A 72089-nucleotide genomic window follows, 5' to 3' on the forward strand; every position below is an offset into this window, starting at 1 on the left:
TATGATTCACTATTCGCGCTAATGGCTCAGTCTGATGATGATGAATAAGATGAAGACGATGAGGTAAATTTCAGGATGTTCAGAGAAATCTGAAATCCTACTCTTCTAAGAAGTTAAGGTCATTAGCAAATGTTCTAATTGATGCTTATTATAGCCTTGACAATGATAAGGAGACCCTGACCATAGAACTAGGAGAAGCTAAGCAATCTAGAGATGATCTGGTGGTCTGTGTAGTGGACCTAAATGAGACCATAGTTAATCTAGAAAAAGAAAAGGAAGCTCTAAATGAAAAGATAACTAGTGTAGAAAATGAGAGAGATGACCTGATGGTTGTGGTGGTTGACTTGAAGGAAATAATAGAAGGCCTCAACAATGAGAAACACTCTAGAAGGAAATATTTCAGCTACTGAGCATGAGAGGGATGATTTTTTAGTAATAATCACTGACCTAGAGGAAACCATTGAGGGACTCAATAGAGAACATAGGACTGTGAGTCTTGGGAAAGGGAAGGAAGTAGCTAGTGAGACACACATCAAGCTCGAACATGAATTAAATGATGTGAAAACTAGTGTATGTGGTGAATTTGAGAAAAATCGGCAACTTCAAGTTGTGTCACACCTCCTTTTTACACCCCGAGAGGTATATGGGAGTTTTTCAAATTAAAGTGACATTATTCAATATGGGATTATTTAATTTATCAGAGTCGTCACTTGGGATAATTTATGTTATCCCAAGTCACCGGTTTATTTTTAAATCCCAAACCGAGGAAATTTCGACTTTATTTTGAAAGTCTGCGAACCAGAAATTCTAAGTAAAGAATTCTGTTAACCCGGGAGAAGATGTTAGGCATTCCCGGGTTCCGTAGTTCTAGTACAGTCGCTTAGCAATTTATACTTCGTGTAAATTGTCTAATTACTTATTTTTAGAACCTATGTGTTTTTACCTTTCTACCGCTTTTAATCACTTGATTTATACGTAATTAAAGAATTGAGTTACGCGTACATATACTCTTTTCTTTTGGGCGCGTCAAAAATTATGTTATGCGAACGTGTCCACAATTAATAACGTTTTGTTTATTTTATTAAGAAAAGTTTAGTTGAAGTTACGCGAACGCATCCCTCGAGTTACTTTTTTAGAATTAAATTCACAATTATGTTACGCGAACATATACATAATCACAGTAATAATCTAAGCCGAGCCTAAAGCAAACTACGAGTGTTTAAGATTATTTCAGCGTCTAAGTTGTAATACCAACATGAGGGCCATAGATGATTTAATGAAAGATGGCACACCTTAATTTTTAGAAGGCTTGTTTAATTAAAGTAATAGAAGGATCTTCTTACTTATACCTATTTTTGGACTTGATAAAAAGCTAATAATTGTAAACAATTTTGGAGTGTATGTGTTGGATCCTTAATCATTTTAGGGGGGAAGCGGGCCAATTGACATGCCCAAGTTTCTACTTTAAAAAAAAAAGAAACTCGAGAATAAAAGGGCTGATAGGAACTGGGTTCGAACTAAGCCCAAAATCGAAGCTACAAATGGACCCTAGACCCCATCAGGTCTGGTCTTTCCCACATTGTATCATTTGGGCAGATATCAGGCCCAAAATGACAGCCTTGGATATATATTAAATCCCTTTTAACACATTTACTACTTACATTGCTACAACAACATGTGGTAATAAATTCTGGAAAAAATTAACATGCTGAAATCAGTGCGGGAAAACATCTACATTAGCTAAATAAAATAACATCATGACATGTAAGTATAAAATGTGAAGTGCATATGGGCCAGAATGAGGCCCAAAGCATCTCTAACTCCTGCTATCAGTTGGCCTGCCTATGTGATATAAGGGAACTTCTAAACGGGCTCAACTTTGAGCCCAAACATATGCAGCATCACAAACATGTACCCAAACTGCTTTAACAAACCAGTAAAGATCCAGAGAAAAATTGACATTGTCTACCAATATATCTGATTATCAGCAATTAATACTAACCATAAAAAAACTACAACTCAACTTATTTATGAACGAGTCCACGTTTAAATTCCCAACTTCCTTAACCAACTGAAATTTGTATCTTTTACAGAACATACACAAACCATTGTAACACCTATCAATCATACTAGCAAGGCACTGTAATAGCTCATCTTGTTACATAAACTAACTATATTTAAGCTAAAACTATTACAAGTTTGCATAACTTATGAAGAATTCCTGCCTCTTTTGGACATGGATTGTCCATTAGATCTTGAACTTCTCTTTGTTAAAAGAAAAAGTATAAGTCCCACTTTCCAGCTTCTGAACCTGCTGATTTAACCAACCAGTGGACAAATCTGCAGGCTGCAGCTCATGGCCAAACAGTCAAAGAAAGAGAAACAGTAGTTTTAAGTGAAGAAAAAAGTCATCAGATGAAAGAAGGAAGAAAAAACATAACTCAAACAACTCATAATCAGCATTAATAACCTAAATGCTTGGCTATAAGGCAAAGCTATTTTTTACAAGATAAAGCCACAAATAACACTCATGTATTGGCTAAGTTATATGCTGAATCATTTTTCAAATTTTAAAGACACATACCTAAAATCAATCAAATGCATATCAAGGTAAACTAGCTACTATTATGAAAAGCTTTCACATCCCATTGAGAAATTCCATTTTATATTATTTTAGCAAATATATATATATATATATATATATATATATATATATATATATATATATATATATATATATATATATAGAGAGAGAGAGAGAGAGAGAGAGAGAGATAGAGAGAGAGATGAGGCTAAATACCTATAAGTAGCAAACAGACCAGCAACTAACAGGTGAAAAAAAAGAAGGAAGTTGACTGAAGCTTGCAAGAACAGAAACCAACATAGCAACAGCCCAAAAATAAATCAGATGTTTGAACCAAATCCAGATAGCTTTGAAACCAGAAAATCCAGCTAAAGGAACCAAGAAAATCCTCCACTTCAAACCATATTTCTCAGCTTGTGTAAACCAAGAATAAGAAGTTTTGATTTTTTTCTAAAATTTCTGAAATCTGAGTTTTTTTAAGAAAAAGAAAAGAGAACTTTTTGTGCAGTAAAATGATGTTGAATCTCTGAGTGAGGGAATGTTTTCCTTTTATACAGTGTACAAAAAAGCATAAAAAAGGGAATATACTGACCTAATTTTTCTGAAAATAAGAATAGTGCAGCATCTTTTACAGCTGTCTGTCATTTTCCTTATCCAATACCAGCATTTTAGGCTAAGGATGGGGGCAGCTGTGAAAAGTCTAGAACATTCTGATGTTTAGCCTTTGTATAAGTCCAATTTTACCCTTTTAATTACTGACTATTTCAGCTTTGTCCTATGTTCTGATTTCAAATCAATTACAACCATTTTAGGACCTTCAGCTAAGTGATTAGGTTGCCTAGTGGTATTGCATTTCATTTTCTGAAATTAAACAAAGGTTTAAACTGCTACTCAGAGGTTCAAACCTAAAGTTAAAATTAGTTAATCCTAATCAATCAAAACATGTAAGCATGTAAACTTAGATTCAAACAGCTAATCCAAATTAAACTATTTTAACTAAGACTAGGCTGAATTTAGGCTAAAACTAAATCAATTCGGAATTAACTAAAATAAGCAATTAATTACCATTAACTCTATCCTAATTAAACTAAGGGATACTGAAAACAATCTTGTAAGAAGAAATAAACGTGAAAGAGAAAAGAAACAAAACAAAACAAAAAGGTTATCAGAAACTAAACATGCAAATTAAATCCCTAATGATGAAATCTAAACATGAAAATAATGAAACTAATAGTCAGAAAAGAGAAAATAACCTAAATCATACGGCTAATCAAAGGCAATTAACAGAAAAGGGAGAAACGACCAAAACCAAAAGAAAATTAAAGAAGAAAATGGTACAAGAAATTACCTAATGCTTATTCTTCCAATAAAACTGGACTGACTTCGGATTCTAACCCAAATTCTCCAGGGTAAAATGAACTTTAGACAACCATCAATCTACTGCTCTTATCAAGAGCAATGGACTCATGGAAGTCTTGGATTCAAAATCCCCAAAAATTACCGGAAATTTGGAAGTGAAAGGAAGTTAGGATTCTTGAGAACTCGGATTCAAAATTTGAGGAAATTAAGGCCGATTCGAAGGGGATTAATGTTGGTTTAGGGTTCAGAGGGATGCCAGGATTATAGGGTGTGAATTTGGTGGCATTTGGGTGACTTAGGGTTTTGAGTTATCGATCTTAGATTTAAGATTCGAGCCGTTTGGTGATGATTCGAGGGAATTGGTTTGAAGATTTGTAAAGAAGAGATGACGGGGGTTCTGGGGTGTTGATTTGGTGGTGTTTGGAACACTGAAACCGTCGTGAGACAATTTCTGATAGGTGGTTGATGGAGGAGGCGGCGGAGGAAATTGGGGCGGTTAGGGTTTCCTTAAGTTTGGTTGAAGGAGATGAACTGAAGGGTTTCGAATGGGGGGTTCTAATTCGGACAGTCATATAGGTAGTGGGAGGTGAGTTAGGAGCCGTACGGTCGTGATTGGGGGGAACAAAACGAGGTCGTTTTGGACTATAGGGAGACGGACCAGGTAAGGGGTTTTGGGCCTGTGGCTGGGATGGGTTTTGGCTTAAAATCAGCCCAAATTCACAATTAAGCCATTTTGTCAATTAACCCCTTATTTCCTTTTCTTTTCTTTTTTCCTCTTTTTTTTAATAAAAAATCCTAAATTAATCTAAATTGCAAAATTAAACTAATTATCTAATTACAATAATTATAAAATTACTATGAAACTAAATTAGAAGAAAAAATTCATTAATCTAAAAATTAAAAGGTAAAATGCACAATGAGCTATTTTTTGTAATTTTTATTTTTAATAAAATAAATAATTAACTAATTAATCCTAAAAATGTAAAAAACAACCATAATTGCAATGCATGGTATTTTTGAAATTTTTCATATTTTTTAATGAAAATTAAACGTGCACAAAAATGCAAACAATTAATAAAATCTTACAAAAATCCTATAAAATGGCAAATAATTGGAAAAAATCTATTTTCTGGAATTTTATAGGAGCAATTCATATAGGGCAAAAATCACATGCTCACAACTGCCCCTCTTTGCTCGGGAACACAAAGGATTTTCGGGCAAATATAAAATGAGCAATTACGAGCGATATTTACTCATTTGAAACTCCATGAGAAGCATCTTTTGAAAAATTCTAACCGAACCTTGCTTCGGAGGTTGCCTACATATCCTTGGCTATAAAGGAATCAGGTCAGTGTAGTTTTGAAAGTTTTGGTAGATAGGACTACCGGAAAATTGTGATTTCACTATTGTTTCTGCTAATTCTGGTTGTTGAGCTCCTTATTACAACAAAATGAAAGATGAAAAGCTAAACTAGCTAAGCCTATCAACTACGAGTTACAAGATTCCTATCTATAAACCTTCTAAATCTTGATCTTGAGTCTTGGCCAGTTCTTCCTGCAGACTCTGATCTGAATCTTGATGCTCGTTAGTTGCTGTCACACCTCCTTTTTCTACCTACACCCCCGCAAGGGGCTTAAAGGAGTTTTTCCAATTAAAGGACAATCGGAACGGGATTTATTATTAAGGAATTAGAGTCGCCACTTGGGAGATTAATGGTGTCCCAAGTCACCGGTTGAATCCCGAACCGAGGAAAAATATGACTCTGTTATAGTCTGCGAACCAGAAATCCGAGTAAGGAATTCTGTTAACTAGGGAGAAGGTGTCAGGCATTCCCGAGTTCTGTGGTTCTAGCACGGTCGCTTAACTGTTGCATTTGATTTTATCTGATTTTTATACCTGCTAGCTTATGTGCCTTTTATTCGTAAACCGCTTTTTATCATTATTTATTTTAAAAGAATTGCAACGTCGTGAAAACGCGTTTCGAACCACGTCGCAATCAATGCACCCGTGGTTGTCAACACATTTCGACTTCGTCGAGGTTTGGATTTGGGTTGCATGAATGCGCACCCGAGTTTAAGAAGGTAATTTAATTAAAATCGCGCCTATAGATTCTAACGTAATATTATTTTGGGGAAGACCGTGAAGTTCGCTAAATGGCCATCCCAAATTCTAATCATTTTTAATAACCATTTATTGAGGGCCCCACATTTATTTATTTTTGTGCGGTGAGGCTCGTCTCAATTTGTGAACCTCTTTTCTATCATTATTTATTTTATAAGAATTACGATGTCGTGAAAACGCATTTCGAACCTCGTTGCAATCAATGTGCCCGTGATTGTCAACACATTTCGACTTCATCGAGATTTGGATTTGGGTCACATCAATGCGCACCCGAGTTTAAGAAAGTAATTTAATTAAACTGTGCCTAAAGATTCTAACGTATTATTATTTTTGGGGAGGCCGTGCAATTCGCTAAACGGCCCTCCCAAATTCTAATTATTTTAATAGCCATTCATTGAGAGCCTCACTATTTTTTGTTTATTGGGCGGTGCTCGTCTCAGCATCAAAAGGTCAACCTAGGAGTGATTACGATTTTTCTAGTATTATCTGTCCCTAATAAAAATGAAAATAATAAAAGAAAACCAAATCAGATACACATTAGTCTAATTTCCCTATGGCCATCATCATTGGGCCTGAATTTGGCCCAAATCAGGCCAAACCAAATCAGATAGCGTAGAAAAATGGGGGGGGGGGGGGACAGCAGATCGAGTCTCATGAATGGCAAAACCAAGGGATTATTTAACATTTACAAAAGGAAATCAAGGCATTCGTCCAAGTCAGTTTAGATATCAATGTTTTGAATTTTAATTCCTGAATATTTCTAACGTGAAAATAAACAGAAGCTTAAAGCTGGCCGCAGTATTAATTTAGCATGCATTCACGGGTAACTAGAAAAGCAACGTCTAGCAAATCAGCTTGTAATGCAACACAGGCCTAATTGTTTTCGAATTGATTCAACTAACATTTCCTACACTTAATTGTTGAGACCGGTAATTATACGGCACTGATTGTTCGAAGTGCAGTTCCTGCTCATATTATTTTGATCCCTATTCACGGGTGAACATTTACTAAAGCCAACAATTAACAAGCAAAGTTATAAATCACTTCTAGCAACAGTAGCAGTAACACCCTACAGGAACGAACTTAATGTAATTCCTAGATCTCTTTTGAACTAACACTAGTCAACTAAATGGTTCATGACTTCACAACGGGGCCACTGTATAGCAAGCTGAAAATATAAGTCCATTTGAATCTATTTATAACTGTTGAAAGCAAATCATGTATCAATTTTCACAAACATACTTACACAGTCCATTATATTAACGGTCCTAAATACAAGTCGAATTCAATGAGTCACATATACATCTTTTCTAATTGAACAATTACAGTTATATGCATCCAAAGATGAACACAAAACAATCAATTCCATTGCGCTCACTCCAAGTTGTGGTCACATCAATGTAATTTCGAGCATGTACCTGGAAATTGAATTTCAACAAGAAGAGATGAGGATCAACAGCAGAAATCAGAGGATCAGCAACAGTAATGAGCAGAACCCAGAAAAACAGAACTAACAACTTAGGAAGGTTTCAAAATCTAGTAATTGCTCAGTCAACACAACAAACTCGAACTTAACCCAGAAAATGCACTCAACCAAGACCGGATAGAGTGGTCAACCCAGCAGCAACAACAAAACACCCAAAACAAAAGGACTGAATTCAAAAAAAACTGTTCGAAATCAAACTAGAACACCTTTGGACTTTCAGCAATTAAAGAGAGATCAAGGGAGATGTGAATTAATAACTAGAACATCAAAATTAACGTACAATTTCCAATGAAACAGTGATTTTTTTTTGGATTTTCCAAAATTTTTGTTTGTTTTTGGCTTTTGAAGTTTTGAATTTCAGTTCTTAGATCTAAAAATGAAGAGAATGTTTGTGAGGGGTCTTTTGTTTTTTGGCTGAAAGGGAACCCCTTCCTCAAGGCATTTGATGCCCTTTTATAGGTGACAAAAAGAGGGTGAATCAGATTTTTGGTTTCTTTTTTAGTCTCTCCCTTATTTTCAGTTTAGTCCCTCTATTTTTGACTTGCTAAGCAAGCAAATACCTCTATAGTGCTACCATCTACACTAAAGTACCCTTCTAGAAGGCCCTAGGGTGCTCTTTTAGCTAGGCAATTCCTCTACTACCCTTACCCCTGTTTTGAAATTACCAATCCTTAAAGAACTACCTTTTTCCCATGTCTAAACTACCATTATTACCTCTTAAAATTACTAACCTCAGTTGGCTACACCAGACCCATTTACCCTTAGCTGAAGTTAACTAACAGATGAATTATTCAGCTATATCCAAACAGACTATCTTAAACACTATTTCAATTACTACTAAAATTGAACAAACAATTAATACTACCTGAAATCAGTCTCAAACGACTTCCAAATCCAACTTCATATAAACAGGTCACAGGTCAATCTAATTATACCAATGACCCAATATTAAATAAGTATTCAAAATCTAAACAGAAGATTCTAACAGTTAATGGACAGAATTGTATCGACCCAAAACTAATCGATTAAGACGATTCTAAAATTAAAACTATGATCGATTACTAAACAAAGCGTGAATCAAACCAAATTAGAACTAGAGATAGAAAAGCTTACTGACTAACACAAATGGAACGAAGAGCCAAAAGAAAGAAAATTAAACTATACTAATACACAAAATAAACACAAGATTAACAAGACACTTACCGAAATCAAAATCAAAAACTGTAACTAAAACTTCACTCATGCAGAAAGGCAAAAAGGAAAAGAAAAATGAAAGTAAAAGAATGAAACAAGAAAACTCACTGAAGCACGAAAAACTCCGGCCAGTCGCTGACGTCCGAATCTTTCCAGATTTTTGACACATAACATCCCTAACCATGTGTTTTTACAAGAGAACACATGGTTAAGGATATTACGGTCCAAAATCACAAAGATTTTGGGTTAGGGCTTTTGGCCGGAAAAATTCAAATCCAAATTCGAACAATTCTGGTGAGATTCGAGGAACATGGCTTAGGTATTTGGGATAGGAAGGTTAAGGCGAGTCTATAGTGTAAATTTGGTGGTATTTGACATACTTTGCGTTTTGGCCGGAAAACTTTGACTGATTATTCGAGATGTTTGGCTATGATTCGAAAGAAACCAAGGGTAGGGCTGGAAAGGGGCGTTCATGGGGAATCTGTGGTGTAAATTTGGGGGTGAACGGCGTAGGTGGTGCTTCCCGCCGGTGAGGCTCAGAGAGGGTACGAGGAAGAAGCAGTTGGTTTTAGGGTTAACTGGGAACTTCGGACATTATTATGTAAAATAGGGAAGGGTTGCGGACCGTTGGATTAACACGATTAAGGGCTCAGATTTAACGACGCCAAACGGCGTCGTTTGGGTTAAGAGAGGGGCAGGCCGGGTCGGGGGCTGATTGGGTCTGGGCGCTGGTTTTGGCCAAACGGGTTGGGCGATTGGTTCTCTTGGGCTGGGACAAAATTTGAGCCCAAAATGAGCAGCCTTCTTTGTTTTCTCATTTCTTTCCTCGTTTCTTTTATTTTCCTTATTATTTCCTTTTTGTTTTCCATTTTGTAATTTCTATATTTTTCCTAATTTTATAAATGTGCAAAAATTAGAATAAAGTCCTAATATTCCAAAGCTAAACTAATTAAATTCTAAAATTATTTAAAACCTATTTTACGCCAAATTTACGATTAAAACAATTAAAATGCGAAAGTGAACTATTTTGTAATTTTTCATGTTTGGTTCTAAAACAAACTAACCCCTAATTGATCCTAAAAATATGAAATTATATCCTAAATGCAAATGCATATTTTTTGTATTTTATATGAATTAACATGCACAAATAAAATGCAACCATTATCAGAAAATGATACCAAAATGCACAAAAAATTGTAAAAATAAAGAAAAATTATTTTGTTGGAATTTTTGGGAATTATTCATATATAGGGCAAAAATCACGTGCTCACAGCTGCAACCGTTGGTTCATTCTTCTTCAGCTTCTCGGATCAAGGCGGGACATACAAAACTTGTGACTTCAATCATATCTTGGGCAGTCCGCATCTTTTCTCCGCTTCCACACTTGGAGTTCAACTTCTTTTCTTGTTCCTTCTTTTCTTTTATTTGGGTTGAGACTTCTTCTTTTGGTCATCTCAAACCTTGTGCCTCACAGTGAAACCTGTTTAGGCACCAAAGAAAACAAACGAACGAAATTTTCTGCCCCAGTTTTCACTAGGCAAATTTCGTGAGTTATTTGTAACAAAAATCTAAACTATTTCTTTATTGAAAACAATAAAATCAGGATTGTGTATCCTTGGGAAAAGAGATTAGGGAGTGGAGCCCTATATTTATAATGAAATCAACTAGGGAGTGGAGACCCTATGTTGGAAAAGAGACTAGGGAGTGGAGACCTTATATCTAAACTAGAATGAACTATGGAGTGGGGACCCTATGTTAGAAAAGTGACTAGGGAGTGGAGACCCTATATTTGAAAAGTGACTAGGGAGTGGAGACTCTATGTCTAAAATAACTTCAACTAGAGAGTGGAGAACCTATGTTGGAAAAGTGACTAGCGAGTGGAGACCCTATGTCTAAAATAAATTCAACTAGGGAGTGGAGACCCTATGTTGGAAAAGTGACTAGGAAGTGGAGACCCTATGTTGGAAAAGTGACTAGGGAGTGGAGACCTAATGTCTAAAATAACTTCAACTAGGGAGTGGGGACCCTATGTCTAAAATAACTTCAACTAGGGAGTAGAGACCCTATGTTGGAAAAGCGACTAGGGAGTGGAGACCTATGGCTAAAATAAATTCAACTAGGGAGTGGAGACGCTATGTTGGAAAAGTGACTAGGGAGTGGAGACCCTATGTTGGAAAAGCAGACTAGGGAGTGGAGACCCTACGTCTAAAATAACTTCAACTAGGGAGTGGAGACTCTATGTTGGAAAAGCAGACTAGGGAGTGAAGACTCTATGTTGGAAAAGCAGACTAGGGAGTAGAGACTCTATGTCTAAAATAAATTCAACTAGGGAGTGGAGACCCTTGGCTACCATGTTTTTGAATTTTCTTCTCTCTTTTTTTTTATTTTATTTAAGAAAAAAAATGAGTAAGAATGCAGGAAAGAATTTGGAAGAGACTTCCTTTTTGAATTGATTATTGCTGCAAAACTGTTTCTAGCCCTTGCGCAGTTTCTTTTGGTTGCAATTGCTTCTTGCAAGGTTGATTTGGATTGCACCTGTTTCATATTTTCAAACAAAGAACAATTGTTAGTTTGAAACAGTGGTTGGTTTTGTGGCCTTGATTTTTTTGATCTCGGCCCAACTCTTTCGATGAAAACCTCTATTGCTCGTTGGCTTTCTGGAGATTGATCTATTTTCTAAACCCAGGGATCTTGGTTTTTCAAAATTTCACATGATGGTTCACCCGTGTGGGGATTTGGCCTTTTCATCTTATTAGTTTCGGAGAAGGATTAAACCGAAAGGGATTCAAGGAGAAGTAAACAAAGAACATGATAATGAATTTAATGAGAAGTGTCCCTTTCGGGGGAAGAAAGAAGGACTTATCTGGAGTGCATGCAGACTTCAATAGACATGACATGCTTCTTGGACTGGATACCCGATATGCGCAACCATCTAATCTCTCATAAACCCATCATAACTCGTATCTTAAAACTGAGAAACCTTGCCAGGACTCTATCAGTGCCGATGGTTGCAGGGAATTCCTTCTTTTCGATCAATGGCACCCTTTGCGGGTTTTTGCCAATTGACCTCTCTCATTTCTCTTCTTACCGTCACCTTATAGTGCTCTTTGCGATTTTCACTAACAATACTCTCTCATTTTCAGTTTTTCTATTTATCATCGCCTTACGGTGCCCGTGTGAGTTTTCACCAATAAGACTCTCTCATCTTATTTCTCTCATTTGATTGTATCGGATCTAACAACCTCCCATGTAAACTTCTTTACTAATCGATCTGAAGGTATTTGAACAGGATTTTGGGTAACAAGAGTTTGGATTGAACTACAACTTTGGAACCTTTCAGGCGACCGTCGCTGAACCATTATAAATTCTGCCCCAGTTTCAATTTTTGGGAAAATATGGATTTTTGTTTTAGTGTGACTGAACCCCAGAGAGAGGCTGCCTACATATCCTTTCGGAATCAAGTCGAATGTAGTTCAGAGAAATTTTGTTTTGATTTTTTTTGGGTTTACAAACGTTTTCGAGTTCCAAAGAGGGTAATCAAAGAAAGGTAACCGGCTCAAAGGGTTAGCAAAGGTTGAAGTGTTTGGGGTAGAGAGAATGAAAGCCTTCGTCATCCCATGTACAATATTGGTACCATTGAAGGGTTAAACGTAATAACTCTTGACCGCATCTGCATTGACAGCTGTTTCAGGGTCATTTCCTTCAATGTCTCCCATGTACAATGCCCCTTTTGGCAACAATTTTCTTATAATGTATGGGCCCTTCTAGTTTGGAGCGAACTTTCCTTTTTCTTCCTTGTGATGCGGGAGAATACGTCTCAAAACGAGTTGCCCCACTTCGAAGTTTCTAGGTCGTACTTTCTTATTGTAGGCACGGTCCATTCTTTGTTGATACAACTGCCTGTGGAAAACTACGGCCATCCGCTTTTCATCAATCAGGGTTAGTTATTCTAAACGGGTCTTGACCCACTCACTATCCTTAATCTTGGTTTCAACGATGATTCAGAGAGAAGGAATTTTAACTTCTACGGGTATTATGGCTTCAGTGCCATAAACCAATAGATAGGGTGTTTCTCCAACTGATGTGCGCACAGTTGTGCGATATCCCAACAATGCAAATGGCAACTTTTCATGCCATTGTCTAGAACTTTGGATCATCTTCCTAAGGAATCTTCTTGATGTTCTTGTTTGTTGCTTCGACGGCACCATTAGCTTTAGGCCGATAAGGGGTAGAATTGCAATGCGTGATCTTAAATTGTTTGCATACTTCCCTCATCAAATGACTATTCAGATTTGGAGCAATGTCCGTAATGATAGTTTTAGGAATACCAAAACGGTAGATGATGTTGGCGTGCACGAAGTCTATTACTGCTTTCTTAGTGACGGCTTTGAGAGTGACTGCTTCAACCCATTTTGTGAAGTAGTCGATGGCAACCAATATGAATCTATGCCCATTTGAAGCTTTTGGATCGATTGGCCCAATGACATCCATACCCCAAGTAATGAACGGCCACGGTACTGACATAGGATGCAGTTCTGAAGGTGGTGCATGAATCAGATCACTGTGTACCTGACACTGATGACACTTTCGGACAAAATTGAAGCAATCTTTCTCCATAGTCATCCAGTAATAGCCTGCTCGCAGGATTTTCTTTGCGAGGACGTATCTATTCATATAGTGACCACACACTCCTGCGTGCACTTCATTCATGATTCTTCCGGCCTCTTGGGAATCCACACATCTTAAAAGGTTCAGATCTAGAGTCCTTTTGTACAAAACCTCGCCACTCAAGAAGAAACTACTGGCGATCCTTCTAATGGTTCTCTTTTTGTCTCCGCTAGCTTGCTCGGGATATTATTTTGTTTTCAAAAATCTCTTGATATCATGATACCATGGATGAACATTTGGTTCCACCTCAACCGTATTGCAATAACCATGCCTTTCTTTGATTTGGATTTCCAACTGGTCAATGTGGACATTGCCTTGATATGGCAACATCGAGGCCAAAGTACCGAGTGCATCGTCTAACTCATTGTGAAATCGAGGAATGTACCTGAACTCGACTGACTTGAAGCGCTTGCTAAGATCTTCCACATGTTGCATGTATGGAATAAGCTTGACATCCTGAGTTCCCATTCACCCTGAGCTTGTCGGATAATCAAGTCTGAATCTCCCATGATTAAGAATTCTTCCACATATTGGTCGATTGCCATGTTCATACCCATAATACAGGCTCCATACTCGGCAGTGTTGTTGGTGCAAAAAAATTGAAGCCGGGTTGTGGCTGGATAGTGCTGTCCAGTGGGTAAGATCAGGATTGTCCCAATCCCGACACCTTTTGCGTTCACAGCTCCATCTAAGAACATTTTCCAAGCCATGGCGTCTTCTGAAGTCACCTCAACCGAATTTACTTCCTCGTCCGGAAAGTAAGTACTCAGAGTCTGATATTCATCATCAACCGGATTTTCAGCCAAGTGATCTGCTAAATCTTGAGATTTCATTATCGTGCGGGTGACATAGACTATGTCAAACTCGGTGAGCAGAATTTTCCATTTTGATAACCTCCCCGTGGGCATCAGCTTTTGGAATATGTACTTCAAAGGATCCAACCTGGTAATGAGATAGGTGGTGTAGGCCAAAAGGTAATGCCTAAGCTTCTGAGCGAACCAAGTTAGGGCGTAGCAAGTTCTTTCCAACAAAATGTATTTGGCTTCGTAACTAGTGAACTTCTTGCTCAAATAGTATATTGCCTATTCTTTCTTCTCGGTCACATCATGTTGCCCGAGAACGCACCCAAAGGAATTCTCTAATACTGTCAAATACAAAAACAAAGGCCTCCTAGGTTCAGGTGGGACCAAGACTGGCGGATTCGAAAGATATTCTTTGACAACTGGAAGTTAACTGAGCAATAAACCAGCTGATGTAATTCAACCTTCCCAACAGACTCATAACCTCTTTCTTGGTTCTCAGAGGAGGCAAATCCCGAATAGACTTTATCTTTGTTGGATCTAGCTCGATGCCCCTCTGACTGACTATAAATCCCAAGAGTTTCCCAGACGGAACTCCAAATGCGCATTTAGCTGGATTTAACTTCAAGTCATACTTACACAGACACTCAAAGAACTTTCTTAGATCCCGAACATGGTCATCCTGCGTTCTTGATTTAATGATTACATCGTCCACATACACCTCGATTTCTTGGTGCATCATGTCATGAAATATGGCAGTTATGGCTCTCATGTAAGTTTCCCCGGCGTTCTTCAAACCAAAAAGCATGACTCTGTAACAATAGGTGCCCCAGGGTATGGTGAAGGTTGTCTTTTCCGCATCTTCTTCATCCATCAAAACCTGATGATATCCAGCATAACAATCCACGAAAGACTATATCTCATGTTTGGCACAGTTGTCAATAAGGATGTGGATGTTTGGCAAATGGAAGTTCTCTTTGGGACTTACTTTATTCAGATCCCGATAGTCAACACACACTCGAGTTTTACCATCTTTCTTTGGCACTGGAACCACATTAGCCAACCATGTGGTGTATCGGACCACCCAGATCACCCCCGCCTTTAACTGTTTGGTGACCTCTTCTTTGATCTTGTCATTGATATCAGTTTTGAACTTTCTCTATTTTTGCTGGACATGGGCATGATCTGGGTAAGTTGGTAATTTGTGCACTACTAAATCAACACTTAGTCCTGGCATATCATCATAGGACCAAGCAAACACATCTTTGAATTCGAACAAAAGTTGGAGCAATGCATCCCTAGTTCTTTCATTAGTGTGAATGCTTATCATAGTTTCTTAGACCTCTTCTGAACTACCCAAATTAACTGGCTCAGTTTCATTTAGGTTTGACTTAGGCTTATTCTCAAATTGTTCCAGTTCTCGATTTATTACCCTAAAAGTCTCATCTTCATCATATTCTGGTTCTTGATTCATTATTTCACAATTAGACAGCGCCTTAGGATCTGGGCATGAAGTCCGCAAGCATGTCATATTATTTAAGTCTGCATTATTAGAACTAAAATAAGAAATAAGAAAAATAATAAAATCAGAAAGAATAAAGAAAGAGATTCATAGACGATGAAATATTGATTTCATTTCATTGAATTTGAATATAGAAGGGTTTACATTGGAATTTTAAAGACAATAAACTAAAAGAAACATTCGAGTTACACCCTGGAATAACTCAGAATGCAGAAAAGATGGCAAGACTGGACTACCGAGATTCCCGCCTGACTGGGAACGGAGAAGCCTTCCAATTTTGCAGCTTGGCATCAGGCCCCATAAATTGCACCTCAGCTGTGCTCGATCCTTCACCTAGCTAGACCATGTGAGCTTCATATAACATTTGCCTCATGGCTCCACATATGTCCTCAATTTCTTCGGCCGTGAAGGCCTCTTCTTCTTCTTCTTCTTCTGTGTACTTTGGCTTGACGAATGTTTTGGAGAGATGCGGGACCGGCTGAGGCAACACCCAACCATTGCTCTTTCGTTCATTTGCCCATGTCACATCAGCTTCTGTTGCGTAAAAATCCACACCGAAGAACTTCTCGCTTGCAGCTAAAGTGATAGGTTCTGTGATACCTTGCAAAGATACCCCGAGCCCCTTCCCGGGCTTATAACCGTGCTTGATTATTTTAGTGGAAACCATGATTGATGCATTTGAAAGAAAGGGTTGAGGACACAGACTTCCTTCCTCACATTGATCCACGACCACAATCTCAAAAGCTTGAGATACTATATGCTCGCTACCTTCCTTAGCCTCGAGACGTGGGACCGATAGGTCCCCGTAAATTGATTGCTCGTCTTCTCCATGAACCACGATTTCCTGATCTTCATGTTCAAACTTCACTATTTGGTGGAGAGTAGAAGGTACGACCCCTGTAGCATGGATCCAAGGCCTTACCAAGAGAAAATTATAGGAGGTATCCATGACCAAGACCTGAAATGTCACTTCGAAATCTACCGGACCGATAGTCAAGATCAAATCAATTTCTCCTATAGTGTCTCTCTTGATGCCATCAAAAGCACGCACACAAATATTGTTAGGCCTGATTCTCTCAGTCCCAATTTCCATTCTTTGAAAAGTTGAGAGAGGGCATATGTCGACCCCAGATCCGCCATCCGCCATGACTTTTTTCACATAGACCCTTCATACTTAACCGTTAGATAAAGAGCTTTGTTGTGAGCAGCCCCTTCTGAGGGCAAGTCATTTCTGCTAAATAAAATCCGGTTAACTTCGAAAAATCATTCCATCATCCTTTCTAGTTGCTCAACAGTGGTTTCAATCGGAACATATGCTTCATTTAGGGTCTTTATCAACACTTTCTGATGCTCATTCGAGCTTATCAGTAGAGACAAGAGTGAGACCTGGGAGGGAGACTTTCGGAGTTGGTCAATTACCTCGTAGTCCACAGTTTTCATTTTTCAGAAGAATTCTTCTGCTTCTTCGGCACTGACTGGCTTTTTAAGCGGAAAGCGCTTTTGTTTAGCGTTATTCACTTCTTCCAGATTGAGGTACTTCCCAGATGGGTTAGTTTCATTTACTTCCCCCATGATTTCTTTCCCCTTGTACGTCACAATTGTTTTGTTGTAGTTCCAGGGGACTGCAGTGGGGTCTTTCATGGGCTTTTGTGGTGCGCGGCTAATGATCACGGGCTCATTCAGCCTGGGTGGAATTACTGGTCCCCGTGCCACATAAGTCCCTTTGGGTACATACATCTTGGGCCCCTTGTTCAACTCGAACCTTTTAGGATGACTCAACGCCAATTGTTCTTTCCTGTGAGCCCCGAGAACATAAAGAATGGCGTCTTTAGGGGGTACTGCCCCTATTTTGGTTTCCACTGTCTTTTCTACACTTTGAGGGGAGGAGTTAGTCTTCTTCTCCCCCTTGTCTTGCTTTGCAACCCCCTTTGGCTTCTTGTCAACGTCGGCGATGGCAATGATGGCTTTTAGAGCTGGGTCAAACTCTTTATCTTCACAAATCATCCCAATAACTGGACTGTTGTTATGAACCAGCAATGGGTTATTGGTCACATTGGGGATCTCTTCATCTTTCATCACTACCCTCTTTTGCTCAATTAGGTTTTTGATTTCCCTTTTGAGAGTCCAACAGTCTTCAGTGTCATGCCCTTCCACTCCTAAATGGTAAGCAAATCGAGAACCGTGTCGGTAGGAGGGGGACTCTAGGTTTTGCCTGGTTTGGGGTACAGGTTACAACAAACCCATTTGGACCAGTTTAGGGAAAAGGCTAGAGTATGATTCACCAATAGACGTGAATTGTTTCTCCTGGGTGGTTCCCGTGCATGGGCATTGTATATTTTGTGGGGGACGTGGATTATATAGAGCTTGGTGAGGAGGGTTATTTCTAGGAAGTGGAGCTCGGTTTTGGTTAAACTGTTATTGTGGCCGAACATATGACTGGGCATTCATCACCGCATAAAGCTAAGGAGCCATGGCATAAGCCACATCCTGGTAAGGATAATAATGTTGCGGGGTGTTTGGCGGGAAGTAACCTCGGGGTTGACGGGGGTTTCTCAGGCTTGAAGCCACCATCACCACTTTTTCTTTCTTCTTTCTGTTTGCTACACCTCCTGACCCGCTCTGGATTGCTTGGGACGTAGCTCTTATAGCAGACTGGCTCAATATGTGGCCTGTCTTCAGACCATTTTCGACTATCTTCCCAATGTTGATAGCTTCAGCAAACGGCTTTCCCATTGCATACATCATATTCTGGAAGTAGTCAGCCTCTTGGGCTTATAGAAAAACACTGACCATCTCGGTCTCATCCATCGGGGGCTTCACCCTGGCCGCTTGTTCGCGCCACTTAACAGCATATTCTTGGAAACTCTCCAAAGACTTCTTTTTGAAATTAGACAGGGAATTTCTATCTGGAGCTATGTCTATGTTGTACTAGAATTGCCTGACAAAATCTCGAGCCAAATCATCCCATATGTGCCCGCGAGACATGTCTTGATCCATGTACCACTCGGATGCAATGCCCACTAGACTCTCTCCGAATGAAGCCATTAGGAGCTCTTCTTTTCTGCATACCCCTCTCAATTGATTGCAATACCTCTTGAGGTAGGCTATGGGGTCCCCGTGCCCATCATACTTTTCGAACTTGGGGGTCTTGAAACCGATGGGCAAATGAACATGCGGGAACATACATAAGTCAGTGTAGGATACGCTCTTCTGGCCACTTAAACCTTGTATATTTTGAGGCTCTGTTCCATGCTTCTCATTTTCCGAGTGATTTCCTCTTATTTGGGATTCTTTGTAGCTCTCTCTTGCACCGCGGTAAACTCATACCGGGGTTGTTAAGGGTAAGAATTGGTGGTGAAATGGGCAGTATCTGGTGGAAAAGATGATACTTGGAAGGTAAAGGATGATGGATCAAAGTTTGGCCTGGGCAAGGTTGGTTGTGCCGTAGCCAAAGTTGGCGGTGTAGTAAATATGTTAGAAGCCACTCCCAAAATCAATGCCTAGGGGCAAACCTCAGAAGGCGTTCCGGTGAAATGGGTTGAGATGGTGGGATATCCGAATGGGGTGTTCGGGTAACTTATTGGGACGTTGGAAGTTCCACTTGCTCTGGGAAGTAGCTCGAGAAAACTAGGTATCGCACTTGGCAGCTTTCTACCGTTGGACCAGGCGTCCCACATTTCCAATATGCGGAGGCACAGTGCCCTATTCTCTTCAGCAGCCACTGACTCTGATGTTGGGATAGCTGATAACGGGCTATCATCTGGGATAGAAATTGTTGGTAGATGACTATCTGATGACATTTCAACACTTCCCTTGGATCTTGTAAAGTAAGGGCGTGAATCCAGGTTACCACAATCCAACCACCTTAAAACAGAAACCTAAACTCATCAGTAGACACAACAAAACGGTTATTTCGAGGAAATTAACACATAGGTATTCGCACATTAGGGGGTGTGATGCACTTATACAGTTAAATGTGTTTCTACATATTTTGCAACGATTGTGTGTGTCATCCTGGTTTTTGTTTATCTCCCCGATCTTTTATCTTGCTCTCTTTTGCGCTCTCTTATTTTTCTCTTATTCTCATTCTCTTTTTCTTGCTTTCTCTCTTTTCTTCTTTGCTTTTTCCTTTTGGTTTTCTCTTTTCATCATTTTCTCTTTTATTTGAGTTATTTAAAAACCATAACCAGATCTGATGGGGATTGCCTACGTATCATGGCGCCGCGTGAATCAGATCATCACGTAGTTCAAGGATAACTGTGAAATAAACAATTTTTGGGTTTTTCAAATTTTCATTAAAACAAAACTTCTAATTTTTCTCTATTACAAAGACTCGATCCTACATACTTGAGAATTGAACAACTACAATAGACTCAAAACATACTCTAGGAATAAAAATACATACTCGAAAAGAGAAAACAATCAGGAGTACATAAGTGCCTCCAATCCTACCCTAGGGACACCAACTGGTCTTGCCACGGGCCTACGCGCCATGTCATCCTGGAGGCGATAGAGATCATCCATTATCTGACAAACAAAGATCATTATTGTGGTGAAGAACATGGACTTGGTCATGTCCTCGCACTCATTGCACTTCATCACAATGTAGTCGGCGATTCTTCTAACCCTTTCCCTGATGATGCTCTTTTCTTGCAACAACCACCCAATCTGCTGAGATCTAGCCTCCAAAACCTGGGTGGCCGTATGATTCTGCTCTTGCAAATGTTGTAGGTCTCCCTCTAGTTGTGCCATCAAAGTGTAGCAATGTTCTCTCTCGGCTTTGAAGCTCTTGGCTTGTTTAGTCATTTCACCCTCAAGGCTATTAAGCTCTTTTTTCCAACCCATGACCCCTTTGTCATATCTTTCCTTCAACTGTCGAACGAGGGTTGCCCGTTCTTCTGCATTTCTAGCCAACTTTGTTCGGGTTTTCGCTAGCTCAGCCTCAGTCTTTTGCAAATCATCCTCATAGTCAGGTACTTTCTGTGTAACATTGTAGATGAGCTTTTCATCTTTTCTACTTCTGGTCGGGTTCTCAGCTGCTATTCTCATCTTTGGAACTTGGGCCTGGAGAGCTTCATTTTCTTGGGCCAACCTTCTTCTTTCACCTTTAGCTTTTTGTGCCTGTATATCATTATTGAATACGATGTTCCTCAATTCTTCTTGCAAAGCGTGGATGGTGGCTTGATATTTTTTCTCCTTCTCTCCCCAGGCCAACCTTTCCCGAACTTTATCATCAAAAGCTTGACCATGAGGTCTTTTTGTGGGCCTTTCAGGCTCAGGCTCGGGTTCTGGATCATCATTCGCACCAAACCCTCTCTCAAACCACGCAGCATAATTTGGATCCACTTCTCTTCTCGCAAGATCTGGTACCTAGGTGTCACTTTTTAGATATCGGCAATCATTCCAATCCCGTTGGACTAAAGCCTCAGGTAGTGTTGCTTCTAGGTGCAGATCAATGACTTGGGTACTCAAATCTACATCCTCGGGTACCACTTGATACCTTCATAGTTTCCTTAGAACTCTTTGCGGTGCATACGGCTGGATACTCCTCAGGCTTATCATCATCAAGTAGCCTTTTGAAGCTGTCATATATATAATTTCCATTACCGGAAGCCATCCTACGGTCCATTCAATTTGACTTGCTTTCAAAGTTCTTAAATGGGAGACCCAGGCCTCAAACCCTTCTGGAGATTTGTAGTCTTCCACCCTTTCCTCATAATTCTTGATGAAGTTGTTCCCGTCTGAACCATAACTCATGAACTTGGGGTGACGGCGGAGATGTTTGATCAACCACATTTGAAGAAGAATGTTGCAACCCTCAAAGAAATGAGCCCCGGATTTACACAAGGTTAATGCTCGATAAATGTCTGCTAGCACTAACGGAACAAGTGTGTGATCTTTCTTGGTAGTGAGGATTTGTGCAATTCTGGCCATGCGAGTATCTATTGCCCCTTTTGCATTCAGAAAGACCATGATTCCCGAAAACGCCACGGTAAAAGCGAACTGACGATGAATCTGCTAGGTCCTTTTATCTTTTTTGTTGTTTAATCCCTTTTCATGCGTTTCAAACCTAGTTGAGTGCCCAAACCTGAAGTACAAGAAGTAGAAAGAACAACATCCGTTGTTTACATGGGCCTTCTTCATTTGCTTACTTATATTCAAAAGATCAAAGAACTTGTGCACAGAGGGAGCCCTTGGGAATATAAGTTGTTGTTTTCTCAAGTCATGGCCAAAGTCAATGTATCCAGCCATTTCCTCCAGAGTAGGGGTGAGCTCGAAATCTGAGAAACGGAACACGTTATGGACAGGATCCCAAAAGGTTACCAAGGCTTTGATTAGATCCTCCCGGGATTCGATGCTCATGATGTCTATAAGGGAACCCAACTGCTTTTTTACCCAATCCTATCCATCTTTATCTAAATCATTCCACCACGTGCGAAGCTGCAGCTGGGTCTGTCCTATAACCAATTGTGACGGGTTCTGGATAGTATTTATTTGTGACGGGTTTGGGACAGTATTCATTTGTACCTGTGGAGGGTTAAGGTTAGGGTTGACTATTGTAGACTCTTTTTGCATAACAAGTTTTCAATTTCAAAAAGAAAATTAACAGACAATGACCCCCCCTTATGCTACTTTAGTAAAAATGGTCATTTTTGTAAACGAGGCTCCTTCACAATTTCAAACAAATTTTGAGTCCGGGGGAAAGTATTTTATGAAAAAAGACACCTTACTGATAGACTTGTCCATTCTTCACGAAAAATAGCCTTTCGACAATTGAAAGATAATCTAAGGCTATCCCGACAAGAATGACTTAAAATACAATCGAAGCTGGGCCGGCTTATTCTTTTGACCTAAGCCCTAAACTACATTTTACTTGACTATTTTTTTGTAAAAAAATGAGGCTGAACCTTATGTGGGTTGCCTACATATCCCACATTCGGTAAGAATCAGACTTGCATAGTTCGATCAATTTTGACATAATTGAAAAGGAAAAACATGATATTTGACTCACTTCACTTTCTTCTTTTTTTTGAAATACATTTTCTTTTCCTTTTCTCCCTTTTTTCAAAAATTTTGGCGGAGTTTCGAGACATTTTCAAATACCGGAATTTTCAAAATCGGGTGAATTCTCTATCCTACCTCACTCTTGATTTTTCTCTTTATTTCCTTTTCCTAACCGGTCAACATGCAACCCGAAACAAATAAATATTCACATAGCACGTAGGATGCATCAGGATGGTCTTTATTTTGGGTACACCTGTCCTAGACGGACCCAACCCATCTAGGACAGGTGAATTCTCTATCCTACCTCACTTTTGATTTTTCTCTTTATTTCCTTTTCCTAATCGGCTAACATGCAAGCCGACACAAATAAATATTCACATAGCACGTAGGATGCATTAGGATGGTCTTTATTTGGGGTACACCTGTCCAAGAGACCCAACCCCTATGTTGAGTCCCCAAAGTCAAATGCACGTGATGCAAATAAACGTTCCTACTAGGGATCCAGCATGAGGTTATGTTATTCTATGTTTAAACCTAGGGTTGTGTTCTAAACCTGGCTTACCCGAGCGGACAAACTCGAGTCGAGGAGGGGTCAACATACCGGGAGCACGAAAGTCTGCCCGGCCTTGTTGCTTGCCCAGCCCCGTTCTATTTGTATAACGCTAATAGAAAAGTAGGCCACACGAACATGAGCACCATTTTTTAGAAAACTCATAAGGGAGGCATAAGAAGACATTTAAATACAGTTCAAGTAATATCAAAGCGGTAAATGGCAATTAGCACATTAATTCAACAAAATCAGTAATATCGATAACAAAGACAAATAAGAAATCACATTAATAAGCTCGAATTCTTGAACCCTGAACCAGAGATTCTGGGCTCCTATCCCCAGTAGAGTCACCAGAGCTGTCACACGTCCTTTTTACACCCCGAGAGGTATATGGCAGTTTTTTCAATTAAAGTGACATTATTCGATATGGGATTATGTAATTTATCAGAGTTTCCACTTGGGATAATTTATGGTGTCCCAAGTCACCGGTTTATTTTTAAATCCCAAACTGAGGAAATTTCAACTTCATTTTGAAAGTCTGCGAACCAGAAATTCTAAGTAAGAAATTCTGTTAACTAGGGAGAAGGTGTTAGGAATTCTCGGGTTCCGTGGTTCTAGCACGGTCGCTAAGCAATTTATACTTGGCTTAAATTTTCTAATTACTTATTTTTAGAACCTATGTGCATTTACCTTTCTACCGCTTTTAATCACTTGATTTATTCGTAATTAAAGAATTGAGTTACGCGTACGTATACTCTTTTCTTGGGCGCGTCAAAAATCATGTCACGCGAACGTGTCCACAATTAATAATGTTTTGTTTATTTTATTAAGAAAATTTTGGTTGAAGTTGCGTGAACGCATCCCTCGAGTTACTTTTTAGAATTAAATTCACAATTATGTTACGCGAACGTATACATAATCACAGTAATAATCTAAGTCGAGCCTAAAGCAAACTATGAGTGTTTAAGATTATTTTAGTATCCAAGTTGTAATACCAACATGAGGGCCATAGATGATTTAATGAAAGATGGCACACATCAATTTTTAGAAGGCTTGTTTAGTTAAAGTAATAGAAGGATGTTCTTACTTATACCTATTTTTGGACTTGATAAAAAGCTAATAATTGTAAACAATTTTGGAGTGTATGTGTTGGATCCTTAATCATTTTAGGGGGGAAGCGGGCCAATTGACAGGCCCAAGTTTCTACTTTAAAAAAAAAAGAAACTCGAGAATAAAAGGGCTGATAGGAACTGGGTTCGAACTAAGCCCAAATCGAAGCCAAAAATAGACCCTAGACCCCATCAGTTCTGGTCTCTCCCACATTGTATCATTTAGGCTGATATCAGGCCCAAAATGACAGCCTTGGATATATATTAAATCCCTTTTGACACATTTACTACTTATATTGCTACAACGACAACATGTGCTACTAAATTCTTAAAATAATTAACATGCTGAAATCAGTGCGTGAAAACATTTACATTAGCTAAATAAAATAACATCATGACATGTAAGTATAAAATGTGAAGTGCATATGGGCCAGAATGAGGCCCAAAGCATCTCTAACTCCTGCTATCAGTTGGCCTGCCTATGTGATACAGGGGAACTTTTAAACGGGCTCAACTTTGAGCCCAAACATATGCAGCATCACAAACATGTACCCAAACTGCTTTAACAAACCAGTAAAGATCCAGAGAAAAATTGATTTTGTCTACCAATATATTTGATTATCAGCAATTAACACTAACCATAAAAAAAATTACAAATCAACTTATTTATGAACGAGTCCACGTTTAAATTCCCAACTTCCGTAACCAACTGAAATTTGTATCTTTTACAGAACATGCACAAACCATTCTAACACCTATCAATCATACTAGCAAGGCACTATAACAGCTCATCTTGTTACATAAACTAACTATATTTAAGCTAAAACTAATACAAGTTTGCATAACTGATGAAGAATTCCTGCCTCTTTTGGACATGGCTTGTCCATTAGAGTTTGGTCTTCTCTTTATTGAAAGAAAAAGTATAAGTACCACTTTCCAGCTTCTGAACCTGCTGATTTAACCAATTAGTGGACAAATCTGCAGGCTGCAGCTCATGGCCAAACAGTCAAAGAAAGAGACACAGTGGTTTTAAGTGAAGAAAAAAGCCATCAGATGAAAGAAGGAAGAAAAAATATAACTCAAACAACTCATAATCAGCATTAATAACCTAAATGCTTGGCTATAAGGCAAAGCTATTTTTTACAAGATAAAGCCACAAACAACACGCATGTATTGGCTAAGTTATATGCTGAATCATTTTTCAAACTTTAAACACACATAACTAAAACCAATCAAATGCATATCAAGGTAAACTAGCTACTATTATGAAAAGCTTTCACATGCAATTTACAAATCCAATTTTTACATTATTTCAGCAAATCATTACATATATATATATATATATATATATATATATATATATATATATATAGAGAGAGAGAGAGAGAGAGAGAGAGAGAGAGAGAGATAAGACTAAATACCTATAAGTAGCAAATAGACCAGCAACTAATAGGTGAAAGAAAAGAAGGAAGTTGACTGAAGCTTGCAAGAACAGAAACCAACACAGCAACAGCCCAAAAATAAATCAGAATTTTGAACCAAATCCAGATAGCTTTGAAACCAGAAAATCCAGCTAAAGGAACCAAGAAAATCCTTCACTTCAAACCATATTTCTCAGCATGTGAAAACCAAGAATAAGAAGTTTTGAATGTTTTCTAAAATTTCTGAAATCTGATCTTTTTTCAGAAAAAGAAAAGAACACTTTTGTGCAGTAAAATGATGTTGAATCTCTGTGTGTGTGAGTGAGGGAATATTTCCATTTTATAGAGTATACAAAAAAGGATCAAAAAGGAAATATTCTGACCTAATTTTTCTGAAAATCAGAATAATACAACATCTTTTACATTTGTCTGTCCTTTTCCTTATCCAATACCAACATTTTAGGCTAGGGATAGGGACAGCTGTGAAAAGTCTAGAACATTCTGATATTTAGCCTTTGTATAAGTCCAATTTCACCATTTTAATTACTGACTATTTCAACTTTGTCCTATGTTCTAATTGCAAATCAATTACAACCATTTTAGGACCTTCAGCTAAGTGATTAGGTTGCCTAGTGGTATTGCATTTCATTTTCTGAAATTAAACTAAGGTTTAAACTGCTACTCAGAGGTTCAAACCTAAAGTTAAAATTAGTTAATCCTAATCAATCAAAACATGTAAGCATGTAAACTCATATTCAAACAGCTAATCAAAATTAAACTATTTTAACTAAGACTAGGCTGAATTAGGCTAAAACTAAATCAATTCGGAATTAACTGAAATAGGTAATTAATTACCATTAATTCTATACTAATTAAACTAAGGTATACTGAAAACAAACTTGCAAGAAGAAACAAACGTGAAAGAGAAAAGAAACAATACAAAAAAAAGGTTATCAGAAACTAAACATGCAAATTAAATCTCTAATGATGAAATCTAAACATGGCAATAATGAAACTAACAAACAGCAAAGATAAAATAACCTAAATCATACGGCTAAGCAAAGGCAATTAACAGAAAAGGGAGAAACGACCAAAACCAAAAGGAAATTACAAAAGAAAATGGTACAAGAAATTACCTAATGCTTATTCTTCCAATAAAACTGGACTGACTTCGGATTCTGACCCAAATTCTTCGGGGTAAAATGAACTTTAGACAACCATCAATCCACTACTATTATCAAGAGCAATGGATTCATGAAAGTCTTGGATTCAAAAGCCCCAAAAATTGCCGGAAATTTGGAAGTGAAAGGAAGTTAGGGTTCTTGAGAACTCAGATCGAAGGGGATTAATGGTGGTTTAGGGTTTAGAGGGGTGCCAGGATTATAGGGTGTGAATTTGGTGGCATTTGGGTGACTTAGGGTTTTGAGGCATCGATCTTAGATTTAAGATTCGAGCCGTTTGGTGATGATTCGAGAGAATTGGTTTGGAGATTCAGAAAGAGGAGATGACGAGGGTTCTGGGGTGTTGATTTGGGGGTGTTTGGAACACCGGAACCGCCATGAGGCAATTTCCGGTGGGTGGTTGATGGCGGAGGCGGCAGAGGAAATTAGGCGGCTAGGGTTTCCTTAGGTTTGGTTGAAGGAGATGAAATGAAGGGTTTTGAATGAGGGGTTCTAATTCGGACAGTCACATATTTAGTAGGAGGTGAGTTAGGAGCCGTTGGATCATAAAGATCCAACGGTCGTGATTGGGGGAACAAAACGGGGTCGTTTTGGACTATAGGGAGACGGATCGGGTAAGGGGTTTTAGGCCTGGGTTTAGGAGGTGATTGAGACGGGTTTTGGCTTAAAATTAGCCCAAATTCACAATTAAGCCCTTTTGTCAATTAACCCCTTATTTCCTTTTCTTTTCTTTTTTCCTCTTTTTTTTAATTAAAATTGTAAAATTAAGCCAAATATATAATTACAAAAATTATAAAATTACTATGATCCTAAATTAGAAAAGAAAAATCACTAATCTAAAAATTAAAAGGTAAAATGCACAATGAGCTATTTTTTGTAATTTTCATTTTTAATAAAATAAATAATTAACTAATTAATACTAATAATGTAAAAACAAACCCTAAATGCAATGTATGGTATTTTTTACATTTTTCATGATTTTTTAATGAAAATTAAACGCGCACAAAAATGCAAACAATTACAAAAATTCTATAAAATGGCAAATAATTGGAAAAAATCTATTTTCTTGGATTTTATATGAGTAATTCATATAGGGAAAAAATCACATGCTCACAAGCTGAATTGGAGAAAGTAAAAATTGATCTTGAGAAATCTCTGAAGTGGACCTGGTCCTCAGATGTTGTCACTGCCATGTATTTGAATAATAGTGGAAACAGGCAGGGAATCGGGTTCCAAAGGGAGAAAACTCCTTACAACCCTTACAGTAAGTACGTCACTATTCCTGATAACTGGTTGTATACCCACTGTGGGAACAATGAGCACTTCAAAGAAAATTGTCAGGCCAGGGTTCAATCTGCTCAGAAAAACAAAGTGTTTACTGATGAAGTGACTACTAACAAGGGACCAGGTACTAGTCGCAAGAAACAAATATTGCTTGCATGGATTAGAAAAGCCATTATCCATCCCTTTTATAATAACAAGGGACCCAAACTAGTTTGGCTCCTAAATCTAACCCATAATTTGCATGTGCAGGGAACGGTGAGAGGAAGTGGACTGCAATGAACCAAGGACAGTAGATGCTCAAAGCACGTGACTGGAAGCACCATAGATTTCTTCTTACTGAAAGCCCTGCAGGAAAGGAATGTATCCATTAAAAAAGGAAAGGGTACATTCTCAGTGCTGGAAAAGTTGAAAAATCTCTCTGTCACTCAATTGAGAACGTGTACTATGTGGATGGCCTGAAGTACAACCTCCTAAGTGTCTCTCAAATCTACATTAAAGGTAACAAAGTAGAGTTTTTATCAAAAGAGTGCACAGTTACCAATCTGGTGACTGGCAAAGTGGTCTTAGTGGCCAAAAAAACAAGAACATCTACGTTGCTGACTTTGAATCTTTACAAGCTGGTGATATGAGATGCTTGAGAAGGACCTGGTTCGTGGTCTGTCAAATACAAGATTCACCTGGACAATGGTTCTTAGAACAAAAGATGAAACTTTCGAAATGTTTAGGGCCTTTGTTAAGAAGATCCAAGTGAAGATAAATTGAAGGTAGTATGCATCAGATCTGACCATGGACAGAATGTGACAACGCCAAATTTGATGAGCTTGTAACAAAAATGGAATCACACACAACTTCTCAGCACCAAGGACTTCACAGCAAAATGGTATTTCTGAAAGAAAGAATAGAACTGGAAGACATGGCATGGACAATGCTCATCGACAATAGAATCGCCAAAAGTTTCTGGGCAAAAGCAGTAAATACTACTTTCCACTTGGTGAACAGGTGTATGATCAGGTACCTCCTTAATCAAAATCCACTATGAGCTACCAAATGGAAGAAAACCAAAGACAACTCATCTGAGAACCTTCTTGACTGAAAATGCCATGTTCTCGACAACGGGAAGGACTAGCTTGTGAAGTTTAATTCAAAGGCGATGAAGGAATCCTTCTAGGATACTCTCCACAAAGCAAATGCCACAAAGTCTATAATAAAGGGCAAACTAAGTGGAAGGAAGTGCTCATGGGGTATTCAACAAGACACCTTCCTCTAACCAAGGAAGAAACAGTGATGATCAATATAATGAACCATTTATGGTCCCTGGGAAATATCTGAGCTTTCAAATAGGGAGGTTGATATGATGAGTAAAATGAAGGAGACAGGTGAAAGACAATGCAACATCATCCTCCACTTTTCACAAGGAACCTGGTACTTCACTTACTACCACTGAAGCTGAAGAAAGAGTGGAGATGCAGTTCATGGCGCTCCACAAGTAACAGAACTAAGAGTGTAGGGAAATCAAATTAACCTCCCAAGTTCCCCTACCAATCAAGCCTCAGTCCCAAAATGGAAACACAAAAGCTCTCATCTATCTAATAACCTAATCACTCCCTTTCTCTAGAGTTAGACAAGTATTAAAAATTCAAAAAAAAAATTAGTCCTTTCTGTATCTCCACTCCAGAATAGAATCCAAAGTCAAGTCCTTAGCAATCCTACTTGAGGGCCGCCAAAAGAAGTTTGAGATATCTTAAAAGAACTCAGGACATGGTCCTGTATTACCTCTCAGGTGACAATTTTTAATCATATTGGGTATGATGATGTTAACTGTGCACGTTTTCTTGTGGACAGGAAAAGCACTTCTGAAATGGTTCACTTGTCATGTTCATGTCTCATTCTTTGAGGCACAAGGAAGCAAAACTCAATGGCCTTGTAAACAATTGAGGAAGAATGTGTAGCAGGAGCATCCTACTGTGCTCAAACCCTATGAATTGAGAAGCAACTGGAAGATCCTGGGGTATCTTCTGATGGTATATCTTCTCTATCCAGGTCAAGACAAGAGGACCAAGCACATTGAGGGGTAGCATTATCTTCTGAGGGTCAATATGGAGAAAGGGTTGATCTGTGGAAAATCCTGCAGCGCAGAAGACCAAATTCCAGATACCTTCACCAAAGCTTTGAGTAGGGAACATTTTGGAAGAAACAAGGTGAAGCTGGGATATTAAGATCTAATGGAGAACCTGATTCCCCATCAGTTGGCTATGAAAAACATCTTCGGGTAAAATTAGCCAAAGTATTTTCTGGCCAAGCCTAACTCACATCAATGTCGTTGCAGGTAAAACACGCTTGACGATCATAGAAGCTAAAGGTACAGTTATGAACTGCGAAAGAAGAGCTGCTAAAACCCTTTTCAAAAAATTGTTCGGGCATCAGGTTCCTGCACCACAGGTTAGTAGTAATGTGTTTTTTCTACATGCCTTCTCAAAATTGTTTAACAAAATCAAATCAACTACCACATCATCCGACTTTTTAAAGTCTGCATGTCATGTCTTGTCTTTCAAATCCCTTCATCCTCTCTACACGATAAAGTTTTCCCACAAACCTACCGTCGTTTTCAGAACTATTCAGAACCCGTTTCTCTCTCTTCTCATCATTAGTCCTTCTTCCAATAAAACTTTCTTTCTCCCTCACATCAAGTCATGAACCTTCATCTCTTCTATATAGTTGTGATCCTCTATTCATCTCTCTCTCTCTCTCACTCTACTCATATTCCAAATACTCCTATAATAGCAATCGAACGATCGCCTCCTTCTCCCACCATTAACACCACTCCCACTTCCCTATCATCCTTGAAATCATCCCCAGAGATTCACTATTTCACTTCTTCCAACACTATTGTACCCACATCTGGTTCCTCCTCTTTTCCTATAGTCTTTCCTTTTCCAACAAACCATATTTTTCTCCCATATATTGAGAACTCTATGTCTTGTCACTCATCTGATTTCATCAAAAAACACTCAGGGGTTTCACCTCTCAAGTGTCAGAGGTCCCTGAGGATGATCTTGATCAGTATCTGAACTCCTCCATTTTGGACTTAGTAACTCTCACGAAGTCACCAGAAAAGGAAGCAGCACACAACATCATGGCTATCGCTGCTGAGAGTCTGATGAATGAAGGAGCATATCTCTCGTCTGAGTATCAGGGGGAAAAACTCCATTCCTAGGCGATGTAAGAACCATAGTACTCCTTGAGTCTTTGGCTCATGAGACGTTCCTAGAAAAACCTACTGAAGAACCTGATCCTCTTCCAGGCAAACCCACTTTTTCACCTTCTGATCATCCTAAGCTCTTAGAATCCTCCTCTAAGTCACCCACTATCAGGTCACAGTAGAAAGAGGGTTTTGAGTCTACATTGCATAAAAGTAGGAGGAGTGTCAAGACAAGGAAAAAAAGGTTGATGAATCAAGGGGAATTTGTCACTGACAAGAGTGTTCCAGTAAGTGGGATTGACAAAAATGCTCCAAAGGAACCTGGTTCCGTAGTGCAACAATATTTGAAAGCTCAAAAATCTGTGGATAAAGCTTCCGATGAAACTATTGAGAAACAAAATGGTACATCCGTGAAAGGCAGCAGCAAGTCTAAGAAGAGTCCAGTTGAGCAAGCTATGTCTGAATATGATGTTGTGGGGCTAGTAAGCTAGAAAGGAAAGTCTGTTGAAGGATCTAGCAAACGAAAACGGGAAACTGTTAGAGAACCTAGTGATTTGAGGGCCATGCCCAGTGATAGTGGTCTTTGGCAACTGAGATTAAGAACTCAGAAAGTCTTGTGGGGTCGTACATTTGACCCAACAATTTCAGAGATGGCCGATATGAGACAAATTATGGAGATAGTAGAATTTCAGCAATGGGAGCACTTGTTTGAAGGGAGCATGCCTCTGGTGTACGAAGATGCGGTACAAACTTTCTACGCATCTCTCTTCACCGTTGAGGGGGATCACATTTGTGCGCTAGTAAATGGAGTAGATATTGTACTCGACGCTTCAGCATTGGGAAAGGTTCTCAGAATTCCATGTGAAGGAATGTCCTCAGTTAAGGGTGTCTGTGGTGTCAACTTTAGGAGAGCCATCATGAAAGAGCAAGCTATTCAGAATAGGGAATAGGTGCATAAAAAGGTATTACTTCCTGAGTATCAGCTTCTTTTTGAACTAGTCAATAAGGTGCTCTTACCTCATCCTGAGAGGCGGTCTATTGCTATAAAATCGGATATGGTCTTAATAGAAGCACTTGATGAGTTTGTCCCAATCAATCTGCCAGCAATCATGATAGATCATATGCAAAATGTGGCAAACTTTAAAGGTGAGAATCATAGGCTACCACATGGTTTTCTCCTCACTCAGGTGTTCAAATTCTATAAGGTCCCCTTGGGGAATCCCAGAGTGGGCACAAGCAAGCAAACCTTCTCTAAAACCACTTTAGAAGAATGTGAATGTGTAGAATGAGTTGGTGGAAGCATCTCGACCATTTATCAGCTGATCAACGCTCAAAATGTAGCTTCTGAAGAGATCAGAAGGTTGAGGGCTCAAAATGCCATACTGAAAACTCAGCTCAGTCAAGCAGTTAAAGGACCTAATTCTGTTAATGAAGAAGTTTCCCGACTGACAAAGGAAAATGATAAACTTCGGGCACAATTGCTTGAAGAACAACTATATACAAATGCTCGACTAGACCTAGTTCTCAAAATCATTGTTGCCTCTCCTTCCAAGCCTCCTTCTTCTAATGTCCTCTAGGATCCTCTTAGTGGCCAGCTATCTTTGCTCTAATATTTTGTGGCTGTTGTTTTATTTTTGTTTGCCTTTTACTGATGGCATGCTGGAATTCACCATTACTGCTCCTGTCTTGCTCAGTCCATTGTTAATATTAATGAAACATCTCCTCTTTTTGCATGTACAATGTTATGTTCCTCTGGCTTCTCTTTTCTGTCATATTGTGTGCACATTTGTGGCATGAGTTAGCCGTATTAGACTTCTTTATGCTAATTACCTGCTTGTATTCTTTTTAATGATGCCAAAAGGGGGAAACAGTCATAAGGGAAAGGGATCTGAGATTAAGGGGGTCATAAGGGAAAGGGATCTGAGATTAAGGGAGAATCAAAAGGAAAAAGAGAATAAGGGGAAATCAAAAGCAAACGGTCAGGGGGAACTTGTGTAGAACTTGTGTAATTTTTGGTATCTTATCTGGTTATTTCTGCTCTAAACAAATACTATCAATGCCTAAGTTTGTCATCATCAAAAAGGGTGAAATTGATGGGTTTTCAATGTCTTTGTCTTATGCTTCTTATGTTTTGATGATCTAACAAACTTATTGTGAAGAACCAAATAGAGAACCTAACCCACATGGTATATATTTCAAATGAATAATGTCTAGTCTGATCTCTAGTAAATGAATGAACAACCACAGGGAGGAACACAGTAGGGACCTAGTGACCTGGTCCCTTAAGGTTCTCCGACAGAAGTACAAGTCAGTGATTGTCCGCAACCATTATAAAGAGGAACAAAATAGGGACCTGGTCCCTTAGGATTCTTCGATAGAATTACGCGTTAGTGACTGTCCACAACCATTATAAGAGGAACACAACATGGACCTGGTCCCTTAGGATTCTCTGACAAAAAGTACAAGTCAATTGTACAACTAGAACGTAACAGCAGAAAGTGACCATCTCGCAACTGTTATAAAAGAGGAACACAACTGGGACCTGGTCCCTTAGTGTTCTCTAATAGAAGTACAAGTCAACTATACAGCTGGAACACAACTGCACAAAAGTGACTGTACAACAGACAGTGCAGCAGTCACTTCTCATTGGGAAGAAGCATGTACCAAGAATTGACATCACTATCCATTGTGATGTCTTTTGTGATATAACAACCTGGTGCAAGGCACAACACTTCACTTGTGCATTTAGTGATATTTTCTCAAGTATAACAGTGTTCATCCGGCATTGAAGTCACTGGTGTATCAAGAACAAGAAGACAACTCCACTAAGGATCAGTTTCATAATGAGTTTATGTATATGCGTAGTTGAGTTGTAATCTTGTTATTTGCTCTTCATTGTATCTCCTATTTTTCTTTCTTAGAAGCTTTGTCTTAGGAAAACCAAAATCCGTAAACTTCCGAGGTTATGTTGTGACTAGGATTAGTCATCAGATTAAAGTATTTGTAACTAGAAGAGTCACAAAGTGGCTTGTGGTGAGAGCATCACAAGTTAGTTGAAGTCTTTGTAATAGGGTTATTACAAAGTGGCTTATAATAGTGAGATTGCAAGTTAGTGAAATTAAAAGCCTACAAGTGTAGGTCGTGGTTTTTTGATCCCCTTGTGTGGGATTTTTCCACGTAAAAATCCCCTGTCTTTTTTACTTACAGTTTTATTAGCATTCTCAGTTTGACCTTATAGAGGACCAGGTACTCTGCTGTTTGGTGGACTCATACAAACTAACAGATACCCCCGACCCACTCCTTGAAATGGGGGACTACATTGGGGACTCGGGCGATCGATGCATATCAAGAAAGTAAGTGATGAAATAGAAAAGTACGTTGAAAGGGTTTTTTTGCTGACTTGAGAGGAAATAAACTTACGTGTCGAGTTCCACTTCTCAGGGAACGGCAGAAAATTAAAGGGAATGAAATCTTCGATCTTGACCGGAACAAATCTCCCCAGCCAGCCTCGATCACTGTATTCGTAGATGCTCGAAAAGTGAGCCTTCTTTGCTCATCGGGCGAGCTTGATTAACCCCCCTCGGAAGATTTGAGGGCTGTAGACAAGAAGCAGATGGTTGATAGTGAATCGGGAATCCTCCGTGTTGTTGACAAAGTGATGGAAGAGAATCATGATCCTCCAAAAATACGGATGGATCTGCCCGAGACAGACCTCGTATCTCTTACAAAAATCAAGGACCACCGTGTCAATCGGGCCAAGTGTAAAAGGGGTACATATAAACGCTTAAGTACCCCTCCATGTGCATTGTGATGTCCTCATCAGTACCGGGGATGACTACTTCCTTACCTTCCCACTTGCAATCCTCCCAGACCATCGGGAGTGTGTCTTCGGTGATGGAGCAGATATACCTCCATACCTCCTCACCGCGATCTCCTTGTTGGAGGCCTTCTCGATCTTGAAGTCATTATCTGTGGAACAACCTCCGGGGATATAATCCTTAAGAGGAGGTTTCGGGGCCACTGTCGGCAGGGTCACTTCGATATCAGCACCCGGGGTAGAAGTTGAAGGGGTGGTATTTTGAGGTACAGACTTCGAGGTTTTTGCCATCTTTATCTGGGAATATGAAGGTTTGAAGGCGGATATGAAGGTTTGAAGATGGGTATGAAGATTTAAAAGTCTGACTTGAAGATTCAAAGATGAAATATGAAGATTTGAAGATTGGAGATGAAGGAAAGAAGAAGTGAAGAAGTGAAGAACAATGTATGAAGATTTGAAGGGATTATGAACAAGTAAAACGTTCGAGGGTAACTTATGAAGATTTGAAATCGGAAAGTAAAAAAGTGAAAAAAAAAAAGGGAAATGTGAGCTTTTATAGGAGGGAAATAATTAATGCGTGACATTTCACATTTGATGCCCACCGAGGATTGTCAACCAGCGGTTGACACGTGTCCGAAGTCAGAACTACGCGACTGATGGGACATTTTGCTAACTCGTCAGCCCGTTATAGCGTACGAAGGAAGGAAACGGGGTCAGTTAATCACTTCTCGTCGTTTCTATAAATCTGCTCTCCAAAAAGTGAGGGGACTATCTGTGTGCGGGTAAAATTGGAGATAAAGGTTACCACCATTTCCCGATAAAAAAATGAGAGGATAGCTCAACCCAATATGGCCTCGGGTAAAGCCGAAGGCTTCTACGGACCAGAGCCTGGGGAGGACGAATGGTGCACTCAGAACCGGACGTGGCCAAGCATTGAGCTCAAGCAAAGTGAAGAACCAAGGCTACGGGAAAGATGGTTAGACAGGACAATCGAGGGGCCGAAATATCCATCCTTAACCGGATATTACGGCACAAATCTCGCCCGATATCAACTGCATATCGGCGTTTACTAGAAGAAAAAGATTTTTACCTTACTTATACTTGTACTAGGATTGAACTTCCCCTACTATATAAAGAGGAGAACTTTTTTATTTTGAGGACTATTGTCGGCACGCATATCAAAGAATAAAGTTAATTTTTGTTCTCTAGCTATTGTTTAAAGTGTTCTTCAGCTGCTTGTTTATTGAGTTACAACCGAGTCCGTTTCGAGGGCTGGATCGGAACTGATTTCCAAACACTCATTGCAAAGCTAGGCTTAATCATCCATCGCATTTGGTTTGATCGCTTTGTTTTCCTTTAATTCAATTATTTATGGTTCTTAATTCATTCATGTTAAATTAAATCACATATCCTTTAAACTGCGTATAAATTCAATTGTTACTAGCTCGCTCTAAGGATAAACAAATTTACCACGAAGAGCTGGTCATTCTTTATGCCAACTAATGTAGGAACGAAATAATATCTTTCCTCCCTCTTGACAACTTTAACCCACTGTCAGTCATTCAAAAATAAACTCATCCTCCAAAGAATTGAAATAAGAATAAAAATAGGAAAAATACCATCAAAAGAAAAGAAACATTAAGAGACAAAACTGTGAAGTCGTCGCAAAGACTCTTTCTTGGAAGGAAGGCTTTGATTAAAGAATTCATACAACGGATGGCAAATTCCAATATAAATAAATAACCCCAAATAAGTATTTCTAAAAGAACGCTGAAACAATTTTAAGCACAAAATTGGAGTCCTACTTCTCTGTAATCATGCCAAGAGTACCACCACAACAGCAACAGAAAAGTACAAACATGGAGGAGTTAAAGAAGGGGGCATGGTCTCCTGAAGAAGACAAAAAACTGAGAGCTTATATCATGAAATATGGCATTTGGAATTGGAGTCAAATGCCCAAATTTGCAGGTCTTAGCACTAAAAACATAATTGAATCATTTCAAATCATTTCCATTCAATATGTACTTTCTAATGATTCCTTCTCGGATTTCTACCTGCATAAAACAACTTAATTATAACTCCTTTGGGTAATTTCTTTGTGCTTAATTAGCCTCTTGAACTTTGGTCATGGTTGCAGGGCTTTCAAGAACGGGGAAAAGTTGTAGACTCCGATGGGTTAACTATCTCAGCCCTGATGTTAAAAGAGGACCCTTTAGCATGGAAGAAGTTGATATAGTCGTCAAAATGTATCAGGAACTTGGAAACAGGTGAGAATAAATTAATTTAATTTTCCTACAAAAAAAGCCGTCTACCCTAACGCATGTATTAGTGGCTGATTTTACGGCTTGAAACTGTGACCTATAGCTCATACGGAGACAACTTTACCGTTACTCCAAGGCTCCCTTTCATTTTCCCCACACAACATAGCATTATAAATCTCTCGTGTTTAATTTAATATCTTATCCTAATTAATGGAACGTAAGTAGAAGTATCTAAGAGAATTTCCTTGTTTCTATACAGATGGTCAACCATTGCTGCAAGATTGCCAGGAAGAACAGACAACGAAGTTAAAAACTTCTTCCACACACACTTAAAGAAGCATTTGGGAGTCAAAAATAATGCACTAGTGAAAAGTCCAAGGCAAGACGCAAAAGGGTGGAGAAAACCAAAGAAAATGAAAAGACAAATACGATCAAAGCTGACGAAAGACCTGTCAACACCAGTTTACTATCACCTCATGTTTCTTCACCCTGCAGCAGCATTATAACATGTGAAGAAAACCAAATGATGGATGTTGTGAATTTCTCACAAACGTACCTGAATTGTTACAACGTTAGTTCACTTCACGATCAATCAGATATTAACGTGGAAAACACAGTTATCTTGGAGAGCAACCCGGAAATAGATGAAAATATTGGTGTTGCTGACTCTGATCAACTTTGTCATCAGTTTGATCAGTACTCCCATGCATGTTCCATTTCCGATATTGGTACAAGCTTTAATTACTCTATCGATCAGTTCGATATGAATTCCTTCTGGCTTGATGTAATTAGGGGTTTAGATCATTTTATTTTCTGAAAGATGTAACAACATAGAAATATCCATGTCCAGTCCTAGTTTTTGTTTATCTCTCTTTTTACAAAGCCATAATCATGTATGTTCATTAAACATGAAAATAAAATTAAATACAAGTTATTACGTCTTATCTAAGTCAATTCATTAGGTTCGTATATAACTATCAAAGCTTTGAGTTTGAGGTGTATGGACCTCGTGCGCATCTCACTTTGCTTTTGCCTAATTTTTAATTACTACCAAAAAAAAACCGGAGAAAATGATGTTGTATAGCTTCTCTCAAAATAATAACCAAAAATATATATATTTTTGTATATATGCATTTATGTATGTTGTACACAAAAATATACAAACTTTATATATTTTTGCAACTATCAAATATAAATAATTTCGACCGCTGGCTAAAAGTGATCTTTGTCCGAATCCATAACTGTTGCACCTAATAAAAGAATAGAGGTATAGTCAGCCACGCGTTTATGGAGGAGTTAGGGATAAGAAACTAGGGCTATCGAACCATATATATCGAAGGTTAGTAAAGGTGATATATTTCTTTTTCTGTGCGACAATATGACTAAACTTGGACCAGTTGGAGAAGTAAACTACTGACAACATTAATTTCCAATTTCACAGTCAAGGAGCTTATTACTGATAAAGAACTTATTCTTATTCATGACTTCAACCCTCACAACTTTGTTCTAAAAGTAGCTAGTATTGACATTAACTTTATTCATGATTAACCTTAGCGATACTGATGATGGGAATTTATAAGGCTGAGTTGCTGTACCAATAGAAAGACTTGACACAAGGATCTCCCTTTCGGAACTTTTTTCTTTTTTCAGTATGTGAAAGTTAATCCAAAACAAGTTTGATGCAAATGATACCTCAATGCTGGGTCCATATCTAAGATGGAAGGTCGTTGGTGTATTCTCATAAAATAGTGACAAAGGTCACGTCTATACCCAAAAGTTAGATTGGAGATATACGTGATAGTGCAGGATTCAGGAATAGCACTTTGAGGGCTCACTCTCGCTGCGTTATAAACTCCAAGAATTAGACAAATCGAACCTTCTAAAAGTTACTACATCATTAATATGCTGGGAATATGCACTCGGGACTTGTTATCTTCTTTCTGCATAGATTGGACAGAGATTCCTGATTCCGGCGAGCCTTTCGTCTTGTTATCTTTATTAAAACGACAAACCTATGAACAATTCCAGCCTTTCCTCTTGTTCTATTGGACTTCTTATTAGTAACAAGTTCTTTTCATTAGCCTTCTGGGAAATGCATAGTGGCTTGAACTGGGAAGGTTAGTTACGAATCTTTCTTGTTGTAGCTTGGCAACGGAATCAGTTGGAAAGACAGCTTCCTCGGGAAAGTGGTTTGCAATTAACATTAAGTCAATTACAGGAAATGCTTAAAATACATGAATGCTTAATTTTAAAAGCCTATTCTAGTTTAAGAACAACAGATCAAATATCAGCATTCGGTGCATGTCCATTGTCCAAGCTAATTTCCTAAGAAACAGAGGCCTGTTTGCTGCAGTTTTATGTGATTTTTTAGTCAGATATAATATCCAAGTTCACAGTCCCTGATAACAGTGGTTTGCAGGGTTTGAATGTGGTTGATGATGCATAGGGTAGCACTTACTGTAATTAAAATTCACAAGAGAACTTGAGGCGTTTGTCCTGCACTCTATAAATGCCGGCTATTCGTCCTGAAACTTGCAGATTTCATGCATCTTATTGCCTATTTTGCACAAAATGCCATTGAATTTGCTTGTGAATATACACTTCTGGGGTGAAGTCGAAACTAGTTTGTATTTCTTCATCTCTTCTTCCACCATTCTCTTCAAGGTGTCCCTGATATCCCCCAATGCCCAAGTTACTGAGATGTGAGGTCGTGGATCCTGCCATCAAAATCCAAAAAAATGTAATATCTCACTGTCACAGGAAGAATCAATTACAGTGGCTAAAAGTGAAAGTGGCAGTGAAATAAACATAGCTTTATGTGGTCAGACCTTGTAAAATTCCGGAAGATTGTGAAGTTTGTAGACTTCATTAACAGCTTGGATTTGCTTTCTTATCTGAGACACACAAAGATACAAGTAAGTTTCCTCCCTTGCCTCAAAGAATTATATCACAGGTGGAGGACGAAGAACAATAAGCTTTTATCTAACTGGACATGAATGACGCCAGAGGGGAAAATAGTAGAGAGCTTAGTTTAAACTCATTGTTCCATAATTGAACTCATCGAAAGATGAACATCCAGAACAAGCAAATATCAGCTAGAAGCTCACCACCATAGAGCATTAATTGACCAAAATTAAAGCAGGAAATAACCATAGACACAACTAAGATTAGAAGTCAACAATAGAAACCACCAAAACCTCTAACAACCCACATGCAGCTTTTGGATTAAAGGAAATAAATAAAGCTTCCACAATGAGTTTTCTTTCTGTGCGTAGAGCCAGGCATGCCCTCCGCTGCTGCTACCATTAGCTTTACCGGAAACCCCTAGTTTATTTATAGTGTTTCTATAAGGTAAAGTTTTATTCAAAAGCAGTATCATGCATACACACACACAAAAGAAAAAGGACTTGTTTTACATTACAATTTCAGAGAATATAACAAGTCCAGCTGATCAGACATACTGAAAACACTCCCCTCTTTCAGCCAACAATACATATTTAGCACTCTCTTTGTTAGTCTATTATAGTTTTATGTATCCATTCACTCCAAAACTTGGCATTCCATCCCTCTGCTCCTTGTTTTGGTTAAAATCCACATAAAATAACAAAAGTTAATGTATTGTCCTCCCTTATCAAAAAGTTAATGTATTGTCCTCCCAAACTTGTTGGCCAACCTATTATTATGACTTCTATAAAGACATCAACCATTTGTCATCCTCCTTCCTAAACTAGAGGACCAACCAATTATAATTGTCTGCCAAAAAGACATCATCCATTTCTTATCTCAATCTCTACCATAAATCCATTAGTAAAAAGAAACTTTATCATCCATATATTTTCTTAATCTCTACTATAAATCCATTGTTAAAAGAAACTTTGGTTAATCACATTGCAATAGAGACGAGTATAGGCACACTTCATTTTGCTTTCCATATTGTTGATGTTGTTTTGAATAATTTTATTCGACAAAAATAATATGCATGCGCTCAACTGAATCTTCTGACTGATGGTTGACCTTTACCTCTTCATTCTTTCTGTTACTGCGGATTTCTGGTTGAATCAATATATCTTCAGTTTATCAATGTTTGTGAGACAACAAACAATATCAGTTGTGAACATTCTCATAAAATCTATTCGAACCCCCATCAGTAAAAGAGAAGCTTATGGATATCGTGGCCCTAAGAGAAAAAGATACCATATACAGAACCTTCTATGTAGTAGATAGCTGCGGCAGTGGGAAGAGGAGGGTTGGGCAATACAGATAAGCAGCAACTTCAATACAATTCCTTAGTTGTATGTCTGTATTTCTAGTTTATTATTTCTTATACTAGCCATGAGTTCAAAATTACCAGTCCTATCACAGTTGACCATAGAGGCAGCTTTCAACCACATTGATATATTTCTCTTGAATACGAAAAATAATAATACAGGTCATATAATTCAGAACACACGCATGGACTCTTTATCTACACCATTAAATACGGGATAGCAAGTTAGTTGATCCAACTCAAATTATGAAGCGTATTGTAAGTTTTTCCTCTAAGATATCCATATAACCACCTCAGTAACAAGGAAAGAAAAGGGTTAAGCTGGTCAGTTGGGAAAGAGAAGGGTTATGCTGGTCAGTTGGGTAGTTTTTTCCCATATACTAAGACTCCCTTTTTCTCAAGTTACGTTACCTTTCATTAACTCTAAATTTGAATTTTGCGCACACAAGCATGCTCCTCGATATCTATCGTATATTAAGGGGCCTAAAAGATGTACCAGCAACAAACTTCTACACAAGGAGCATACTTATGACTTCAAGCATTCTCGGGAGTTCACCTAGGAGTGGAGACAATCCAAAACTGAAACTCTGTTTTCAACAATAACTACTGAAGAAATCCATTTTCCATACCTGGGCTAAGCCTCCTGCTACAACTTCCAATGACATGAATGTGCGAGTTGAATCATCATTGACAAAGATCTCCCATTTGGTAAAATCTATCAAATACCTATGTCAATTATTAGACAATGGTTACCAAACAAACCATACCCAAAATAAAATCAGAGCATAGCATGATTAGCATCACTAATGCCACCTCACCTCCTCTGAAACTGAAGCTTCTGGCGTAGCATGGAGACCATTGAATTAATCTGATGCACACGGATTGGGACAGTTCTACCCAAACTAATGTGAAACTCTCTACCCAACACCACTTGTTCAAGCAGGGCCTCATCTTTCAACAAACCACTCAATGGTATATCGACATCAACAGCATGTAGACTGGGTACAAGTGCTGTGACCTTCTTTAGAAAACGGGCCAGCTCCGTCCTTGTTGTAGGTGGTACATAAACTAGAATGTAAAGAAAAATTAAGAAAATAAGTGCATACCAACCTACCAATAGACTAATCAATAACAATATGGCAAAAAGAGATGAATGAAAATTGCACTATTAAGTTATTCTGCTCTTTGCTCAATTCACAAAAATAAAATTAGAGGAAGCTGAAATGCTCCCTAGATTCGGAAGGTAGATGAAATTACCGGGGATATACACATGTAAAGCATAATTGCCTTCAACGTGAGGAAAGCTTCGAACGCGATTGACTTGACTGCTGGACAAGGAGTCCAAAGGAACTTCACAAGCAAAACATCAAACACTTAGTGAGCATAAATTCTCAAACACACGTCTTGTATCAGTTTTTTCCCTGCTTTTAAGTAAACTTTGATAGTAATGCAAAAGAAAAGTTACCAAGAGAGTTGGGCGGGTGAAGGAGTGAAATAGGAGGTGGAGGCAGAGGGGCCACTATTGTCTCTTCAGCAATGGATGTAGAAGCTGACGGCAGTGGAGGGGTGGGACTGGACCCAGAGTCGGAGTCGGAAGAATCGTCTGCGTATGAGGCTCTTAGCGCTTCCATATAGTACTCCTTTTGGTTTGGCCTCCGTCGATTAATCCCGCAGCCTCAACCGTCACTGATCAATCTTGTCCGGACTTCCAACCTTTGTCCCTTTAAATTTCTTTTTTAATTCATCCTATTAGTAATAAATTAATATTATTTTTTTTAAATTGTTTCCACGGTATTTATCTATATCTCTATCTATATCTATATTCTATATCTATCTATCTATCTATATTTTATTAAAAGGAGAGTAGTTTACAATGTGGTTAAGTCAAGTGGCAAGCTAAAATGAAACCACTTGGCAATTTTAAGACAACAAAAAAAAATTGGATTATAAATGAAAAATTATTTAATGAAAGTAGTAGTCCAAGATTTTCTGTAAATTGAATTTCATTTTTTAATAAATCAAAGCCAATTATTTGAACATTTAAACTAAAAATGTTCTCTTTTTGAGAATTTGTTGGACGTACACAAAGAGGGATGCAACTTTCATTGAGCAAACAAATATATTATAGCTATAAGTATCTTTACTTAAATTTGTGTACAATTCAGTTATGATAGGTATCCTATTTTGAGAAAGAATCAACTAAAATTTTATTTTGTATCTTACACATTAATTTTAAGTTAAAATAATAATTCTATATTTAGTACAAGCTTTGTATCTGACCTTATTTGCGAACAATATACATTAATATAGGCATCATATACATTAAGTATTTTTATTAAATTTTATGTATAATTTATTCTTTTTTAAACTAAAAATGTTCTCTTTTTGAGAATATATTGGACGTACAGAAAAAGGGATGCAATTTTCATTAAGCAAACAAATATATTATAGCTATAGGTATCTTTAATTAAATTTGTATATAATTCAGTTATGCTATGTATCTTTTTTTGAGAAAGAATCAATTAAAATTTCGTTTTGTATCTTACACATTAATTTTAAGTTGAAATAATAATTTTATATTTAGTACAAGATTTGTATCTAACCTTATTTGCGAACAATATACATTAATATAGGTATCATATACATTACTATAAGTATTTTTAATTAAATTTTTTGTATAATTTATTATTTTTAAACTTAAAATGTTCTCCTTTTGAGAATATGTTGGACGTACACAAAGAGGGATGCAATTTTCATTAAGCAAACAAATATATTATAGCTATAAGTATCTTTACTTAAATTTGTGTACAATTCTGTTATGGTAGGTATCTTTTTTGAGAAAGAATCAATTAAAATTTCGTTTTGTATCTTACACATTAATTTTAAGTTGAAATAATAATTCTATATTTAGTACAAGCTTTGTATCTAACCTTATTTGCGAACAATATTATCACAACCCGGAATTCCCACCCTCGGAAGTCGTGATGGCGCCTACTAATATGAGCTAGGCAAGCCAACCCTTAACTATCTACTACCTGTTTCATATTACTTCTTTTAAAACAAACATAAGGCGACAATATAAATAAAACGGAAGTTAGGAAATAGGCGGAAGTCAACATTTATTAAGCTTAGAGCTATGTCTATTACCACTTTTAAACTTCAATACCCCAAAATCTTGTGTCACAGTACCACAGACTGTCTAAGAGTCACTATATACAAAGTCTGAAGGAAATACATAGCATTGTTCCTGAGCAAGAGATAAAGGAAATAGGAAATAGAGGTAGAGGGAAAAGCCAGGGCCCGCGAACGTTTGCAGGTCTACCTTGGGTCTCCGGATGGACTGAAGGAAGCCCTTCAACTACTGCCCGAAAGCTGCTCCGGGATCTGCACACAGTGCAGAGTGTAGTATCAGCGCAACCGACCCCATGTGCTGGTAAGTGTCTGGCCTAACCCCGGCGAAGTAGTGACGAGGCTAGGACCAGACTCCAGATAACCTATGCAGTTATATAATATATGGCGGAAAAGTAAGCAGATAATAAGCAATTAAAGTTGGGGAAGGGGAACATGCCTCGGAGATAGCTAATAAAGCAAAATAGTAAGGAAGCTGACAATATAAATTCTAACACATATAAAGAAAAGTAAAGACAACTTTCACTTTCAGTTTCCATCTTGTTGCAAGCGTGCAACCCGATCTCATTTCTCATATCTTGTGGTAGGCGTACCACCCGCTTCCATTTCTAATATCTTGTGGTCGGCGTACCACCCGCTCTCATTTCATAATATCTTGTGGTAGGTGTACCACCTGCTCTTATTTAATAATATCGTGTGATAGGCGTACCACCCGCTCTCATTTCATAATATCTTGTGGTAGGCGTACCACCCGCTCCCATTTCATAATATCTTGTGGTAGGCGTACCACCCGCTCCTATTTCATAATATCTTGTGTTAGGCGTACCACCCGCTCCTATTTCATAATATCTTGTGGTAGGCGTACCACCCGCTCCCATTTTATAATATCTTGTGTTAGGCGTACCACCCGCTCCCATTTCATAATATCTTGCAATTTCAAGGAATCCCGATAAGGGAAAATAATCAATATAATAACTTCCCAGCAAGGGAACACAATAATGTAATAATTTTCCCGACAAGGGAACAACAATATTGAAATAGTCATCCTGGCAAGGGAGAATCAACTATAACCAATCTCAACTTAGCTTGTACTCAGTTCAATTATTGAAAATGCTCAATCATAGAAGATCATTAAGTAAGGCACCCAAGTATCATTTAAGAACATAACAACTTTCAATTTAAGACTCACGGTCATGCTTGACACCAACGTATAGATACTCGTCACCATGTCTATACGTCGTACTCAACAAGAAGCAAGCAGCAAATATGACTCAACTCCTAATCCCTCAAGCTAGGGTTAGACCAAACACTTACCTCGATGCCTTGAACACCACTCAAGTCTCAATTATAGCTTTACCCCTCGATTATACCACCAATCCGCTCGAATCTAGTCACAAGTTACTTAATTACATCAATAAGTGCTGAATGAATCAACCCCAATGCATGAAATGAGTTTTCCAAAGTTTTACCCAAAAAGTCAAAATCACCCCCGGGCCCACGCGGTCGAAACTTGAGGTTCGCACCAAAAACTGGCTACCCATTCCCCCACGAACCCAAATATATAATTTGTTTTGAAATCGGACCTCGAATTGAGGTCCAAACCCCCAATTTTAGAAAAACCTAGGTTCTACCCAAGACACCCAATTTCCCCCATGAAAATCTTTGATTTAAAGTTGAAATCATGTTAAAAGATGTTAAGGAGTGAAGAAAATGAGTTAGAAATCACTTACCAACATTTTGGAGAAGAAAGGTTGTTTGAAAAATCGTCTATATGTTTCTGGGGTTTTGAAAGGTGAAAATAACTGAAATTCCCGTTTATTTGTACCCCTCTCAGACCCCCTATGCGGACCGCATCAAATGGACCGCGGCCGCACAGGTCTCCCTGAAGACGTGCAGCTCAGCACCTTGTGCGGACCACACAAAGGCAACTGCGGCCGCACAGGCTCTACCGCGCTCCGCACAAAGGCGACCGCAGTCGCACGTGTTTTCTCGCGGACCGCACTAGAGGGTTCAGAGACCTGCAACATCCTGAACCTGCAAAATCTGACTTTCTAAGCCTAAGGTATCCCGAAACCTACCCGAAACTCATCCGAGCCCTCGAAACTCCAACCCAAGTATACACACAACCTCAAAAACATCCTACGGACATATTCATGTAATCAAAATACCAAAATAACATCACGAGCATCGAATTAAACCTCGAGATCAATGAAATTTCTCAAAACTCTTTTAAACATCAAATTTCTCAATTAAGGTTCGAATCGCGTTAAACGACGTCCGTTTTTAACCAAATTTCACAGGAATGACTCGAATCATATATAAGACATGTACTGGGCGCCGCAACCAAAATACGAGCCCGATACCATTGCTTTTTAATCGTTTTCATTTCAAATTTCTGAAAACAATTTCACTTAAAAATTCATTTCTCGGGCTTGGGACCTTGGAATTCGATTCTGGGCGTACGCCCAAGTCCCATATTTCCCTACGGATCCTCCGGGGCCGTCGAATCACGAATTCGGGTCCGTTTACCCAAAATATTGACCAAAGTCAAATTTATTCATTTTAACATCAAAACTTAGCAATTTTCACAGAGTTTCATATTGAAGCTTTCTAGCTATGCGCCCGGACTGTGCACGCAAATCGAGGCAACTCTAATGAGGTTTTCAAGGCCTCAGAGACACAGAAATCAACTGAAAGCAAGTGATAACTCTTTGGGTCTTCACATTCTCCACCTCTAAAACAATCGTTCGTCCTCGAACGGACAGAAGAAGGAAGTACCTGAGTCGGGGAAAAGATGAGGATAACGGCTACGCATATCGGACTCGGATTCCCAGGTCGATGCCTCAGGAGGCTGACCTCTCCACTGAACACGAACCAAAGGAAAACTCTTCGATCTCAACTGACGGGCTTGCCGGTCTAGAATAGCTACCGGCTCCTCCTCATAAGACAAGTCATTGTCCAACTGGACAGTGCTAAAATCTAACATGAGGGATGGATCGCCGTGATATTTCCGAAGCATGGACACATGAAATACTGGATGCACGGCTGATAAGCTAGGCGGGAATGCAAGTCTATAAACCACCTGTCCCACTCTATCAAGAAGCTCAAATGGACCAATGAAACTAGGGCTAAGCTTGTCCTTCTTCCCGAATCTCATCACGCCCTTCATAGGCGACACTCGGAGCAATACCCGCTCACCAACCATACAAGCCACATCTCGAACCTTGCGGTCTGCATAACTCTTTTGCCTGGACTGAGTCGTATGAAGCCTATCCTGAATGATCCTGACCTTGTCCAAGGCCTTCTGAACCAGATCCGTACCCAACAACCGAGCCTCTCCCGGCTCAAACTATCCAACTGGAGATCGATATCGCCTACCATACAAAGCCTCATAAGGAGCCATCTGGATACTCGACTGGTAGCTGTTGTTGTAGGCAAACTCTGCTAAAGGCAAAAACTGATCCCACGAGTCTCCAAAGTCCATGACACAGGCTCGAAGCATATCATCCAAAATCTGAATAGTCCGCTCGGACAGCCCGTCCGTTTGAGGATGAAATGTTGTACTTAACTCAATCTGAGTGCCCAACTCTCACTGAACTGCACTCCAGAAACGCGAGGTAAACTGCGTACCTCGGTCCGAAATGATAGATACAGGCACGCCATGAAGACGAACAATTTCTCGGATATAGATCTCAGCTAATCTCTCGGATGAATAAGAGATTTCCACAGGAATGAAATGCGCTGACTTGGTCAGCCTATCAACAATGACCCAAATTGCGTCAAACTTCTTCCGAGTCAGCGGAAGTCCAGTAATGAAGTCCATAGTGATCCGCTCCCACTTCCACTCGGGAAGCTCAATCCTCTAAAATAATCCACCAGGCCTTTGATGCTCATACTTAACCTGCTGACAATTCCAACATTGAGCCACATATGCAACAATATCCTTCTTCACTCTACGCCACCAATAATAATGCCGCAATCTTGATACATCTTCGCAGCGCCTGGATGAATAGAGTACCGGGAACTATGGGCCTCCTCTAAAATCAACTCTCGAAGCCCATCCACATTAGGCACACAAACTTGCCCCTGCAATCTCAAAACTCCATCATCACCTAAGGTAACCTGCTTGGCACCTACATGCTGCACCGTGTCTCTAAGGACACACAAATGGGGATCATCAAACTGTCGATCACGATACGCTCCGATAATGAAGATCGAGCGACCGTGCAAGCTAATACTCGACTAGGCTCAGAAATATCCAACCTCACAAACCGATTGGCCAAAGCCTGAACATCAAAGCAAGCGGCCTCTCACCAACCGGAATATAAGCAAAACTGCCCATACTGGCTAATTTTCTACTCAAAGCATTGGCCACCACATTGGCCTTTCCCGGGTGATTTAAGATAGTGATATCATAATCCTTCAACAACTCTAACCATCTCCTCTGCCTCAAATTCAACTCCTTTTGCTTGAACAAATGCTAAAGATTCTTGTGATCTGTGAACACCTCACATGCCACGCCATACAGATAATGCCTCCAAATCTTCAATGCGTGAACAATGGCTGCTAACTCTAAATCATGGACCGGATAGTTTTTCTCATGAATCTTCAACTGCCTCGAAGCATAGGCAATGACCTTGTCATCCTGCATCAACACTGCACCAAGCCCAATATGGGAAGCATCGCAATAAACTATGTAAGGCCATGAACTTGTGGGCAAAACCAACACAGGTGCGGTAGTCAGAGTCGTGTTGAGCTTCTGAAATCTTGCCTCACACTCGTCTGACCATCTGAACTGGGCACCCTTCTGGGTCAACCTAGTCATCGGGGCTGCAATAGATGAGAACCCCTCCACGAACCGACGATAGAAGCCCGCCAATACTAAGAAACTCCGAATCTCTGTAGCTGATGCTGGTCTAGGCCAGTTCTTGACTGCCTCAATCTTCTTCGGATTAACCTGAATACCCTTTGCTGATACAACGTGACCCAGGAATGCAACTGAACTCAACCAGAACTCACACTTCGAGAACTTAGCATATAACTAACTATCCTTCAGAGTCTGAAGGACGACTCTGACATGATGCTCGTGCTCCTCCTAGCTGCGGGAATATATCAAAATATCATCAATGAAGACTATTATGAACGAGTCCAAATAAGGTTTGAACACTCGGTTCATCAAATCTATAAAAGCGGTTGGGGCATTTGTCAACCCAAATGACATGACCAAGAACTCATAATGCCCGTACCGAGTGTGGAAAGCTGTCTTAGGGACATCGTATGCCCTAATCCTCAACTGATGATAGCCAGATCTCAAGACGATTTTTGAAAATACCTTGGCACCCTGAAGCTGATTGAACAAATCGTCAATCCTCGGCAGTGGATATTTATTTTTGATTGTGACCTTGTTCAACTGCTCATCGAACCATCCTTTTTCTTAACAAACAACACCGGTGTACCCCAAGGCGAAACGCTAGGTCTAATGAAACCCTTCTCAAGCAAGTCTTGCAACCGTTCCTTCAACTCTTTCAACTCTGGCGGGGCCATGCGATACGGTGAGATAGATATGGGCTGAGTGCCGGGGGCTAAATCAATACAGAAGTCAATATCCCTGTCGGGTGGCATCCCTGGCAAGTCTGAAGGGAAAACCTCAGGAAACTCACGAACCACGGGCACAGAATCAATAGAAGGAACCTCAGCACTGGAATCACGAACGTAAGCCAAATAGGCCAAACACCCCTTCTCGACCATATGCCGAGCCTTCACATAAGAGATAACGCTACGGGTAGAATGACCAGGAGTTCGTCTCTACTCTAAACGAGGCATACCTAGCAAAACCAAGGTCACAGTCTTGGCATGACAGTCCAAGATAGCATGGTAAGGTGATAACCAATCCATCCCTAAAATAACATCGAAGTCGAACATGTCTAAAAGCAACAAATCTACACGAGTCTCAAGACCCCCAATCACCACAATACAAGAATGATGGACTCGATCAACCACAATAGAATCACCCACCGGTGTAGACACATAAACAAGAACACTCAATGAATCACTAGGCATGATCAGATACGGTGCAAAATAAGATGACACATACGAGTATGTAGAACCTGGATCAAATAACACTGAAGCATCTCTATCACAAACCAGAACCGTACATGTGATCACTACATCTGAAGACTCATCCTCGGGCCTTGCTGGAAGGGCATAACATCGAGGCTGGGCCCCACCACCCTGAACTACCTCTCTGGGATGTCTTGCTGCTGGCTGGCCTCCACCTCTGGCAGCCTGAGCTCCACCTCTAGGACCTCTACCTCCACCTCTAGTACCTCTACCCCCACCTCTAGCTGGCTGGGCGATCTGTGGAACATCTGGTGCCTGAACCATAGCACGAGAACCCTGATGTGGAGAACTGCTCAAAGCTCGAGGGCAATACCTAGCAATGTACCTCGGGTCACCACAAGTAAAACAAGCTCTCGGCTGCTGGGGTTGTCGACCCTGAAAACTCTGAAGCGGTGGTGCACTGATAGGTGATGGTTGTGCACTGAAGGACTGCTGGTCAGAATACTACATCGAAGGACCACGGCTACCGGAAGCACCGTAAGAAACCTAAAGAGCTGACTGAAAGTGCCTAGGAAGATGGCCTCTACCATATGAATCTCTACCTCCAGACGAGGTACCACTGAATCTATCTGATTGACAGGGCATATTATCCGACCCTTGACCACCTCCCTACGACAGAACCATCTCAACTCTGCGGGCCACATTGGCCGCCTCCTAAAAAAGTGATCTCACTCCCGCCCTCCTTGGCCATCTGAAGACGAATCGGCTGAATAAGACCGTCAATAAACCTCTTCACCCTCTCTCTCTCGGTAGGAAGTATGACAAGAGCATGGCGAGCTAAGTCGATGAACCTAGTCTCATACTGGGTGACCGTCATGGAACCCTGATGGAGGCGCTCAAACTGCTCTGATAGGCCTCTCTCTAAGTCACGAGGAGAAACTTCTCTAGAAACAACACTGTAAACTTCTCCCAAGTCAAAGATGGCGACCCGGCTGGCCTAGCTAAGCAATAATCCCTCCACCAAGTCTTGGTGGATCTAGACAAGCGGAATGTAGCAAAATCGACCCCATTGGTCTCAACAATGCCCATGTTCTTGAGAACCTCGTGATAGCTATATAGGAAATCCTGGGGATCCTCAGAAGAAGCATCGCTGAAAGTAGTAGTGAAGAGCTTGGTGAACCTATCCAGCCTCCACAAAGCATCGGCAGACATCGCTGCTCCATCGTCGGTATAAGCTGTGACACCTGGTTGTACTGCTCCAACTGGCTGAACCGCTGGAGTCTAAATCTGGGGAGCTACCTACTTCGGAGTGTGTGTAGTAGGAGTCTAAGCCCCTCCTCCAACCTGAGAAGTGGCTGGTGCTACAGGAAGCAAACCTGCTCGGGTGACACTCTCCATGAGGCCCACCAATCGGACCAGAGCGTCCTGAAGAACTAGGGTAGCAATAAACCCCTCTGGGACTTGAGCTTGGCCCACCGGAACTGTTGGGGCCGGAACCTCCTCCTCAAAATCAACCTGAGGCTCTGCCACCGGTGCTGCTGCTCGGGGCTAAACTCTGCCCCTACCTCGGCCTCGTCCTCGGCCTCGCCCTCGCCCTTTGCCCCTAGCGGAAGCTGCTGCTGAGCGGTAGATGAGGAAGCGCGTGTTCTCGCCATCTGCAAAAGAATGAAATAGAAATTCAATCAGTATTGGGAAACAGAATCGCACGAAAGAACAAATGTGAAGTTTTCCTAACTCTGTCGCCTCTCGGGGATAAATACAGACGTCTATGTACCGATCCCTCAGACTCTACTAAGTTTGTCTGTAGACTATGAGACCCATGTAACCTAGTGCTCTAATACCAACTTGTCACGACCCAAAATTTCCACCCTCGGGAGTCGTGATGGCACCTACTAATGCGAGCTAGACAAGCCAACCCTTAACTATTTACTACCTTTTTCATATTACTTCTTTTAAAACAAACATAGGGCGACAATATAAATAAAATGGAAGTTAGGAAATGGGCGGAAGTCAACATTTATTAAGCTTAGAGATACGTCTATTACCACTTTTAAACTTTAATACCCCAAAATATGGTGTCACAGTACCATAGACTGTCTAAGAGTCACTACATACAAAGTCTGAAGAAAATACTTAGCACTGTTCCTAAGCAAGAGATAAAGGAAACAGGAAATAGAGATAGAGGGAGACGCCAAGGCCCATGAATGTTTGCAGGTCTACCTTGGGTCTCAGAATGGACTGAAGGAAGCCCTCCAACTACTGTCCGAAAGCTGCTCCGAGATCTGCACATAGTGTAGAGTGTAGTATCAGTACAATCAACCCCATGTGCTGGTAAGTTCCTGGCCTAACCCCGGCGAAGTAGTGACGAGGCTAGGACCAGACTCCAGATAACTTGTGCAGTTATATAATATATGGCGGAAAAAGTAAACAGATAATAAGCAATTAAAGTTAAGGAAGGGGAACATGCCTCGAGGATAGCTGATAAAGCAAAATAGCAAGGAATAAATAAGGAAGCTGACAATATACCTTCTAACACATATAAAGAAAGTAAAGACAACTTTTACTTTCAGTTTCCATCGTGTTGCAGGTGTGCAACCCGATCCCATTTTTCATATCTTGTGGTAGGCGTACCACCTGCTCCCATTTCATAATATCTTATGGTAGGCGTACCACCCGCTCCTATTTCATAATATCTTGGGGTAGGCATACCACCCACTCCAATTCTATAATATCTTGTGGTAGGCGTACCACCCGCTCCCATTTTATAATATTTTGTGGTAGGCGTACCACCCGCTCCCATTTTATAATATCTTGTGGTAGGCGTTCCACTCGCTACCATTTCATAATATCTTGTGGTAGGCGTACAACCCGCTCCTATTTCATAATATCTTGTGGTAGGCGTACCACCCGCTCCCACTTTATAATATCTTGCAATTTCAAGGAATCCCGGCAAGGGAAAATAATCAATATAATAACTTCCTGACAAGGGAACACAACAATGTAATAATTTTTCCGACAAGGGAACAACAATATTGAAATAGTCATCCCGGCAAGGGAGAATCAGCTATAACCAATCTTAACTTAGCTTGTACTCAGTTCAATTATTGAAAATGCTCAATCATAGAAGATCATTAAGTAAGGCACCCAAGTGTCATTTAAGAACACAACAACTTTCAATTTAAGACCCGCGGTCATGATTGACACCAACATATAGATACTTGTCACCATACTTATACACCGTACTCAACAAGAAGAAAGTAGCAAATATGACTCAACTCCTAATCCCTCAAGTTAGGGTTAGACCAAACACTTACCTCGATGCCTTGAACACCACTCAAGTCTCAATTATAGCTTTACCCCTCGATTATACCACCAATCCGCTCGAATCTAGTCACAAGTTACTTAATTACATAAATAAGTGCTGAATGAATCAACCCCAATGCATGAAAATGAGTTTTCCAAAGTTTTACCCAAAAAGTCAAAATCACCCCCGGGCCCACGTGGTCGAAACCTGAGGTTCGGACCAAAACCTGGTTACCCATTGCCGCACAAACCCAAATATATAATTTGTTTTGAAATCGGACCTCAAATTGAGGTTCAAACCTCCAATTTTAGAAAAAACCTAGGTTCTACCCAAAACACCCAATTTCCCCCATGAAAATCTTTAATATGAAATTGAAATCATGTTAAAAGATGTTAAGAAGTGAAGAAAATGAGTTAGAAATCACTTACCAACGTTTTGGAGAAGAAAGGTTGTTTGAAAAATCGCCTCTTATGTTTTTGGGGTTTTGAAAAGTGAAAAAATAACTGAAATTCCCGTTTATTTATACCCCTCTCAGACCCCCCTGTGCGGACCACATCAAATGGACCGCGGCCGCACAGGCCTCCCCAAAGACCTGCAGTTCAGTACCCTGTGCGGACCGCACAAAGGCGACTGCGGCCGCACAGCTGTGAGCACGTGATTTTTGCCCTATATATGAATTATTCCCAAAATTCAAACAAAATGATTTTTTCTTTCATTATTTGGTAATTTTGTGCATTTTTGTGTTATTTTCGGTTAATTGTTGAATTTTATCTGTGCATTATAATTCATATGAAAAACACAAAAATATTCATTTGCATTTAGGATTTAATTTCATAGTTTAGTATTAATTAGGAGATTAATTTGTTTTAGAACGAAATATAAAGAAAATAACAAAATCGTCCGTTTTGCATTTTTAGTTTAAATTTGTATTAGTTTGCATTTTTTAAGGAATTAATTAAGAAATATATTTTTTAATGTAATTTGATTGTGAGTTTTTATTTCAACATTTTTGATAAAAATTAGAAAAATATATAAAATGAAAAAAAGGAAATAAATACAAAACAAGGAAAAGAGAAAAAGAAAATAAGTCAAATAAAAAAATGAAAACAATGAAAGAGGCCAGCCCAAATCCTTTAATTCCCAATCCGGCCCAAGTCATGCCCCATCAGCCCATAACCCGTTCCCACCCGGTCCAATTCTTTGAACTCCAAACGACGTCGTTTCAGGGTTCGATCTCAGCCATTGATTCTTAATCCAACGGACGAGATCATCCTAGGATCCCCCTATATAACTGTCCGAAACATCCCCCCTACCCCATCACTCATTATCTTCCTCACCCTTCTCAAACCCTAGCCGCACTGCCCTAAAACCCCTAGATCGCCGGTGGCGGCGCCGTTGTCCAATGGCGCCCAAATTTACACCCCAGATTCCCCATGAACTCCCCTTTCCAACCCTACCGTTGGTTTCCTTCGAATCACAACCAAGGCCGTCGAATATTGATTTTAAATTTTCCGGCCAAGTCGTTACTTTGTCCAAACTGGCCCAAAATCACACCACACCATCCCCGGACTTCCCTCAACCCAAATACATGACCATCTTCCTTCGAATCTCGGTGAAGCGGCTCGAATTTCAAATCTAAGAGTTTCCGGCCAAAACCCTAACCCCAAATCTTTGTGATTTTTAACCGTAATATCCTTAACCATGTGTTATCTTGTGAAAAACACATGGTTAGGGATGTTGCGTGTCAAAAATTTTGAAAGATTCGGACGGCAGTGGCTGACCGGAGTTTTCTCTCCATCGGTGAGTTTCTCCCCAACTTTGTAAGCCCGATTTCCATCAGTGTAGCCTAAATTCCGTATTGATTTTAAGTAACATTAATCCATCCTTGCGTTTCGCTTAAATGTTAGAGTAATTCTTTGTTAGTGTTGAGTTCTGTCTCTTTAATTTTGATTCGATTTTTCCGTCTTGGTTTAACTTTTGTTATATTGGAATTAGTCGTGATTCAGTTCACTATTATGTTCTATTTTTAGTCTCAATCTTGTGTTTAATCCGTGTTTACCAGTTCATGATGTTAGTTTTATAATTTCAGTGTTGTTTGTCAATCGTTAGTTCATTTCTTTCGTTTAATTGTTGTTTACTTCAGTCTAATGATAGTACTAATTGAAGCATTTAGGTGAGTTAGGATTGGATTTTAGTTGTGTTGATTGGTTATAGCTGGCTTAGACTCATTAGGATTAACTTCAGTTGTTTTTTTAACAGGGGTAAGGGGTTGGTGTAGTTAGCATTGGGCTAAAAATTTCAGACTAGTAGAAGGGCATTTTAGGCATAGAAAAGGGTAGTTGCTTTAAGAATAGTAATTTCAAAGTAAGGGTAGGGGTAGTACAGGTATTTGGTGGGTAGAAGAGCATCCTAGGGTCTTCTAGAATGGTACTTTATTGTAGATGTTGGCATAATAGAGGGACTGGCTTGTTTGGCAAGTCACAAATAAAGGGACTAAACTGAAAATAAGAGAGGGACTAAAAGAGAAACATAAAATCTGATTCACCCTCTTGTGTCACCTATAAAAGGGCATCAAGTGCCTTGAGGAGGGGGATTCAACTTTCAGCCCAAAATCCCCACCAAAAGCTCTCCTCCCTGCTTTCAATTTCAGCTAGCATTTCAATTCCAGTACTCAAAAAATGAAAAAAATCAAAAACAGTTTTACTATTTCATTACTAGTGTTAGTTATTCTCAGTCCTTCCTTGGGCATTCTTCATTCCAGCTCGAGGTTCTATTTTTAAAAGTGTTCAGAAGTGATTAACGACTGATTCAGGTGAATTTGGGGCCTATTAGTTTGGATTTCAGTTGGGTTTTAGGTCCAGCAGGATTTCAGAGGCATCTAGGTTCAGCTGTGAGGGCTAGGAGTGCATTTCAAGTGTGTGTTGAATTGATCTGTTGAGTCTGCTTGTATTTCTGGTTTTCAAAATCATTTCCTGGCATGTTCTGTGATGCTATACTACTGAGTTGTGTTGTTGTTTCTGTTCAAAGTAGCTGACTTCTTTTCTTCTCATATTTTCCCTTATCCAGGTACACAATTGTACCTCTGATGACTACGAGCTGAAAATGTGCAAAAATGAATTTATGTGAAGAATGAATTTGCTTGAAGAATTGAGTTCTGATTTAGTTTATTTCCAGATCTATGTATTCAATATTTAGTTCATGGATATTGTTTAAGTTTTGCTTGTTTTTTGTGCTAAATGGACTATATAAACTGTTATGTTTCAGATTCATGTGATTACTATAAGGTGAACACTAGTGTTAGTTAGTTACATAATTTTGTAAATAATTTGTGAATCGTTTCATATCTATGGGAGTAGTAGAATACAATTTCCTGTTTCAGTAGTTAATTCCAATAGTCCAGCTTACCTAGCAATGTTGGCTTGAATTAATTCAAAAATAGTTAGTCTGCTTTGTGTTATTAAAATCATGTCTCCAGCTTGGTTCTCATCTTAATGATATCTAAGAACTCATTGGAATACCAGTAGATAAACTAGTCTGTGCATGGAACTGGAATTCAATTGACTAATATCTCTTTAATTTGAGTAGATGCGTATTGTTTTCCCTTTTCTATAATTATTGAACACTTAGAATAATTTAGGGGTAATTTCAGTGGGCGTTTGGTTGAACTAAATCGAGGCTTCACTTGGTTCAGCGATAAGCCATCTCAGGCAGTTTGGGTCTTGGTATCCTAATGGGCAGCCCAAGTCCTGTCCTCATTATGTACTCGTTTAGACCTGGGCCTAGGCCTATGACTGGCCTGCCCTTCGTGTGTACCCGGGTTAGGACTTTTCTATGCATGCTGTGTTCAAGACCCAAAATGGATAAGATTCTAGATTTATTTGAGTTCCTGAACCCAAGTATAATAACTCTTAAATGTGCTAATTAATTAGGACTTCTTTTATTTATTAGAGACAAATTAAACAGAAAATTGTAGTTTGCTCTTTAGGATGCTTTTAAAACAAAATGAGATGAGCCTCGCTAAACAAAATACAAAGGCGAGGCCCTCAATAAATGGTTGTTAAAACTGATTAGAACTTAGGAGGGCCGTTTAGTGAACTTCACGGCTCTCCCCAAATAATATTACGTTGGAACCTTTAGGCGCGATTTAATTAAATTATTTCTTTAAACTCGGGTGCGCATTGATGCGACCCAAATCCAAATCTCGACGAAGTCGAAATATGTTGACGACCATGGGTGCATTGATTGCGACGTGGTTTGAAACGTGTTTTCATGACGTCGCAATTCTTTTAAAATAAATAATGATAAAAAGCGGTTTACGAATAAAAGGCACATAAGCTAGTATGTATTAAAAACAGATAAAATCAAATACAATAGTTGAGCGACCGTGCTAGAACCACGGAACCCGAAAATGCCTAACACCTTCTCCCAGGTTAACAGAATTCCTTACTCGGATTTCTGGTTCGCAGATTGTAACAGAGTCATATTTTTCCTCGGTTCGGGATTCAACCGGTGACTTGGGACACCATTAATCTCCCAAGTGGCGACTCTGAATAATTAACAATTAAATCTCGTTCTGATTGTCCTTTAATTGGAAAAACTCCTTTACGCCTTTGCAGGGTATAGTAAAAAGGAGGTGTGACAGCTCTGGCAACTTTGCTGGGGATCAAACCCAGAATCTCTGGTTTCGCAGACCAGAATTCGAGCTTAGATAAATTGTTGTATTTGGTTGTATCTGATTTTCCTACATGTTTTGTGTTGAATGTGCTAAATGTTACCGCTTTGATATTATCTGAACTGTATATAAATTGTGCCGACACCCTTCTCTCTTCACCTCCGGGGATGTGCTTACTGGTTGAGACTCCCTATTCTGTTAGTGTCATACCTTGAAATAAGAAAGAGGTCGGACAAGTTACGAAGCCGGATGGCCTTTTGGTTCCCGGTAAGTTGCCCCCTCCTCGACTTGAGTTGTCCGCTCGGGTACACAGTCTAGAACACCGACTCAGGATTTGAACATAGAATAACATGACTTCATGCCAGATCCCTAGTAGGAACGGTTATTTGCATCATGTTGCATTTGACTTAGGGGACTCAACACAGGGGTTGGGTCCGTCTAGGACTAGCAACCTGAAATGAAAAGACCATCCTGATGCATCCTACTTGCTCTGTACATATATTTGTTTCGAACCTGCATGTTGACCGGTTTCTGAATCTCGGGAGAAAAAAAGGGGGAAAAAGAGAAAAATAACAGAAAAACCAAGTACTGTCGAAACTCTGCTGAAATTTTGAGAAAACAGAAAAATAGGAAAATAGGAAAAAGAGTCTTTTATTTTCGGACAGTTGTTTGATGAAAAAGAAAATGGGAAAGAGTCTTTATTTTAGTTTAGAAAAGTAGGTTGTTTTATTGTTCGTCGAAAAAAAAGTCGTTATTTTGTCTTGTTTTCAAAAAAATAGAAAATGAAAATAGTTTGTCTTGCCATGACAAATGAAAATCAAAAAGAGTCTTGTTTTAAAATGGTTCGGTTAATTTGCCTGAACTACACCGGTTTGATTCTCACAGGGTGTGGGATACGTAGGCAACCCTCATCGGGTCCAACCTTTCCTTTACAAAAAATAGCCAAAAAAGGTCAAAATTTTTATTTTCGTTGTAAATAAGTTGGTTGATGCCGTTTTGTCAAAAAATAGCCAAATATTCCCATATGGAACGTCGGAAGGCTGACCTTGCATAAATAGCCACCTTTGGTCATGTTTTCATTTTTTGACCCTCACGGCCTTAAGTTTTCGTCCTCGAGGCGTTGAAAGGTCGTGTTGCAATACCGGGTCTTTTATCTTAATTTGAAAAAAACAACAAGTAAAGAGTTGTAAATAAGTCAAGTAGGGCCGTCTTGTCATAAATAGCTGAATATCCCTAAAAGGAATGCTGGAAGACTTTGCAAAACGGCCATCTTGGTCAATTTTTTATTTTTGACCGGTTGACTTTCGCAGCCTTAAAATCTTTGTTCCCGAAGTGATGAAAGGCCGCGTTTGAGCATCGAGTTCTTCATTTTTAAAATCTGAAAATATATAGATAGTTTTATTTTGAGTTGAAAAAAAATATACAGATAGTTTTCATTGTGAGTCGAATAAAAGTTTTTCTTTTGCTTAATCGCCTTAATAAATGTGCAGGATGAGCACGATGCTAAATGAACTCTTTTCAATAATGACCAAAATCCCTTTTGAGTTGCGATTATGGTGGAATGATTTAGGCAAAGAAGGGCAAGATGAAGTGAAAAAATATTTGAAAGATCTCCCGGATTTATTAGACATCCAGCCTCGGGGGGATATTATCAGGGCATTGGTCGCTTGTTGGGATTCGGCACATAATATATTTCATTTCTCGGACTTTGAGCTCACCCCGACATTGGAAGAAATAGCGGGGTACATCGGAAGTGATCAAGCTCCGTTGAGGTTCAAATACTTAATTGCTCCTAGGGCCGTTACCGTACACCAGTTTTTGGATTCCTTGAAAATACCCCGAACAGTTCATCATCCAGATTTTGTAAGGGGTTTCTGCAGTTTCCGCTTCATATATGATAGATATGGCCACGTGGGCGGGTTCAATAATCCAGACTTTAAGCTATGCAGTAGAAGTAACCGACAAAAATGGGAGGAACACAGACGGGTGGCTTTTATGATAGCCTTTTTGGGCCTCATAGTATTCCCAAGGAAAGATGGAAATATTGATTTGAAAGTAGCTGGGGTCGTCAGTACCTTACAAACCATGGAAAAAAGCACTTTAGCACCTATGATCATGGCTGACATCTTCCGGGCTCTCACTGCTTGCAAAGCTGAGGGCAAATATTTTGAGGGATGTAACTTGTTGTTACAAATGCAGATGACTGAGCATTTATGCCACCGCTCTCAGCTCTTGAGTATGGTTCGTTTGAGAAAACTTGTATAGGAGAATTTTACACAAGAATCAAAGGGGCTAGTCTACCTGAAGGAGTCACGGCTTGGACATCATTATTTCGGACCCTCACTGCCAGCCAGATGTAGTGGGTGCTCGGATGGTTGCCTGTCGAAGAAGTCATATATATGCCAGCGGCCAGGCCGCATTTTCTGTTGATGGGACTCAAAAGCATCCAGCCCTATGCGCCATATCGGGTTCTGAGGCAACTCGGGAGGTATCAAGTAGTACCGAGAGATGAAGATCTGAGTACCCAAGTGGTCGAAATTAGTCCTGACGGTCGGTTCCCCAAAGAAGAAGTTCGCCAAATCTGGAGTGAGTGTCAACATTTGATGGCGAACACTTGTGTGTCAGGTAGGGCTAAAGGGGAAGTTGCCCCGGGGTATCATGATTGGTTCAGAGGTGACGTGGCGTGCGGGAGACCGGCTAAAAGACCTCATCTCGAAGATTTCGCCGAGTCGTCCCAAGAGCAGTGGGACTGGTTAGCAAAGGAAGAAGGCTATCGAGCTGAGATTGGTAAGCTGAAGCAGCAAGTTGAGAGTCTGAAATTCGAGAACAGTGTACAGGTTGCCGCGGATCAAGGTGAGAAGAACAAACTGGCTCGAGAAAATGAGACGCTTAGGGCCCAAATCCGGCAATTAAGAATAACCGTCGATAAGCAACCAAGGAGCCGATCAGATGAGCAATTGATAAAAAGGCTGGAAAATGAAGTCAGGGAATGTTGGGATGAGTTAGAAAAATCTGGGAATATCATGGCAGAGCTTAAGGCGCAGTGGGATACAAGAACAGAGGAGCGTCGCCAGTACTTGAATCAGTTGAAAAGGGACCATGAGAAAATTGTTGCCGATTTAAAGAGAAAGTGGTTGCCCTTGAGGGTAAAGCGGTTAGGCAGGCTAGAGATTTTGGAATTGAAAGTGGACATTGTTACGACTTGTTGGCCCAAATGGAGGTAGAAGTGCAGAAGTTGCAAGATCAACACCTGCAGGACTCTTGAACTTTAAAGACGTGTATCGATCAGATAAGACGCTTGCTTATAGAAAAGAAGCAAACAAAAGACAGGATTAGAGCCATTGCTCATGCCATTTTCAGGAAATGTCGGGTTTGTGAAGACATGACCTATACTACTTTTTCTCAGCAGTAATGATCTATGTGAAGCGAACCATGAACGAATTAGAGCATCTTGAAAGGGATTTGGATCCTAGGCCCGCGGCGAGGCCGAACGACGCCCCGCGGACACCTAAGTTTGTAGCACTAGAGTATGCATAGTCTGTGTCTGTAGTTTTCTACCTTTTGAGTCTGTCTTTTGTTTGTCTGTTATCTTTTCAGGTCAAGTATGTTTGCAGTCTTAGAGTCTGTGTTTGCTTTTAATTTATGTCTGTTAGTTTCATTCCGAAAAGTGTTTAGTTTGTAATAGTTTGTTTTAGTAATGAAAATTGAAAATTTCAAAAAAGAATTCTTATTTCCACCCTTTATTTTTGCATTTATTTTCACGAACTACGCTTGGTCTGATTCGTGCGGGGTCACGATACGTAGGCAATCTCCATAGGATTCGACCGTAATCGTAAGAAGAAAAAAAAAGAAAAAACAAAGAGAGAGAGAGAGAGAGAGAGATAAAAAGAAGGGAGCAAAAATAAAGAGAAAGAAAGAAAAGAGCGGAAAAACAAAAGAGAAAGAGAAAAGAGAAAAGAGGGGGAAACAAAAGAGAAAGAAATAGAAGAAAGAAAAGGACACAAGAAAGGGATAGAGTGAGAAAATTGAAAGAAAGGTAAAAAGAAACAAAGAACGAAATGCCGGGATGATGCATGCACTCGAGCAAACGCATAATAGAAATGATTAACTGTATAAGTGCATTCATGCCAACGTGCGGTTGTCAAATCTGTTAAGACTTAATCGCTAACAAAGTGGTTGTCTAAATGTGTGAGTCCAGGCAGGTGGTTAGTTGATTGGCAGTTCTGGCAACTCACTCGTACAACACCCGGTCAAAAGATAAAGTAAACATGACAGGACAAGACTCGGATATCAGTCTTGTGGACCCTTCAAATGAAGTTGAGGTAGCAGATGTGAGTGCTATGAAAGAAGATATGAGGAAATTAAAAGCGCAAATGGCCGAAATGCATCGGGCATGGTCTCAGGGACATCCGGCACCATTGTACCCCGCTAATCCATCCTATATCCCACCATTGGCTCAGGCTTAGGAGCCCACTACTCCCCATGCATCTTCAGCCTTTCCCTATCACACCCAGGGCTATGGTACTACTTCATACGCCCCTCCAGCTCCACCACCCAAACAGAACCCTCCCCCACCTATGGGTCCAGTCTTTGTGGCACCTCCCCCAGCCACGTTACATAGATCGTCTAGTGAGCCGCTATTCCAAGCCACGACACTCAAATTTACCCTTCTGAACCCACTTTTAAAACGCCTGAGCCATATACCTATACTCCCCATTTTGAAATCCCGGGAGAAGTTGAGAAACCGGTTAAGAATGCAGAACAGGAGGAGGTGATTCGTAAAGTCAAAAGCCTGGAGCAATCCTTCAGGAACATGCATGGTTTTGGCAACCAAGTCAGCATTGCATACAAAGATTTGTGCCTTTTCCCTGATGTTCAGTTGCCTGCGGGGTTTAAAATGCCGAAGTTTGACTTGTATGAGGGGCACGGTGACCCAGTAGCCCATTTGCATGGCTTTTGTAGCAAGATGAGAGGCGCTGGGGGGAAGGACGAATTGTTGATAGCATATTTCGGTCAAAGCTTGAGCGGGTCCGCGCTGGAGTGGTACACGAGACAGGACCCCGGCCGATGGTATACATGGGATGATTTGGCACAAGCATTCATTGGCCATTTTCAGTATAACCTTGAGATAGTCCCCGATCGTCTGTCATTATTGAAGCTAGAAAAGAAGCCCGAGGAAAGTTTTAGAGAGTTTGGTTTCCGCTGGAGGGAACAAGCAGCAAGGGTTGATCCTCCGATGAGGGAAAGTGAGATGGTAGATTACTTCTTGCAAACGTTGGAGCCGACCTATTTTGGTCATCTGGTGACATCCATTGGAAAATCATTCAATGAAGTGGTAAAAATGGGAGCCATGATTGAAGAAGGATTGAAGTCTAACAAAATCTTGAGTTATTCGGCATTGAAAACAACTACCCAGGCCATCCAAAGCGGTACTGGTGGTGTACTCGGAAAGAAGAAGAAGGAAGAAGTGGCCACAGTTGAAGCTAGTACTTGGTCCAGGCCCAATAACCCTCCACCCTACTACAACCAACCCAGTCCCCACCACCCAAATTACCAATATACCCCATATGGCCCACCACAACACTACTATTCACCACCAGAACTACACTTTTCTATCCACCATGCCCAGACATACACTCAGCCTCCGGTGCACTCGCAAAGGCGTGCACCGACTCCCCAAAACACACATCCACCCCCGCAAAACACCTATCCACCCCCCAGGACAAACAGGCCAGGAATCGGCTTCCGCCCAAACCAAGCTTTTAGAAGTGAGAAGGCCCCAAACAGAAAAACATTTACTCCGTTGGGAGAATCTTACACCACTCTCTTCCATAGATTGAAACAGTTGGGAATGTTGACCCCAATTGAGTCCAAAGAACCAAACCCCCTTCCCAAAAACCTGGACCATTCTGTTAGCTGCGAGTATTGTTCGGGGATACCGGGGCACGATACTGAAAAATGTTGGAAATTGAAAAACACGATACAAGAACTCATTGATAATCGTCGTATTGAAGTACAGGCTCCAGAGTCTCCAAACATTAATAAAAACCCGTTACCAGCGCATTATGAAGCCAATATGATTGAACTGATACATAAGAGGACAGAGCCTAAAAAACCCTCGCAGACGGTCATGATGATCTGTTCTAAGGAAGCCAAGGTCAAAGAAAAGACAGTTAGCGCAAGGCCAGCGGTTCAGCTAAAAGCGATAAAAGATAAGCCAGTGTTGGTAATGGGAAAAGGACCATTTGTTGCTGCAAAAAAGCCAGAGCCAGTCAAGTTAGTGGTACCGGAGTCATCTGCACCCGTGGTTGTTGTGAAAGGGGCCTACATAGAACTAGTTGTCATAAAGCCGGTAGTCCAATTACCCGTGGTTGATAGCAAAGCCGTACCGTGGAAATATGACAAGGTAGTGGTGACATACAAAGGAAAGGAAATTGAGGAAGAGAGTTGTGGAGCACAAGGACTAACTCGGTCGGGACGTTGTTTTGCTCCCGAAGAGTTGAGAAAGGCTAGGGGCGCTAAAGACAATCCAGTGCTAGTCAAAAAGGCTGTGATGGAAGAAGAGGCAGAAGAATTTCTGAAAAAGATGAAAGTGCAAGATTATTCCATTGTTGAACAATTGAGAAAAACACCGGCCCAGATCTCGTTGTTGTCATTATTGATCCATTCTGACGAGCATTGTCGAGCTTTGATGAAGATATTGAATGAAGCTCATGTGCCCGACAAAATTTCAGTGAACCATCTGGAGACAATTGCCAACAAAATCTTTGAGGTAAACAGGGTAACATTTTCTGATGATGAATTGCCTGTGGAAGGCACAGAACACAATAAAGCTCTCTACTTGACGGTCAAGTGTGAAGATTCAATGGTTACTCGGGCGTTGATCGATAACGGGTCAAGTGCTAATATTTGTACATTGTCCACATTGAACAAGTTGAAGATTGATGATGATAGAATCCGCAAAAATAGTATTTGTGTTCGAGGGTTCGACGGAGGGGGAACAAACACAATGGGGGATATTATACTCGAATTGACTATTGGCCCAAGTCGAGTTCACTATGGAATTTTAGGTGTTGGATGCTGCAGTGTCCTACAATCTTTTGTTGGGTCGACCATGGATCCACGCGGCCAAAGCAGTGCCTTCCACACTGCACCAAATGGTCAAGTTCGAGTGGGACAGACAAGAAATCGTGTTATATGGGGAAGATCTCACATGCTCCATGAATGATGCCATTGTGCCCTTTATAGAAACTGAAGATGATAAGGGACCATGGGTTTATCAGGTCTTCGACACGGTCCCGGTGAACAGAGTGCCCGAGGGTAAAAGCATTCCATGTCCCAGGGTGGCAGCTGCGACCATCATGGTAGTATCATAAATGCTGAGTAATGGGTTCGTGCCAGGAAAAGGTCTGGGGGCTGAGCTTCAGGGCATTGTTCAACCTGTTTCTCTGCCCAAAAATCTGGACACCTTCGGACTGGGGTTCAAACCAACAGCGGTAGATGTTAGAAGGGCTCGTAAATTGAAAAAGAAAGCTTGGGTTCTTCCCAAACTGATTCCACGCTTGTCCGGGTCCTTCGTCAGGCTGGGTAGCAAGAAGCAGTCATTGGCAAAGGTGTCGGGTCCACTGATTGGTGCAGAGGGGAACTTGGATAAGGTGTTCGAGAGGGTATTTGCTGAAGTGAACATGGTTGAGGCCGGGGAAGGGTCAAGCAAAGCAGATATACAGTACATCGGACCACATGCTAACATCAACAATTGGGAAGCTACTCCTCTTCCAATTCGGAGGGAGTCGTGGTAGTGGGTTTTGTTTTCCTTTTGTCACCTGGATTATTCCAGGGTTTGTAATTCAGTTGCTATGTTCCGTCCGTTTGGATGAGTTAAAACCATGTTATCTTTACATTCAATGAAATGCAATTTTCTTCTTTCTTCATTCCTAATTTTGTTTCCATTTTTTCTTTTCTTTTTTGTACAGTTCTTTTTATGCTGATATCAATGATATGACACGTATGAGGAATCTTCGGCCCAGTTTTAGAAGCCAATCTAGCTCAGAAATAATAATACAAGAAATCGAGTGTGATGATAGGGTGGATTGTAACAATGATGAGGCTTATGAGGAAATTAGTAAAGAATTAAGTCACTTTGAAGAAAAACTCAAACCTAACCTAAATGACACAGAAGCAGTTAATCTAGGGGACCAAGACAATGTGCGGGAAACTAAAGTAAGTGTTCATCTGGAGCCACAACTCAAGGAGGAGATAATTAAAGTATTGCATGAGTACAAAGATGTTTTTGCACGGTCGTATGATGATATGCCAGGGCTAAGCACTGATTTGGTGGTTCACAAATTGCCCACTAATTCGGCACTTCCTCCTGTCAAGCAGAAGTTGAGAAAGTTCAAAACGGACATAAGTGTAAAGATCAAAGAAGAAATTACCAAGCAATTTGATGCAAAGGTCATTCGGGTTACACGGTATCCCACTTGGTTAGCTAATGTTGTGCCTGTGCCGAAGAAAGATGGCAAGACCAGGGCGTGTGTCGATTATCGAGATCTTAACAAGGCGAGTCCAAAAGACAATTTCCCACTGCCCAACATCCATATACTGATTGACAATTGTGCCAAACATGATATTGGTTCTTTTGTGGATTGTTATGCGGGTTATCATCAAATTCTAATGGACGAGGAAGATGTAGAAAAGACGGCATTCATCATGCCGTGGGGAACGTACTGTTATCGGGTCATGCCGTTCGGTTTGAAAAATGCTGGGGCAACTTATATGAGGGCCATGACAACAATATTCCATGATATGATACATAAGGAAATCGAGGTGTACGTGGATGATGTGATCGTGAAGTATAGATAGCAGTCCGACCATGTCAGAGATTTGAGAAAGTTCTTTCAAAGGCTTCGCAGGTACAATCTTAAGCTCAATCCTGCAAAGTGTGCTTTCGGGGTGCCATCTAGGAAGTTGTTGGGGTTTATAGTCAGCCGGCGGGGTATTGAATTAGACCCGTCAAAGATCAAAGCTATTCAGGAATTGTCACCTCCAAGAAACAAAACTGAGGTGATGAGTTTGTTAGGAAGACTGAATTATATCAGTAGGTACCATACTCAGCTCACGACAACTTGTGAGCCGATTTTCAAGCTGTTAAAGAAAGATGCTGCAGTCAAATAGACTGATGAATTTCAAGAGGCTTTTGATAAGATGAAGGGGTATTTGTCGAACCCACCCGTGTTGGTCCCGCCAGAACCAGGGAGGCCTTTGATTCTATATCTGACGGTTTTGGATAATTCATTCGGTTGTGTACTGGGGCAACATGATGTTACGGGTAGAAAGGAGCAGGCTATCTACTATCTCAGAAAGAAGTTCACATCTTACGAGGTTAAGTATACTCATATGGAGAGGACATGTTGCGCCCTAACTTGGGTGACACAGAAGTTGAAACATTATTTGTCATCCTACAGCACTTACCTCATATCTTGCTTGGACCCATTGAAGTATATTTTTCAGAAGCCTATGCCTACAGGGAGGCTTGCAAAGTGGCAGATCCTGCTTACAGAGTTTGACATTATCTTTGTGACACAGACTGCGATGAAAGCACAGGCATTAGCTGATCATTTGGCTGAGAACCCCGCCGATGGAGATTACGAACCTTTGAAAACTTATTTCCCTGATGAAGAGGTGATGCACATTGATGAATTGGAACAAGCTGAGAAGCCGGGATGAAAACTTTTCTTTGATGGGGCTGCAAATATGAAAGGTATGGGAATAGGAGCGATACTTATTTCTGAATCAGGTCAGCATTACCCTATTATAGCTCGGCTTCGTTTCTACTGTACGAACAACATGGCAGAATATGAGGCATGTATATTGGGATTGAGATTAGCTGTAGATATGGGTGTACGGGAAGTCTTGGTCATGGGTGACTCGGACCTACTGGTACACCAAATTCAAGGAGAATGGGAAACATGGGATTTAAAACTTATACCGTACCGGCAATGTCTGCATGAGCATTGTCAGCAGTTTCAGGCTATAGAGTTCAGGCACATTCCAATGATTCATAATGAGGTTGCCGACGCTTTGGCTATTTTGGCGTCGATGTTGCATCATCTAGATAAGGCTTATGTTGACCCGTTGCAGATTCAGGTTCGTGATCATCATGCTTACTGTAATGTGATAGAAGAGGAACTCGACGGCGAGCCGTGGTTCCATGATATCAAAGAGTACATCAGGATGGGAGTATATCCGGTACAGGCCACCGGTGATCAGAAAAGAACAATTCGGCGATTGGCAAGCGGGTTTTTATTTAGTAGATGAGTGTTGTACAAAAGAACTCCAGACCTCGGGTTGTTGAGATGCATGGACGCAAGACAGGCCACATCTATCATGACTGAGGTACATTCCGGAGTTTGTGGACCGCATATGAGTGGGTACGTTCTGGCAAAAAAGATTCTCCGAGCAGGTTATTATTGGCTCACTATGGAGCGGGATTGTATCAGTTTTGTGCATAAATGTCATCAGTGCCAAATGCATGGAGATTTGATTCATTCTCCACCATCAGAACTACATACGATGTCCGCACCATGGCCTTTTGTTGCATGGGGCATGGATGTTATTGGTCTAATTGATCCAGCAGCGTCAAATGGGCACAGGTTTATTCTGGTAGCTATAGACTATTTTACCAAATGGGTGGAAGCTAAGACGTTCAAGTCTGTGACTAAGAAAGCTGTGGTCGACTTTGTGCACTCAAATATCATCTGTCGGTTTGGGATTCCGAAGGTAATCATCACGGATAATGGGGCTAATCTTAATAGTCATTTGATGAAGGAGACATGTGAGCAGTTTAAGATTACCCATAGGCATTCTACTCCATATCGTCCCAAGGCAAATGGTGCGGTTGAAGCAGCCAATAAGAATATAAAGAAAATACTCCGGAAGATGGTTGAAGGGTCTAGACAGTGGCATGAGAAGTTACCTTTTGCATTGTTAGAGTACCGCACCACCGTTCGTACCTCGGTGGGGGCAACTCCTTATTCATTGGTGTATGGTACTGAGGCAGTAATACCTGCAGAGGTGGAAATCCCATCTCTGCGAATCATCACGGAGGCTGAGATCGATGATGATGAATGGGTGAAAAGCCGCCTCGAGAAGTTGAGTTTGATTGACGAGAAGAGATTGGCATTAGTGTGTCATGGTAAACTGTACCAGCAAAGAATGGCAAGAGCGTACAACAAGAAAGTGCGTTCGAGGAAGTTTGAAGTCGGACAGTTAGTGCTGAGACGTATTCTGCCTCATTGGGCTAAAGCGAAAGGAAAATTTGCCCCAAACTGGCAAGGACCATTTGTAGTAACCAGAGTGTTGTCTAACGGCGAACTGTATTTGACAGATGTAGAAGGAAAATGTATAGAAATGGCCATCAATTCTGATGCGGTCAAGAGATATTATGTATGATTTCTTTATTTCTGAATGTATCTGTTTGTATTTGGCATATCTTAAAGATTGAAATGACGAAGGCATTTTGTCCTGCTATGCAAACACTTTTATCCCTTGTCATCCCCTTTGAGCCTTACTTATTTTTCATACCCCTCTTTCGGATCAATGGCACTATCAAGGAACACAGGTGCCGAACATAAAAGAAAGAAAAGAGGAGCAAGGGGAAAAGGAAAGAAAGGGAAAAAACGAAGAAGAAAAAAGAAGAGAAAAAGAAAAAAATGAAAAGTGAAGGAAAAGAGAAAGAAAAGAAAAGAAAAAGAAGAAAAGAAAAGGAGGAAAAGAGGAGAAAAGAAAGGAAAAGAAGAAGAAAATAATGAAAAGGAAAGAAAAAAAACACACAACAACAAAGGTAATTATGATACAGTGAACTACATTTGACTTGATCCCGAAAGGGTACGTAGGCAGCCTTATTCCGAGGTTCAGTCATACCAAAATAAAAATCCAAAAAATCCCCAAGCAAGAAACTGGGGCAGAAGTTGTGATTGTTGTGAAAAGTTGGATTCCGAAAGTTGTAATTTGAACCCATTTGAATTGTTTTGAGCCTTTTATACCTTTCTTTCTAACCCAATCCAAAATCCTACATTACGGTCCAAAGAAAGACCTTCTGATCAATTTTTGAGAAATGCCAAGTCGAGCAGGTAGAGGTAATTCGTGGCAATGGCAACACTCTGGTTCAAGCAAGAAGAACAAAAGATAAAAATGAGAGAGTCTTATAGGTGAAAACCCTCACGGGCACCGTAAGGCGACGGGAGCTGAGAGAGAATAAAATGAGAGAGTCTTATTGGTGAAAACCCTCGCGGGCACCTTAAGGCGAAAGTAAGTTGAAAAATGGTTAATTCACAAAAGGTCTGTGGGTGGAAAACTGTTTTGAGGCACCGCAGGATGAACAAAGTTAAGGTTTGGGTAAAGTAATCAAGTGATGGAAATTCTGGGGCAACAAAGTATGGCAATTGAAAGTTGGTTAGTTGGACAGATTGGGCCGATTAATCCAAAATGCATGTCATGACCATTGGTACCGGCTGTTCCGCTCAGATAAGTTTCTTTTCCTTCTCTTTTAAACAGTCATCTGGTTTTGGATTCTTCTTATCCTTAACTCAAAAATCATTGCATCTCATTCTCTTTTAAGGGTTTTATCTAGCTAAGATGTTTTAGTGCCAGTTTTGTTCAATGCAAGCAAAAATGACTTCAAAGCTCACTACCATCTTCCGAAAATGGTAAAGCTTAATGTTGTTAGAGCATGGCAACAACAACATGATGTAAAATGGAATATGGGAAGTCGCAGGAAGTTTCATCGGTGGAAGAATTGGGAAATGTTTCGGGAAATGTAAAGGTTCAGACAAAGGGGTCGAGGGTATGGAACAACAGCACGGGTACAAAACATTCGGTTTGTCAAAGGTTGGGGAATTCGAAAGTCAGTCAGAAAGTCAGGCAGTTCAGGGTCAGTTCAAGGAAGTCAGTCAACGCAAAGCAAGGCAGTGGAAGGATTTTTCAGCAAGAATGCCATCAACTAACCACCGTTTTAAACTAACGAAGTTTTCTTTGATTGAAACAGGGGCAGAAAAGTTAGTTGTCGAGGAGGAATTCTCCATGAGGGAAGAGCAGG

General features: G+C 40.0%; 1 protein-coding gene and 1 pseudogene across 1 annotated transcript; one reads left to right on the forward strand and one right to left on the reverse strand.

Annotated features, from left to right (window-relative positions):
- The first annotated feature begins 37033 nt into the window (after nucleotides 1–37033).
- LOC107785294 (uncharacterized) lies at nucleotides 37034–38496 on the forward strand (annotated as a pseudogene).
- A 1245-nt stretch (nucleotides 38497–39741) lies between these two features.
- On the reverse strand, nucleotides 39742–43556 carry LOC107785295 (uncharacterized). Its single transcript, XM_016606567.2, has 6 exons — nucleotides 43294–43556; nucleotides 43086–43178; nucleotides 42647–42896; nucleotides 42458–42554; nucleotides 40390–40455; nucleotides 39742–40278 (listed from the first exon to the last, which is right to left on the reverse strand). The coding sequence occupies exons 1-6, from the start codon at nucleotides 43457–43459 to the stop codon at nucleotides 40078–40080; spliced, it is 873 nt and encodes a 290-aa protein (XP_016462053.1). The 5' UTR covers nucleotides 43460–43556; the 3' UTR covers nucleotides 39742–40077.
- Between the last annotated feature and the right edge of the window lie 28533 nt (nucleotides 43557–72089).

The sequence above is a fragment of the Nicotiana tabacum genome, chromosome 6 (genome assembly GCF_000715075.1).
Source record: "Nicotiana tabacum cultivar K326 chromosome 6, ASM71507v2, whole genome shotgun sequence".
In the NCBI taxonomy this organism is placed as follows: Eukaryota; Viridiplantae; Streptophyta; class Magnoliopsida; order Solanales; family Solanaceae; genus Nicotiana; species Nicotiana tabacum.

Excerpts from the sequence above, each read along its gene's own strand:
- LOC107785295 (XM_016606567.2), bottom strand. The coding sequence starts at position 43,459 with ATGGAAGCGCTAAGAGCCTCATACGCAGACGATTCTTCCGACTCCGAC. Across the intron at positions 42,555-42,646 it reads AAGCTTCAGTTTCAGAGGAG|GTATTTGATAGATTTTACCA; the intron begins GTGAGGTGGCAT and ends TAATTGACATAG. Across the intron at positions 40,456-42,457 it reads TAGCAGGAGGCTTAGCCCAG|ATAAGAAAGCAAATCCAAGC; the intron begins GTATGGAAAATG and ends TGTGTGTCTCAG.